Source organism: Sturnus vulgaris, chromosome 5 (assembly GCF_052056855.1).
Source record: "Sturnus vulgaris isolate bStuVul1 chromosome 5, bStuVul1.hap1, whole genome shotgun sequence".
Taxonomy (NCBI): domain Eukaryota; kingdom Metazoa; phylum Chordata; class Aves; order Passeriformes; family Sturnidae; genus Sturnus; species Sturnus vulgaris.
Window position 1 is genome coordinate 23,249,685 of NC_142247.1, and position 72,089 is coordinate 23,321,773.

The following is a 72,089-nucleotide window of genomic DNA, read 5'->3' on the forward strand; positions in this document are numbered from 1 at the left end:
TCGAAAAAAAGTGGATCTTAATGCTTCCATAAGAACTTTCCCTTATCTCTAAATGGAGGTTGTCTTCATTTTTATGAGAAACATCTTTTTTTATAGATTTGGGTAGGGACAAATGTCAAATGTGCATATAAAAAGCATGCACAAGCCATTTTAAAGTGTCATGTGTGTTTAATTGCATTTGACTGTAATTGTTGGGGATAGAAATTCAGGGTTTTAGTCCATTTGCAACTTACCGTCTTTACGAAAAGTGATGGTGCAGAATGTGTCTGGGCTGGAGAACCCTATCAGTTTCCTGAAGAGGAGCCTTGATGTGAGCTTCTCCCAAAATTTGCTGCTGATGCATCTCAGTCTCCACAGCAGTGAAGGTTACTGGGAGCAGGGAAAAGCCAGTGCCCTTCACCAAGAACAGGAAAGACAACAGACACTTTCAGACCTCTGTGTTTCTGCAATGCCCCTATTAGCAAACAAATTTTCTCAACACAGAGTGCCATGTGCAGCCCACAGGGAGTGAATGTTATGCTTTTGATTTTCTGACATCATGCCTGTCTCCCTGGTGTGGGAGAACCATTTACACACTGGGGACCACGTTGGTGACAGATCATTACCCATTGCTGCTTGAGTGGTGCCAAGCACTGAATGTGAACCAGTGGGATTGTAATAGAGAATTAATCAAAGGGAAAAACTGCACCATATCAGGACTAGAAATGTAGAAATGGACAAAGCTGCTGTTGTTCTGCATGTGGACAAATGGAGACCAGATGGAGTTTCTCATGCACAGGATGATATTTATCTGAAAACTACTTCATTAGCTTTAGTTGACCAAGGAAACCTCAGCTGTGACTTGACTGCAAATGTAGCAACAGGCAGAAGCACTCAGCAAGAGATCAGTTGAAATAAAAAAATATTTTTCATATAGAAAGAGATAACCTCTAAGGCAATATCAAGATTGGCTCTATGGAAGAAGGTATATCAAGGTGAGCGATGGAGCATAATATTTTTTAAGAGAATTTTTAAAATCACAGGAGAAGCACTAATTGTTCTTTCTCTGACTATAAATTTGTTTTGAAGGACAAGCCCAATATTTTGATAAATTAATATATATTTTGAACTCTCAGTAATAGGTGTAGTTTTGTATTTGCAGTACAAACAAAATTAAACATTAACTGCAAGTACAGGATAACCCAGGCTTAGTATGGTTTTGGCACAGTTGTATTTATGAACCAGTTTTTCTGTATGTCAAGAATACATCCTTTTTCTCATTCTGATAACAGAAACACAAAACATGAATACTTTTATAGCTTACAAATTTTATTAAGTAAACTGATGATATTTTGAAATTAACATATGGTAAAAGCTTGGGTCAAATAAAGTTCAGCTGAGACTTGTTCATTCATATAGTTCCTGTCTTGCTGACTGTTTTAAATTAGCTATGGAAATTGCACAGTCAAAATGAAGAATCACATGCTTTCCAAGGTTAAGATACAAACCAATAGATTTTCCTCCCTTCTAAATAGGTTTTTTACCATCTCTCCAATCTGTTATTTAATACGACATAATTTTTATGCTTTTCCTAATTTACTGTTCTGACTCATGAAGCTCTCACCTCATAAACCTCTGTTTGGGAGAGCAGGTAGGTACTACAACCCAGCAAATGAAGTTATTGCTGCCTCTGCAACAGAAGGTGGGACAGTGATGGATGATTTCTTTTTTCTGACCCTATTTTGTGCTCTGTACAAAGGTTCTTTTGGTAGCTCTCAGGACTCATTAAACATGTGAATGAAGTCTAGCTAATTTCCAAGGAATACACAAAATAATAAGTAAATTCACCTATATCATCTAAGTTGTAAACTGGTTATGAATATGCTTCACACTGATGATGTCAGGACATATAATTATTTCACCTTTACAACTACTACACTCCAGTTTTTCTTCAAAATTGATTTTCTTTTGAATCTTATTCATCTTTCTTTGATGGGAAATATGACCAAAACCTATTATAATCTAATTTTCTTTGTCTTGTGATATATGAATAGAAATATTTCTTTAATGTGATCCAAAGCTCCTTTTTCGTTTTGTTTTTTTTTAATTCATATTTTCATGGCTGGTGATGGCCAAGTCTTATAGGTTACAATGAAAGAATCTGAAAGCAGAACTCACTGCATGTGCATCAATTTGCACTGGCTGAGATCTTGCCATGAAATACTGTCGAGTTACAGTGTCACCATTTTGTTTCTACACTCCTCAGTGATATCCTTCCTGCTTTTTCTCTCTAGTAATTTCTTCTTTGTAGCTTCCATGCACTTCTGCATAAATGGAAGTGCCTCCCAATCTATTTGCATTTAATATCCTTTTCCCCAAAAGACTCAGGTTACCAAAACTTAATAGATATTATCTAAACCAACTGCTTCTTTGTTTTTATCTTAAACCATTGCACGCATCTGGTACACAGAACCAAGAGATTTGGGTGCCCAGTATCAGGAGCAGGGTATTTTTGCCATGGGATCATATAGCTCCAGAAAAATTCCTCATGGAACTTTTCACACTGTCACATAAAATGAACATGAAGTTTTACTTTTGATCACTCAGAATTTAAATTAAATATTATTCTCTAGATGAAATGCAGATTAGCTCATTTTATTTGGCTACCTGCAGCTGGGGTTAAGAAAGCTCCATTAAGGGAAAGGGCTGTTCCATGGACACCATGCAGCAAGGCACTTAATTATAAAGAGGTAACATAGTGTTTATACGTGTTTTCTATGTCTCCAAACAGTGACTACACAGCCTGATAGCCTATATAAAGAGAATAAACAAAAATATGATATAGTTAATTATTTCTGTAAAGTTCTGCAGCATTTTGAAAGTATTACTGAAGGCTGACTCATATTTAATGAGTTCCACTGAAAACAATTCAGTTCCAAATTCTAGAGGATGTAGGTGCTTATTTTTCATCTGAAAACTTCCATTCCTCTTAATTGAAATTTTATTTATTCAGCTTCTACACTGGGCTTACATGTTAAACGGAAAGTGTTAGAGCACATACTATAAGCATTACAAAATTTGTGGTGATCCAAATCCTTCTTTTCCTTTCTCCTAAAAAGGAAATACCAGCTTTGGAAACTTACAAAAATGGTAATAGTATTACAACCTATTAGCGGACCACAACAGATATTTTAGTTGAGCATGAAATCTTTGTTTTTGTCCTTCCAAAAGACTGCTCACTGTTTTGCTTCAAACTTGACAGTGTCCATATTCTAATACTATTATATTCCTCTCTGTTGCTTTTCAGACTGTCTTTGGTTTGATTCAAACAGTCAACAGCAAAATTTCTTTGACTTGATCCAAAGTCTGATCAAAACTTTTTTTTTATGAAGGCTACACATGAAGGCAAGAGTCTGTTTTTAAACCAGACTCCTTAATATATTCTGTATGTTTTGTCATAGCATTTAAAATCTGTTGATCCACTTATAAAAGAAAATTAGATGGCCTTGGAGCATGAGACAATTCAAATGGCTCGTAATGTAAAGAATCCAAGAGTATCTCAAGGAGATGTTGAATTTGAGGGCAAGTTGTGGTTACAGGTAAAAATTATAGCAGCATCTCTGTATTTTGGTATTGTAAACAGTGCAGATAATTTATAGAAGAGCTGGACTTGACAAACTTGGTTAGTTCACCACTTATTATTCGTATATGCTAGTGCTGCACCAACATAGGCTTGCTTTGAAAGTTGCTGGGTGTTAAACACCTTCCCAGAATCAACATTATCAAAGTCTGTTTGCATTCAGATCACTGCAGCTCAAGGTCAGAAGGGATGTTAAATCATCTGGATTCTGCTGTAAAACCAGAATATCGCATTTGGCCTTCTGCCAGTTTACGTGACCCTGGACATAAACAGATCCACTAAGTCATAAATCATCTTTGCCAGGAAGGTGGGATAGTTTGAGAGCCACTTAATATGCAGCTTTTAAAAATACTGCCCATTGTCATTTCTAAAATTAAGCGCCTTGAACAAATATACTGAAACTACAGAAGATGCTTTTGCCAACTTCAAAACCTCGTGCAAGTAAAGCTTGATAGATAATAACTATTATATAATTGGCTACCAATATTAGAATCTATTTTGACATTAGTTGCCACTTAGTTCATTACCACCTGAATGCTCTATATGATTTTGACATTTTTTTCCCAGGACTGGTGGCAGGTCATTGAGGCAGCCTTGAGGTAGAGATAGCATAAACTTATTTAAAATCCATGAACAGTACACTGCATCAGTGTTCTGGCAGTCCCAGATTCATGAAAATGGACTGTAAATAAATCAAACAACTCTTACATGTCTTCCTGAGATGTTTAAGTACAAACTATTATGACAACCAAATCTAAAAATATTTCTCATTATCAAACATTTTTTTCCTTTAGTAAGAACATGATATAATAAAAATACATCAGTGTGAAAAAGCAGATCTAGTCCCCTCCAAATGCAGAAAACAATTATTATTTTTATTCATATTCCATTGCTAACTATTGTCTTGTGTCTCTTTAGCTGTACTTCTATAACATTACTGGGATTTCTTTTCCCCATCAAAATCTCCATTTTCTTCCAACTGTCTTCTGCCATGCCATCTATGGATCTGCCTCTGACATATTCAGTGCAACTGTTTTATTTTTTTCCTTATTATTAATATGTGCAGGGACACTATTATTTAATCTTAACTTTTCTTTTTTTCTTCATGTCTCATAATTTTTTTCCCTTCTAATTACATTTTACCTCTCAAGTGTAAAAAAGTAAGTTATGGTTAAAACTAGCCTTTTTTGGGTGTTACATCAAGTAACAAGAGGTATTTGAGGACAAAGTCTTAAATTATGTTAAAATATAGGTATTTTTATTTTTCTTACAATTTTTTCCTTCCAGACAAATTTTTTCATCCTTTTCCTGTTTGGAGACATTGAGCTCTTCTGAAAGACTGGCTGGAAATGTGTTTTTGGCCATATTAAATGGTCAGCTTTGGCAACCACAGATTCCAATCCAGTGATTTAATTGTCTTTATTTTTTTATGAGGAGATCCAGAGTGGATTAACCTCATGTTGCATGAAACATCTTTTGTCTCAAGAATTGTGCATTGTTGAGAAACTCTACTAATGCTTTACTACAGGCCACATGGCACTGCTAAAAGCATCTCATAAAATCAAATTTCCCATTAGAAAAACTACTTTCTTAAAAAGTTACTCTATCTTATATCTCACTAAGATTGCCTGCACTTCTCTGCAAAATGCAGACTCTCCATTATTATAAACAGGTCAGGTCAGGTGTGTGATGTATCTGACATTTTGTTCCTGAGAGACAGTAAACACAGGCATCTGCACGTGTGATAGGAGTCCAGGCACACCTCGAGATCAGTGGGGATGTAATAAATAGTTGTGGAGCCTGGGGAGTGATTCAATCCCCCAACACAGACACTATAACAGCATTCACTTACCTAAAGGTAGGCATCCAGTATTATTTGAGAGGCTCTCAAGTGTCCAACTCACCTTTACAGATCATGGGAGAGGGCTTTAACCCTTGTGGCCTTTCCAAATGGTAGCTGATGGCAAAGCAAAGAACTTTGCAGTACTTAATACCAAGACATCTGCATTTAGGCAATGTCCTGTGGTCAAGGGGTTTCAGTCAGGTGGTGCAAGGACATCTAACTGCTCTCTGACATCCCTGGGCTGTAAGCACAGCCAAGGGGCTCTGGCTACTGTGATTCAGGATTCTGAGGAGACCTGTCCTGTTCGGAAGTAGCTGCAGTAGGCACATATAAGGAATCCAGAATGATATTAGACACTTATCTTTTGGAGCCTAAATTGTGCCCTTGGAGCCCCAGTCCAGGAAATAATCAGTCTTCTAAGTAATAGCCTCACTTTGTGTAAACTGTCTGAATACTATTCTCCAACAATATTCTCCACAGTCTTCTCTTAGTTGTGTATTCAGCAGAATATCCACAAGGAAATGTCACAGCAATAGAGCCAAGAAAAATGGGATGTGCAAGTCTGGAAGCAGTCACGATCTATTAACCCATAGGTATTTTCCATTTTCTTACCACCTCTAAAAATCACAACAGTAAAAAAGCCAAAATAAGCAATTCTCTGAAAGGTCAAATAAAAAAGTAGAAGACAGTTCTCTGAATCCATTAGACCATCACCTGAGGCGTCACTGAGCAGTTTTCTTTTTCTTAGTCAAGCAAAGTGTTTCACATATAACTGTACAAGTTACATACATTGAAGAAGAGAGAAACTATTTAGGACATTTTGTGTCACAGGTGTTCATAAACTTATCTGGAGTGCACACAAACGTGCTTAAGGTCTAAGTTGATCTCCAACTCAAGAATGGTCCAGCTGCACTCACTTTTTTCTCATCCTGCAATGTTTTAGGAGAATACAGCATCTCCCAATTAAACTTGTTCACCCCCTATAGATTTCAGACCTCTGTCTACTTAGCATAACTCCTTTTTCTTCACTTTGTATTTTTTTGGATTTCAGCAAGCACTTAGCAATTGTATTTGGATAATTCTGTATCTGTATATTTTTATAAATGTGTGCCTGTTTGTTAAATGGCAAACTGAAATGGACCAAAAACTGGAATCAACGTCTGGCCCTTTAGCTTCCCAGTAGACCTTTTAATGTTTTCATAATATTTTAATATATATAATATATATATATATAAATACAAAAACATGTCAGCATTTTGAAAGACGTTCCATCATTTTGGAATAGTGAAAGAAAGCTAACTCAGAAGGAGTGCCTTCCCTTCTCTCTTCTCAACTGGATTGCAATGGCTTTTGGGTTTTGGGTATGGAAAATAAAATACTCCAGTCAAATACTTTTCCCAAGTCTCAGTCAGATCAGAATGCCGTGTTATCAGCTGTTCAAAGATGTAAACGCCCCAAAGAAAAACTACCATGAAGGATTGCAGAAACCATTACAACTGACTGAAAAGAAAAAATAAGGAAAGCATTCAGATAACAGGCAGATTAACAACATTTTCAATATTTGTGTAGATAAATGCAAAATATTAATGTCACAAAAAAAAATGTATAAAAAGAAATTGATGAGTTCCTTCCTCTTTAGGCTTTACTTACACTAGCAAATCACATAATGTCCCTGACACTGGCAAGTTATTCTTTGCAGTATTAATATATCAGAATGGGTTTTTGCATGATTCTAACCTGAAACAAACAATTCCTTGACAGGGTTTGGGACTTATCACTCTCAACAGAGAACTTAAATGAAGCCACACTGTTTCATGAGGCAAAAAAACCTTACAAGAGATAGGACTAAGTCATGTTCCAGACTTTGAAAATGGCATGATTTCACTTAATAGCACAAATGTAGCTATAGACTCTGGAATATAACCTAAGGCATCAATAAGAAAGTAAACATTCAAGTCCTAAGGTCTGCTGACATAACCTGATCCACAATTTGAATTTTATCAAATTATGATTTCATGGTTTCCACCATTTTCTCAAAATGTGTGTTTGCATGTGTGTGATTATATACACTTTCCCCTTACACTAAGGTTTTGAAGAAGATACAATGAACTATTTTTAATTTTCCAAGGAGACACAAATATGCATGAGAAAAAATATCTGATTCCAAGATTAAGTAGAGTAATAATCTTTAAGTGGAAAAGCTGGTTTCACATAGAACTGCTGACACAAACTTAGCTACAGCAGTACTGGTGAGCAACACTATAATTCAGGCCATTTTCTTACCCCATAGATGGCTTCTAGATAGACACAGATAATATGACTAGTCAGTTGGAGTATAGCAAACCCGTTGAAAATAGAATGTGACCTAGGATCACATATTTGTAATAACTTTATTCATAGAGGGAATGGTTTTACACTGTGTTTTAGCAATTAAATCTTGGCCATTATTATGGGCCTTTTAACACAACCATAACTGAATAGCCCTGAGACCCATCCAATATGTGTTGTCCCAGAATGGTTACTTTTCCAGGGAGCCCACATGAGGGCCATTCTTTCAGGTAAGAAGGAAATAGATGTGCAGGTGATAGCTTACAACATTTTGATTCAAAGCTTGGTGAAGGGAAGAAGGTGTTTGCTTTACCAATTAGCAGGAAATCCTTCTTCTGAAAGCCCCCACTAATGACGTGTCACATACTCACAACAAAACATTTTCAGAGAAGTGCCTTCCAAGGCCTTGGAAAACAGGGTTTGGGTTCCTAATTAACTCAGGTGATGAAGATTTTACTCTAGCCTCATCCACATTCTCCAGCCACACTGCCTCCACCCATTGTCCAGCAGCTGAATTCCAGCTGAATCCCAGTCCTAGCTCTGTGCCTAGTTTTGTACCTGGCATTATATTATTGACCTGCAATCTGAGCTGACCTTAAGCCTGCCCTTTCAGTGAACATCTGTTGCTGAATGGTTGCCCCACCGTGGTTACAGTCCCCCAAACAGCTTTGCTGTGCTTCACTGGATGCTGGGGCACTGTTACCCCACTCCTGAGGCTGCTGCCCTGCCTTGTGTAACTTCTGGCTCCCACCTTGCCTTCTGCTCCACAGCTGCTCTCTCCACCTGAAACCCGGCTGTAAGCTCAGGGAAAGGACAAGGAATGGAGCTGAAATGTAGCTCCTGGACAATGAGTGGTAGAAGTCTGGGTGGACAGAGGCTCTGGAAGAGATAATCATGGCAGCAAGAGCCTACTGGTGTACTCAGGGCCCTGATATAGCATTTTGAATGACAGAATGGTTTGGTTTGGAAGGGATCTTTAGAGACCATGTAGTCCAACCTCTCTGCAATAAGTGACACCTTCTATGAGGCCAGCTTCCACAAAACCCAATCCTACCCGGCTTTGAATGCTGCCAATGACACCTACATCTTCTCTGAGCTTGTTCCAGTGTCTCACCAGCCTTAATTTAAAGAATATTCTCCTCTTATCCAACCTAATTCTACCATCTTTTAGCTTAAAACCATTGCACCTTATCCTGTCACTACAGGACACAGTAAGAAGTCTTTGTTTTTCTTATAAGCCTGGTTTATACAGTGAAAGCTGCAATAATGTCTCTCCTTAGCCATTTTTCCCTGGAACAATTCCAATTCTCTCAGCATTTCTTTGCAGGAGAGGGGCCCCAGCCCTCTGACCCTTCTTGTGGCTCTCCTCTAGTCCTGTTCTATCAGTTGGGGAGCCCAGCACCGTATGCATAACTGCAGGTGGGTGGTTCAGGAAAGTGGAGAAGAGGAGCAGAATCATCCCCCTGGGTGTCATGGCCACACTGCTTTTGATGCAGGATATGTTTTACTTTCCAGGCTGCAAGAGCACACTGCTGGTTCTCATCCAAATTATTCATCCACCAGTATCCCAAAATCCTTCTCTGCAGGACTGATCTCAGCCTATTCATCACCCAGTCTGTACCAATGCTGGGATTGCATCGATCCTCATGAGATTCACATATGTTCATGTGCTACATACCAGCCCAGAAGCTGCCCATGAGGAAACCAAGGGCTAGAAAGCTCTTTTATCTCAACTTCCTCACTTGAAAGGTGAGGGAGAGTGGAGCTGGGCTGGAGGCATCTCTGTAGAACAGAACTTTGGTAAATGGGACATGTGTTCTTCAATTCCTATTAATACTATTTCTTTCTCAGGTCTGAGGAATAATCTAAAATCCTTGTGCTGTTGCTTTTTCTTCATAGTGCAAAACCATTCCCACTGTCTAAGATGTAGGAAATACGACAACCCCATATCAGAATTCTAGCAAGGCAGTTCAAATGGAATATTGCCACTTCATTGTAATTTAGTCCTTTGACAGCATTAAAGAACAAATATATTTAAGTTTTTCCATAACAATCAAATTATCTGTATCTGTTAAAGAGAAATTCACACAATCTTGTCTGTCTCTCTGTAATCTACACATGCAGAGGCTCCTCTGTATAAAAAAGATTGACATGTCTTTAAAGAATTCGGTGCTGAAAATAAGCAGTAAAGGATAGAAAACTAAAATATAGCCAAAAGGCTAATCTTTTTGTTTCATTTTCTTGATGACACGATGGAATATTAAGCCACTTGATGTTTAGGATCTTTCAATCACTCTCTGTTTGCCAACACTTCAAAGTCGATGCTTTGTTTCAAGAATTCATTGCAATGTATCTGTGTTTCCATGTTAGAATGACGTGCATGGACAACCTCTGAAGGTTTATTCTCAGAAGGGAATAAGCTTTTTGAAGTGTTTCAGTTGTCTAGAGTTTCTAGCATATGCAAGCAGTAGTTAGAATTATTCTGTCTTTCATGTTGAGATTGTTTTATGCATCTTGAAATTTCATTTTTTCCCTACACTCTGGAATTTGGTTTATTCTTTACAAGCCTTTGATTCCTACAAAGATTCAATACCTTGAAATTAAAAGATTAAAGGATTCAGCATCAGAATGCTACATGATTAGCTTTAATTGGTTCTCAGTTTTTCCTGTTGAAAGGGCTTTCTAACATGTGCTTAGTAGCAGACACATGGTCCCTATTTTCCATGACTTTAGGGATTTGAACATTTTCAAAAATTACTCTGTAGAGCAGGACTAGCCTAATTTATCTCGATTAAAGTCTTCATCTGGAAACAATAATGTAACTTGTACAAACTCATAGTTTCAAAAATAGCAACAAAATTCTTAAGGCTTTTTTATTCAAATATAATATATGCTTTAATATACTAGCTGAAAATTAATAAAAGATGTAAGTATGATTTATCACAAAATATATACTTCAATGAGGCTGAGACAATAACGTAAAGAATTGGAAAAATTTTGCTTGATTTCCTGTTAAATATGAATATAAAAAGTTTTGTAAATTGTAATCATTCATACAGAATCACAATTGGAGGGGTCCTCGAGAGATCTCCAGTCCAACTCCCCTGCCAAGGCAACTTAGAGCAGGTTGCACTTGTCCAGGTGGATTTTGAATATGTCCAGAGAGGGAGACCTCCCCTCAACCTCACTGGGCAGCCAGTTGCTGTGCTCTGCCACCCTCAGTGTAAAGCAGTTTTTTCTCATGTTGAGATGAAACTTCTGGTGGTTTAATTTATGGCCACTGCTCCTCTTCCTGTCACTGGCCACCACTGAAAATAGTCTGGCATCATCCTCTTGACATCCACCTTTGAGATATTTACAGGGGCTGATGAGATCCCCTCTCAGTCTTCTCTTCTCCAGACTAAACAGGCCTGGCACATTAGAGAGATAAAAATCTCATAAAAGAGATGTGCCAGACCCGTTAATCAACTTTGTGGCCCCCCACTGGACCCTCTCCAGTAGCTCCTTTTCTTTCTTGTGCTGAGGAGCCCAGAACTGGGCACAGCACCAGGACTGGCCTCACCAGGGCTGAGCAGAGGGGCAGGATCACCTGGCTGGACCTGCTGGCCACGCTGCTCCTGATGCAGCCCAGGATATCATTGACCCTCCTGGCTGCAAGGGCACTGCTGCTCATGGTCAGCCTGTGATCCTCCCAGGCCTGTCCTTGCAGAGCTGCTCCCTAGCAGGTCAGCCCCCAGTGTGTGCTGGCACTTTGAGCTGTTCCTCCCCATATGCAGGACTCTGAATCTGCCCTTTTTGAACCTCATTAGGTTCTCTCTGCCCAATTCTCCAGTCTAACAAGGTCCCACTGAATGGCAGCACAGCCTTCGGCTGATCAGCCAACAACCACAACCCCTCCCCAGTTTTGTATCATCAGTGAAATTTCTGAGGGTACCTTCTATCTTTTCATCCATTTTAATTTCTTTTCATCCAGTACATATTCTGCTGTCCATTCTGCCAAAAGCTAGGAACAACAAAATCCATCAATTAATATTTGTGCATCTAAAGAAAAGATCATGCTATTTATCCATTTATGGTTAGAAATCATCATTTTCAAGTGTTAACCTTCTCTCTTTCTGGGTGTGAGACAAAGGAAGTACCTGGGACGTTTCCTGGCATAAAAATTATGAAAATTTCTTGGATAGAGGTGTTTTAGACAGTTCAGCGTTTTTTGTTTGTTTAAAAATAGCCTTTTGCATTTAAAGAGTGGACAACACCTTTTTTTTTTTTTTTTTTGTAATTTACTTTCAAAACCGATGACCAGTTTTTTCAGCTCCTTCGAGTGAAAATATTGGAGCTATTCATGTGGATAAGTGTTTGCAGATGCAAGGCCTACAATTATTGCCACTTTTCAAAAGCTTTTTCAATATGTTTCATGCTGCAGAAACACACATGGATGCAGAAACACAATCATCACTGCGTCTTATGACAGTGTTATAATTTTGTTATTAATTTTTTGCTATAGTCTAAAAAGGTGTGTAAAATATGCAAATAAATAAATATATAATTAGAACAATAAAATTCCCCATAGTTTTTCCATTCTTTCTCCTGCAGATTTAAGTCCAATTCAAGCAGGCAGTAACAGAGCATTAACATTCTTCTGCTCTGCTGGCTTAAGACATCCACATAGAGGTAATCTCCAAAGCTTTCAAGCAGCATAATGTACACACTGAGAAAGAAAACTGCCTGACAAAGCAGTTATGAAGAAACTATTTCTTTATATCTCAGAAAGGAAAGTGTGGTGTTTAACAGGGTAAACAGCCTTCTGCAGTGCCTGTGTCCAGAGTGATCCTCTTATGCACTTAGAGCACACTAACAGCCCTGAACTTCCAGAGCAGGAAGCAGGGCAGGAGGCCAAAGGCTGGTTTGTGTCACTTAAAATGCAGCCATTGATGAGTCTAGCTGTTTGAGTGTTTGTGTTGAGCATAATCCAAACAGCTAAACAGTTTCTGTGCCTTTTCAGGACATCCACAGAAACTTTGTTCTTTTGCAGATGGAGCTGCTGGAGCATTGAGAAGATAATGTTTCATGCTAAAAATTATCTACTTTTTAAATTTCATTATTTCATTTTGAAGATGAGGCATTTAATATTGAACATCTATCTCACAGCCCATATTTCCCCTTCAGTGCTATGCAACTTTTCACTAACATGACTAATTTATTTTCCTTTTTATTGAATGAACTACTTTCAGCTAAATTAGGGCAAGTCTTCTGAAAAAAAACCAAATAAACAAAAAAAAAAAACAAAAAACCCAGATGTAGGCAAGTCACTGAAGCAAAATTGACTTCAGAGCAACGTGTGCATACAAAGAGAATGAGCAAAAACTCATCTTGTTCAAAGCAAAAATATTTGATTGTGGGTGTACAAAAAGACTATTGATTTCACAGCTCTGTATGTCTGACTTAATAAAAATAAGAAACCAAAACAGCAGAGTATGTGAATTTGAGTACCCTCTTCTCATAAGCTTCATAAACCTTTTTCTTTCTGTTTTTTTCCTGTTAGCAGTAACTTTGTTACTGTCCCTCAGTGACACTAGATGGCACTTCAGAGTAGTGGTGGGATCAGAAAGCCCGTAATCTTTTTTAGTTATTTTGCATATGACATTAGAAATACATTAAGTTAATGCTTGCTTTGAACAAACACAGTTTTTCAGCTTTCTCCTATTTTTACCTATGAGTGTGAGGTAGAAAATGCTATCTGTTTTCAAAAATAACTGACATAAGCAGAAATAGTTTATAACAGAGTGGTTCACTAGCAGCTCAAAAAACAAAAAGAACAAACTAACATTGCCTCCAAAAAAACCCCACCAAAAAACCCCAAAGCAAATTATGGGCCAAAGAGCTCTTGCCAGACCTTGTGCTTAGAGAATTTCAGAAACAGTTTGTGAAGGCAACTGAAAAAAATGTATGGTCTTGGAAATGAGAGCAACACACTGATGCCAAGGATTTAAGAGCTGATCCTTCCTGGAAATTAAATTAGATTTAGTGGCATTTGTACATCAGCAACTGAGTGCATGATAACTGTCCATAACCTGGTGGACTGTAGGAGAAACTAGACTAAGAGATGGCCACACTTTTGCTGGCAGTAAGGGATAAGATGCTTTAAGCTGCACCAGGAAACAAGGATATTATTCTTAATATTTTATTTGAGTCCAACAGTTGTGACCGTTTACTGTCTTCATACTTTGCGAAGAAATTGAGGATTTACTGCAGGGCCCAAAGTTTTTCTACTCTAATTCTCTTATTTCTTTCCACCCAATTGTTTATAGATTGTTTGTGTTTGTTCTTTTTCTTTTCCTTTCCTTGTTTTGTTTTTAAATGGAAAAACCATCTGTTCTTTATTTATATGAAAAGCAGTTTTAAAAGTATTGGGCTTCCCACTGCTTTGAAGTCTCTGCAGATGCTGTGCATGGATAGAATCCCATCAACCAAACACTGTTGCTATGGCTGCACAACTTATGGAAAACCAGCACCGTGCTTACCTTTCAAATTTGTCATGATCTTGCTTCGGTCTCCTGTTATAGGATTTCCTTATTCTGTTCCATTGAGAAAGACTGGGAATTGGGAAAGTCTTATTATCTTTGCAGCCCTTGGCTGTTAGAAGGGAATGTATTTTATGAGGAATAACTTATGCTTTAGCAGCAAGCAGAAAACTTGATAGGGGACATATCATGGGTATTACAGAGGAAGACCAGACTCAGATATTTTCTTCTGGACTTAAAGTTTGTTCTAATCTGAAAGAAAAGCCTTAGTATGTGAAATGTTAAAACTATGGATGGAGAAATGGAAAGTTTGTGCATATGCTTACATGATGCTTCATGCAATTGTTATCTTTTTTGTATTAATCTCTTTTTGTAACCATGTATATACAAACTCTGTGGAGTTTTTCAGGCTAAGACAATGCCTCTGTTCTTGCTTGAAATTCCAGTGTTCAGTTTTCTGCATGAAGTCTCTGTCTGCACAATAGCTGATATACAACCAAGAACCAAAAGGCAAAAAAACCATAACTGATGTTTTTCTGGAGGGTTTTTCCTCCTGTGACAGAAAGATATCATATACTGTTTGTTTTATTTAAAAATAACTCTCTCAAAATGTGGAACCCAGAAGAAAAACAGACAGAAAGAAGAGAAATCATTGGCTACTATATGAAGAAGATAGCTCAGGAGAGTGCAAACATGCTTTTCCTGTGCAGTGGCTATAGTGAGTCATAATTGTTTCCAATTATTTGCTAGTGAATAAATGACAGCTATAAAAAGACTGTATTTGTTTGCTCCTTAAAAAATACTTATGAGAGTTATGCATGAGAAAATTCCTTGAGGCAAAAGAATTTCACGCAACTTATTCTTAATTTAGCTATCACCATGCCAAAGATATTCCATTTTCAAGACTTAGTTTCTGATACATTAATGTTATTCTATCAAAACAAAAGAAGAAAGACAAACACTTTGGAGTTTGCCTGTATTACATTATTCTTTAATATAAATGACATATAAGTTTTACAAATTAGAGAGATTGACCTTGGAGTATTAAGAGTCTGCAGAAGATTCTTTTCAGGAGATGTTTTTATTGAGTATACATTTAGCTTTGAAGATTGACAGTAGAAATGTGCAGCCTACCTTTGATGTGCTTGCTACCCACTGGTATGAGTTGAAGAATTCCAATTTACAGAGGGCTCCAAATCACTCTAAATAGACAAATCTACAAATGATGTCCCAACAATGTCCACAATTGCAGTTATTTCACTTCATATATTTCTATACTTATGGTTTTGCTTGTATAGGCTAAATTCCACAATTTTTTCAGATGGAGGAGCCTGCACATCTCTACTTCACAATTAATTCCTTTTTTAAAAAACCAAAACCAGTAAAGGATGCTGACAAATGTACAATGCAGAACAAGTGAAAAGTGAAATGCTATGGTTTTCTTGTTTAGATAAATACATGGATTGATAACAATTACTAAACCCTTATACCATACTCTGCAAGGCAGTACACTCATGAAAACTGCTCTTGTGACTCAGGTGAGAAGGATTTGCACTAGACAAATTTACTCATCGAGCTCCAGATATAGGTTACAAGTTTTTTACTGCAGACTACTTAATATTTTGTTCATTAGGATGATGTTAGGCTAATTCTGAATAGCATTGCTCTAGAAGAATGGCAAACTTTTAAGAACTATGTGTACAATAAGAATTTATTTTATTTTTCCAAAATTAATGACATTAGCAACAACTTTATTTGCCTCTGCTAAATAGATACATTCAGAATTATCTTAGAGTTATAGTGGATATTTTTAAACCTCCAGGGCTTGAAATAAATTTAAAGGAGGTAACTCTTACCTTCTTAAGTCTCAAGATGATTTGAGAGTCTTTTTTCCCCTCTGCTATTTTTCTCTGTGTGTGGCTATAAAAATAACCTCAATCACTATCTTTTTTTTTTTTTAATATATCATAACTTGAAAAATATTTACTCCGAATTTCATATACAATGGAATCTGAAAACCTGTAGCATTCAGCAAACTGAAAAATGCCACAGAAAGCATGCTGGAAAAGAAGGCTGAAATAAGTCAGTTTAAAGCACAGTTGGCAATTCTTATTGATGGTATGCTTGCTCTTGTACATCTGTAATGTCTCATTTATTCTAAATCAATGGATCATCTCCACTTTATAGTGAAGCTTCTGGCATTTGGTGTTGTTAGCAATGGTTTTTTGAACAGGCCAATATCGACAGATACTTTAGCTGGAACACAACCGAACCCCATCTTTAGACATCTATTTGTAATTTCCAATCTGTACTGCAGAGCGTTCGTGGATGCAGCGGAAAGCCGAGGGCTGGATTTCCCAGTACTGCACGGGGTTGCTGAAGAGGCTGACGCCGGAATAGCTGGCCTTTTTGGTGTTGTAGCCAAGAGGGCAAAAGTCGTTGATACCAATGGAAGCAATTTTGTTGTTGTGAAGATAGACCACCTGAAAAACGTGCAAGTAATGAAGTGAGAAATTAAGATATCATGGCAAATAAGACAAATTATTTCATATTAAATGCTTCATATGTGTTTTGGCAACATTATACAAATATGTCTTCTTTCCAAACAAATCCTTGACTCTGTTTACCTTTTGAAATACCTACCATACCCCCAATTGACATAATTTCTACAGAAGGTGCACAAACTGTGCAAGACAAGCTAATAATGTTACTGTCAGCTGGTGGTACTGCAACCAAAAGAGGAGGCAAAGATGTAAAATTATTAATACAGCACTGTGGCTCAGGAGCATGCACTGTATACAGAAAATGCATTTGATGCTAATTGGTTTCTCTCCAGCTCTAATATTTTCATTCCCATGAGTGCAACTATACAGGACTCAGAGCCAAAGTAAACATTAATGATGATTTAAAGTAGCTGATGAATATTATTTTGCTCCAGATTCACGATTTATGGAGAATTTTTCCAAGCTACATGCAGGGGGTAATTTACAATTGAGAGTCTTCCTTCTTTGGGAGATTCCTCTCCTGTAAAATCTTAGTGCAGATGAAGACAGATTTAAATTGCTCCCAAGAGGTAATATTTCTAGACAGCCTGCCAAAAGGACCTCAAAAATACTGGTGATATGAAATTCCTATTTTTTCTATTTGCCCTCCTGATGGCACTGTTTTGTGAGATAACAAAGGAAAAGTTATTGAGAAAGGTTGCAAAATGTCTGTAGAAAGGAAAAAAAAATGGAAGAAATATTCTTAGAAACTATTTTTTGGGTAAAGAGGAAACCAAGTACACAAATAATCCCATATTTTTGTGGTCCCTCAGACAGAGACAACAAATGTACACCTCCAGATCTATACACCTCCATAATCATTTCCCCAGAAAAGTCAGAATAAGTCTTCCTGTCATATTCAAAGTTTCCTTGATAATTCAAGTATTTATGAAACTTGCATCAAGTTAAAAATACTGCACACATTTCTGTTCAAGACTGAATAAACACACAAATACCATTAGGAATCTTTCAACTATTGCTTTCTGAGACAGTATGATAAACTTTACCTGTATATATTTGTGATCACCCAGTCCACTGGGTACTCTGACAAGTTCATTGTTGTTCAAGTGGAGCTCCCTCAGGTGAGGTACATTGTTAAGAGAGCCATTCTCAACTGAAGAAATACTGTTGAAACTGAGACCCAGTCTGGAAAAGTTAAAACAAAAACAAAACAAAACAAAAAAGAGGAAACAAAAAAAAAGTGTTAAACTTGCCCACATAACCATCTTTCTTGGGTTGATTGCTTCTCTACACTGCTGTTGCAGAACAGACCAGGCTAATTTTCAGAATTATGTGTAAGCTAGTTAGAGCTGGCTTAAATAAAAAAATTTAAATAAGCTTGACATGTGATGTGAACAATCATAATTGTCATTATATCATTCAATTTGAGCTTATGGTACTGCATACTTTGATGGCTGTATGACTAATCCTGATGTAGATAGGTACTGTACACCTCCATAGGCAACAGTTTTTCTTTAAAAGCCGAAACACTGAATAAATTACGCTTGTAACTTTAAGAGCACTGTCTGAAACTTTTAGTTAAACTACATAACCTATGTTCCTAGAACTGTTAAGCTTAAAACTCCACCAAATCCTTCTAAGATACCTAAATAGTTAAAGCCATGTTACATGCTGGAAGCAGCTCAGTCACACTTCATGATCCCTTTAGCAGGACACAGAAGGGAGACTTACACATTTCTCCTAAGTTCCAATACAGAGTTTTCATCACAAAATCATCCTTTCTGCTTTACACATTCACATACAAGGTTTATAGCACAATTTAAGTTCAATGTGGATAATCTGTTTCTATCTGTGTATTTCTGTGTTGATAGTATTTTGGTTTGCTATTATTGAACTACAGAAATTTTTCAAGAGACTCCCATAATTGATAATACTCCGTGTTGCAGTAAAGAAATCAGTGACAGTACTTCAGGAGTTGTAATCATCAAGAGTATTGTAATTTTAGAAAATTATTTCTATAAAGGCTAAACTTAGCTCATCTATTTTGCTCTGTTTTTCTTTAAGCATTTTTTTTAATATGGAGGGTAAAAATGCTCTGAGATGAATAGCTTAATTGATAAGAGAATTTAATATACATAATAAGACATCTCAAGTTAAAATAATTTGCTGCAGAGGAGCACTTTTAAAGAAAGCCTTCTTCACAGTTATCTAATAGCCTGTAATTCTTTGTGGCTTATAGCAGTTGTAGAAGTCAGGGTCTGAAACAAGAATAAAATCACTGAAAATTCTTGTTTGATCTTTATGGTTGAGAGGTTTCCTAGTATTAATTAGCATTACATATAATGCAAATAGTCTTATCATACTAATTTAAATACGCAATGTTTTAAAACTATTAAATGACAAAGGAGAGTTTAATGAGAATGCCATCAACATGAAGTTACTTCACTCAGAAGTTAATTCACAGTATCCCATCTCCTAGTTAGAATTTGATGATGAAGAATTTTCATTAAAAATTATTAGAATGAGCTTTCTTTTGAATAGAGTATACCAAGATTTAGGAAAGTTTGGGGGATGGGATCCTAAAGAGCAATTCAATCTGAAGTTCTACAGAATGTTTATAAAGGACTTCAGTGATGGGTACTCATAGTGAATGTCTTTGAAAGGATTGGAAAAAAAACACTCCATATTTTGTCAGAGGGCTATAAATTCTTGTTTGACACATATCTAAATATGTGCTCACTATGTATTCAGGTCTACAAGCAGATGTGTCAAACCTGGGAGACCAGTGAAAGAAAGAAGTTTTGACTCTCATATTAGTCTGTTGAAGAAAAATAATCCCCTTGCACAGTCTTTTAGAGAAAGAATGAAATTATAAATCTGTAGAGAAGTGGACTTAAATCCCAGAAGGAGTGAAATTATGTGCAATTACATCTCCTCTAAATGTCTTACAAAAAACTCTCAGTCACTTGGGACTATGCTTTCAGATGAAGTAAGTCAATATTATTGTGTAAAACAGAGGGTGATTAAGAGTGTTTGGAAAGAATATGGTCTTCATCGTCCTTCCCATAGGAAAAAAAAAGGAAAGAATTTGAAAAATCGCTCTTGCTTCATAAATTGATATATTACTTCCTTTTTTATTAGTGAATAAGTAACATTTTCCCAGTGTTTCAATAGATCTCATCCCATTGTTCTAAATCACTGAACATCGTAAGGGCATCATCAAAAACCTGTCTCAAGATTGAAGAAACCCCCAAATGCTTTTTCATCTTTTTTCTCCAACATCCCTGCTGAACCATTTCTACTATGTTTTTAAAAGAAACTTCATGATGCTCAACACCATTATCATTATGGGCTTAGAATTATAGAACCATTAAGGGTGGAAAAGACCTCTAAGACCACCAAGTTCAAACGTTAATGTGACCCCACCACGTTCACCCCTAAACCATGTCTCCAGGTGCCACATCCACATGCCTTTTAAACACTGCCAGGGATGGTGATTCCACCACTTCCCTGGGCAGCCTGTTGAAGTGCCTGACTACCCTTTCAGTGAAGACATTTTTCCTGATATCAAATCTAAAACTCCTTTTGTTTGGTTCAAATTCCACTGTATAGAGCCAGACCATTTCAGTAAGCTTTATTAGTAATATCAGATGTGCAATGAGAATGTCCTCTTGGAGCTCATTCTTGCATGTAATCAGCGAAGTCTTTGTCAGATTTGCTTTCATAAGATTATTGGTTTTTCACTGAAGCACTCTATGAAGGCTTTGAAAGATTTAAGAGTAATTTTATGAGGAAAGCAAACAAACAAAAAAGATAAATATTTACATCTACTAGAATTCAAGAAAACTCAAACAAGGGTGAGCAATAGACTTATAGCAAACTCTTGCATGAAGCATTTTATAGTTTAAAATTCCTTAACACAGTCAGAAAAATTACCTGTTTCTCAAAGTTTATCTGTCCTTTAGGACAACTATTAGACTGTCAAGCTTGAGTTGGCATGAACTAGGTTGTCTGACTCTGTCCTAATATCTGAAAATTTAGACATGTAAATAAAAGCTGGGATGTTTTCTGCTGGGCTGGAGATCTTCCATAGCTCCCTCCTTTCCTCATCTGTCAGTTTTGTTTTGCTCAATGTGCTCCTTGTTCACCAATCTGTGCTCTTCCTTGCTTCTCACCTTTGCAAAGGAGCATCTCTGACTATGGTTATGTTACCTGCTTAAGCACAGGGCAGAGAGTGATTTAAAACTTGGAGCCTGCTCTGAGCAGCTTCATATTTACACATCACAGTCAACAGAATATCTTGTTGCTCCGTACAGTACAGCCTCAATAGAAGCAGCCCAAGTTTAGATATTTTTAGGAGTCCATTGGCACTTGCTGTTTAAAACTTTATGTCTTAAGGCAGACTTCCAACAGTGTTGTCCATGTGATGCTGCCTGTGGTGTTTTCCGAGTGTGAATGAGAAAAACAGAAAAACTGTGTCACCTGCAGGACAGCTAACATGCTCCACAACCCCACCTCCAGTGATGTAAATTACTCTCTACCTGAGTAGTCATCATCTTGTTTTGGTTTTGGAAGTTTTCTTCACAGTTTCTCTGAAGAATGTTATATTCTATACTAAGCCATTGTAACAAACAATAACTGCTTCATAGTCCGCTAACCCATAATTATAGTATTTTTATTTTTTTCATTAAAATCTAGGACAGATTTTTTTTTTTTTGAGTCTGTTATAGAATATTAGCATAAAAGATAATATGAAATATCTTAATTTATAAGCTCTGGAAAGCTGTTCTAAGCTTTATATCTTGGAATTTTCAGATTCAAAAAGAATGCTAGGTTACTATAAACTTCATTGCATTGAATTGCCGTCCAATCTACTATAAATAGCAGTAAACAACTGTTACTCAGTAATCTTTCTCTGATTTCAGTTTTCTATGCTCATTATGACAAGCAGAATTAATAAAATGAAAATCCATTAATTAGGTCCAGTAATCTGGTTAAAAGTCTGACTACGATTCTTTTTAAAACTATTTTCATAGCAAATTTTAAAAGTATTAAATTATAAAATTTACTTGTAGTAAAGGCTCATTTTACTCTGCTACATGTTTTTTGATGTGAATGAATTCACAAATCATTCTGTATAAGGACATTTTGGGAATTGGCCTTTTATTTTCCTACAGTTAGAGAAACTTATTCAACAACATAGTCGCATATTAGTAAAGTCACTCTGACAGTAACAATTTTTCAATTAAATTTGATGATTCTTTTTTTTTTTTCCTTAATCATGTTCTTGGACTCAATGCAGACTTGCATTTCTTGAGAAACAAAGGAATCACTGTTGAAAGAAGTTTTGGTTCCCATGTACTTTTTCCCTGAGTTTCCAGGCAAACTGCATGAGCATTTCTGTGTTCCAAGAAAACTGTATAAACCAAAGATGGATGTGCAATGAAAGAAACATGATATAAAAGTGTGATTGTTCCTGTTTGTTTGTTTGGGTTTTTGTTTTGTTGAGTTTGTTTTGTTTTGTTTTGTTTGTAAATCAAACAAACAGTTGTCCTGAGCATATAGCACTTATAATTGAAAACAGATGAAAAGTTTTGTCAGGAAAATAAAAGAAGTGTTTGTTCTCTTCAATCAGTATACAAATCCATAGAAGCCTTTCCTGCTAAGTTATGATTATTTTGATGATTCTAATACTTATGAAGTCTCGACTGATGTTTTATAATTGTGTATGTGGTGTTCACAATTTCAACTAATATTTTATGCAAAAAGAATAAATTAATTCTTACTTTGCCAAGTTGGTGAGTCCAGAGAGACTTTCAGCATCAATTTTGCTGATTTTGTTGCCATCAAGGTGAAGTTCAGTAAGGGATGGAGGAAGGCCTGAAAGAGAGAACACCATCAAATTACTTTTGATTAAACAGGATTCTTACATTTTAAAAAATACTTGTACTATATTAAGGCTCTTTTACAGTTGACAGAAGATTTTTTTCTAAACATGCCTGTGAACAATTCACTAAATGAAATAAAGAACTTTCACCATCAGGGAAACTGAAAACAGCTAGTAACATTTATTTAGCATGAAATAAGACCAAATTCCTAAAGCCATTACTAAACAGTTAACTCTTGAAATATACCTAAATTAAATTCTTCTCATTTATTACTCCTAGCCTTCATGATTATGTAAATGGGACATATAAAGAACTTTTATTTTAGCCAGACTATCCAGATACATAAATGTGCAAACATGTGGCATCGAGATATTTAACAAGAAACTGCAGTTTAAAAATTCTGTTCATCAGAAAAAAAAAAAAAAAAAAGACGAGGAAACATATTTTACCTATCTGAGATCCCTCAAAAGAAAATCCAAAACAGGAAATATGGGAAGAAAAACAAATCAACCAGTATTATCTTTCAAAAAGTTTTCAGCCATTTCAAAACAATCTTTTGGCTGAAGTATGAATAAATTGAATATAATTTCCTCTGAACTGGAACCATTCTTGTTTGTTTGTTTTGTTTTTAATAAATTACAATGAAATTGTTCTTATTTTGTAGGAATTTGCAATTAAGTACTTTGAAAAATAGCAAAAGTTTCTGTTTTGTTTTAGGGCTGATATTTTTGGCTTCAAACCCACAGAATTGTAGAGGGCTGATTTTATGCTTGTACAACTTCGGTTAATTCTACATGAGTTTACAATAGTGTAATGTTAATCAGGTTCAATAATCAGGCTTGGAGGCTGAAAACGTTCTTCCATTTTATATTTCAGCTATGAGATAAGAAAAGCAAAATAGCCTAAAAGGGCATTTTACAGTGCACGTCTCATGGAGCTTCTTGTAACCAAAAGCCAAAATTTTCCAAACTAAAAAAAAAGTCATCTGGTCTAGAAATAGATACTTTAAGGACAGACTCACAAAGCTTCCATGATATTTTTTTCCCCAACTGGGTAGAAGTTACCACATTATACCCATGCAAATCTCTGAAATACGAATTTAATTTCTTACCCTTTGGGATGCTTGTAATGTTGGTGTCTGCGATACGGATGTAGGAGAGCCTCTTCATCCCCTGAAAAGCTCCGTTTTCAATGCCTGAGCTCTTGATTGGATTGGTGCCTAGTTCTGCCAACAAAACATGCTTGTGAGCTGTGCTGCAGTGTAGGTGCCTGTATTCTTCAGGTCAAAGCTAATTTGGAGGTACAATTTATTGGGGCATTTGTTGGCTTTCTACATATAATCACTGATCAAACTAAAAACAGCATCTTAAAAAACACTCAGTTGTGCCTTTTTATAATTATATAATCATGCTCATACCTAAGACAATCACTTGATTCAGTCCGTTAAAGACAGCTTTCCTCAACTTGGAGATCTCATTCTCATGAGCCCGTATCTCCTGGAGAGACTTCGGCATGTTTTCTGGGAGTTCCTTCAGGTTGTTCTTGGACAGGTAAAGTCTTTCCAGTTTCTTCAGAGGAGCAAAAGCTAATGGACTTATTTTGCTGATTTTGTTGTTGACAAGGATCAATGCCTGTGGAGTAATAATCAAGGACATCTCAGATGATCACAAAGAAAATTATTTGTGGTGAAACATTTTTAAATTATTACTATTATTATTGTTATTGCTATTATTATTATTCTCTAGTGCCTTTTGAGGTCATCTGATGGCAAATTTGGTGAGCTGAAGAAAATGCAATGCAGTACTAAAAAAAGATTATAAACTTCTGAAACAGTGGAAGATAAGTCCTATAGAACAAATACAAATGTTACGTCATTGCCGAGACTACAATCCAGCTTCTGATAGCATCCATAATTTATGTTCAAGAATAAGTACAATCATTCCATTTGTAAGCTGTGAAGAATAAGACGGTCACAAAAAATTACATAATTTTTGTTTGGGTATTTTTTTCCTTATTTTATTTATCCTAGGAATACTGTTATACCTTACCCATCATCACACAACCCTTCTGACCAGTTTCTCCAGAACAGGAATTTTATTACTCGATAGAGTGAAGGCACAGCCCAGCTTAATAAAAATATGCATAACTTCACCTCATTCCTTTTAGTCTTATAAAACTTCACTTACTAGATTTCTGATGAATAACAACCTCTTTTTTTTTTTTTTTTTTTTTTTCAGAGGTATCAGCGATCTTTTTGTCAAGCAAAGTTATGTATGGAAGGGAAACAATCTGAAGTATTATGCTCCAAGTCCTGCAGCTGGGAATCATGGACCATACTTACTTTGCCTTCCCTGTCAGAGCCTAATCCAGTTCTCACAACTGTGATATCCAGACTCAGGGTAACTCTAAGATCATCTCTCTATACAGGGGAGAAAGGCCTCCATGAAACCACTGTTATCTGTAATAGCTGTTCTCTGCATGCCTCTGAAATTTTACATTGCTTCTAAATCTCAAAGATTAATTAACCATGACACAAAGAGGGAGAAAGTCTCATTACTGTCAGGACATAACACAGTAAAAAAGAGCATTTCGGATATAATAGACATTTGAATGACTCTGATCTTTCCATCAGTTTGCTGTCTCCTTATTAGATTTATAATGCTGCATGTTTGTGCAGTGGATTAGGTAGAATGGGCCATATAAATATTGATATAATATCTACTTCTATTTATTTCTAGGGCATATTTTTTCACCACCTCCATTACTCTAGTTTCAGAAACAGAAGACAATAGTTGTGGCAAACACTATAGTGAACATTCATAGCATTTTCATACACTTTCAATATTTTCAGAATTACACTTTAATCTATTCTTGGGATGAAAACGGAGTGTCCAATTTATTCTATAATCAGTTATTGCTAAAACAATGACAAGACTATCAGCCTCTGTGACAGCACCTCTCCATCATGGAAACTTAAAAGAGAAGTGGGCAGATTAAAATGGTGATGTGTTTTTCCCCTAATGGACTCCTCCTGCAGATCACCTTGAGCAAGCCTGCAGTGTATACTGTGCATGGTTTCATTGAGGGCATGTAAAGCTGAACATCTCTGCTTTTAATTTTGTATGGTAGCTAGAAATAACTCATATGCAAGAGGAGGTAGAAAAGGTCATGCAGGGTTCAGCAGAGTATTTTCCTAACAATAAGTCTATCACAAAATAAATATGTGGGTCAGTGGAAGCCATGGTCCCAACTCTTTTATTTGGGCCTGTTACTATAAAATCTGACATGAGAACACATGGATACACATTGAGAGTGATTTTCTGATTCATGATTGCCAAATTTTCGATACATTTATAGATTCTGCCCATGGTGAAATTCAGCTACCTGTAGAGTATTAGGACATGGCAAACAATCCAGTTATTTAAAAGTAGTACAGTCGGAATTATGCTGATTAGTCTCTTACATTGTTTTTATTTCAACTGTTGAATGTGCTACTGCTAATTACATTGTTCTTTATTTTTATTAATTTCACCATGTGTTTCTTTTCCCTAGATCTCTAAGTCAACACTCAATGAGTTTGGGCTCATGTTATGAGTATTTGAAATTTTTATATTGCAACTTGCTTTATACTGCTTAAACATTTGTTTCAGCTAAGTCTGCATTTTTTAAAAATTTCTTTTAACTTTGTTACCTTTTAAATAAAAAATTTTGGGCAACATTAATCACAGCTGATGATTTGGTGTGAAATATTTTTTGATGGAAATAGGTAAGCATACATTTAGCTAGGCACTGTAAATATTCTCTGAGCAGTTGAGTGTTTTATCTCTTCAAAAAGGAGCTGATACCCCTGGCCAAAACCAGAAGTTATCTAGGTACCCTGGATTGATCTGTTATGCTTTTCCAGTGCTTTCTCCTGAAAATGCTAATGTTATCTTAGGAAAACACACAGAATTGTTTTATTCAAACACTCAAGGAGTCTCTCACTTAGAAATGATGGGGCTCTATCAAAGGTGTGTATAAAAACACTAAGTTCACAGTGGGAACATGTAGTCAGTGGTATAAGGTGAGAAAGTACCACAAGTCAGAATTTACAGCTTTTTCTGTGCCAGAATATTATTTCCCACTTAGACCCCTCTCTGCAAGTCCATGCTCCCACAATTTTAAACCTGCATTATTGTGCAGCTGTAAAGAAGGAGAAATAAACCCACATCACAGTTTGTAAGAGATGTTTCACTGTCTCCCAGAGCAACAACAAATGATGAGTATAACACACCAGTATAGCACCTGGCAAGCCAAAGCCCTGGATTCCTTTCCCACTTCACAATACCTCTATTATATCCCATACTTAAAGAACTAAGTTATTAACCTTGCAGCAATGCTGTTTACTTTCCTCAGAATGTGTCCCGTATGGTTTGCATGTAACAAAAGCTAAACCAAACCAAAATAAAATAAAATTTAAAACACAGGGGATTTGGAGGTCAATGAAAACAGGAACTGGGGGACAAAAACCCAGGGAAAACATCTGCAGGCAGTGTTAGAGGAATGGATCTTAGGCAAAAAAGGTCACATGGACCAGCTATCCAGAATAAAGCCCAGATGGCATGATGGGACAGAGTGTTAAAGGACATATAAAATTTTTGTACAGGGCAAGGAGTACTTGGAGAGAAAATAAGGGCCATTCTGAAAGTGCTCAGAGTGCTGGAGCCCTTGGTCACAGATACCACTTGCAATGCTTCTGGTATTAAATGATTTGGCAGAAATGACAGCCTAGAACAAAAGTGACAGGAACTGATTTGAAAATCTACCTTCTTCCACACTTTCACATTTTATTGAGGAAAAAGGATATTCCATTTAGAATGAACATGCTCCCTAAGCCCTAACTTCCTCCTCTCCCCAAAAAAATTGAAGCATATCACAAATTCACAATACAAAAGACTGAGCACAGAAATGTACAGCTTTCAACATGACCGGGTATGGGTGCAAAAATACAAAAAATACATGGCCTTAAGTATAAAAAAAAATAATAAAAAAAAATAAAGAGGCAAAAATACATAAATATTAATACATCAGTTTGTTGGGCTTAGAAGTTTCATAGTAATATCCCATGGATAAGAGAAAACTCAACTTCCATTCTCATTTTCCAGAGGCAAAGCTTTTTTCCTTTGTCGTAATATAGCATGTAAAGTGCACAGTAAACATTGACTCGGTTACAATACTGCACCACCTTAACATGGCCAGCAATTTAAGTGGCGTTCAGAGAGGAAAAAAAAATTAAGCTTTGCTCCAAAGATGACTTTCTTTTTTAGTGAAACACCTCTGGTATTTCTGCAGTTAGGAGAAAAAATAAAAATCACTGTAGGAAAGGAATAGATGCTGGCTATGTTGAAGTCAGTGGGAGTCTGGCCATTTAGCTCCTTCTGACCTAGTTTCTACCTAAAATATTTATTGCCAACACAAAAAGGAGGATTCACAATTCAGGAAATTTTGGAACCCTTGTTAGCAGACTTTTGTTGAAATACACCCTGACAAACTGCAAAGGCAGCATGTCAGGTTGGAATTAGCATAGGGTTGTTCTTGCAGTTACTAAAACTTCCTATTTTTGCCCAGTCTAGCGGGGGTAGCAGGGAATTAATTTTTCTGGTGCAATTTTGTTATATGAGAATCTCAGGAGACTGTTTTGAGGGGTTTCAATCTCCATTCATCTTAATTTAGCATAGTTTGAAGTGAGAGCCTTGCCAAAACCAGAATTAAAATGGAAAATTACCAGTAAACTTTCATCAGCTATGTTACATAGTGATACACCTGTTTAGCCAGCTGGGGATGGTACTCTTATCTAACATCAATTCTCTACTGATGCATGCATCCTTCAGGGTTTAAACTCAAAAGTCAATCTCTGACCCAATGGAATTTCTTTAATTTCCTGAGTTATGTATTACATTATTACCTGGTTTTTATTACAGTTCTGCTAGGAACAGTTATGTCTTAAGAACCTTAACCTCAGGAGCCAGGCATCCCAATAAAAATAATAATAAAATTAATATCTTTTGTTTACCTTACATTTTCAGTCAAGTCATACTTAAAACTTAGGCATAGAGTCAAAGTTTTCTTCCAAATTATTAAGGATGTATGTACATTTATGGAAAAACTAAAAAAACCAAACAACCCAAGAAAAAAACAAACAAACAAACAAGCAAACAAACAAATAAACACCCCCCCAACCATTCTTTAATCATCCAAACCTAGGATCAAGAGGACATAGCTAAGAAAAGCGAGGAGAAAGGGATGGCATGGATGCAATAGAGAGGAGATGGATGAATGGTTGGGGGGTGTCAGCCTGTCAGTACAAACTGAAGAAGCCTGTGGAAAGCATCTTGATCACACACACAGCACCTTGTGGAATAATCTCTCAAAGCAAAGGAGTCTGCTGCAGACTTAATTTGCCTGGCCTTTGAGCTCTCACTGGTACCTCTCATGCAACTTGACTTGCACAGATGATGAGGAGACAAGTGGTTCTGCATTTTCCTTTTCCTTTCAACCCTGTCCTTGTCTACTATGACAAGTAATTTTGGTCTTTCATTAAATTTATCACAATTGATTTGATTTTTTTATTGTTATATGCTATAAAGTTTTTCTTTTTCTTCATTAGTCTAGTATGTTCTTTCCAGAATTTTAAGGATTTTAAAATATTTAGTCCAGTTTTTCTTCCTCACATGAAAAAATCCTTACCCATTCTAAAAGAAAAATATTTTCTGTGCATGTGGTCTGTTTTATACTCGTTTCAGTGGAAAATCTCATTGTTTCTTAAGCACAATGCAAAGGTGAGTGTGAGGAAATGAAATTCTCTAAGGGAGTGCTGTATTTCAGAAATATTAACCTTTTGTTCCCCCCTCTGAATATTTGTTAGAAATTTAAAGCGGCACCTGAGTCCTGGTACTGATGATACTTCTGAACTGAGTTCAGAGGTAGAACTTGGACAGAAATATGTGTCTTTGCATTTTCACAGTATGATGGTGAGAACTGACTCTTCATTCTGTGATTTTAAGACAGTGTTTACATAACTTCTTTTCATGGCTGGGAAAAGGAAACTGAAGCTGTAATGAGTCATCAGAAGCCTGGATTATTTAATTAATATTTTTTGATCTCTCAGGGTTTTTTTTGTAACTCTGAAAGATCTTCTTAGACTTTTCTTCAGTTTTTTTTTTTTTTTGTTTGGGTGTTTTGAGTTTGTTTTGTTTGTTGGGTTTTTTTGTTTGTTTTTTTTTACAAAAGGAAGACATGACATTTTCTATTGCTATACAATATTTTCCTACTTCCTATTGCTACAAGGATAGTTTCAGTTTTTCTGCCTGCACATTTAGTGTTGATAATCCTCTAGTGTGGATATGGTCATAACTTTAAGTTCCAAGTTAAAAACTCTTAGGTCTTTTCCTTCAGTTTAAACAGAGTTTAGCATTGTTGTATGTGCAGCCATGGATTTGAACAGTTCTGCTAGCTTCAGTTAAGGAATGCTCCATTTGATTTCAGGCCAAAAGTGTATTCATCTTCTTTCACTATACTAGCACTGTGCCAATTGAAAAATTCTTGTTGGAAAAGCATGCAGTCACCATTCTGTTGTTTGTGCTGCTCTTACAGTGATCTAACACAGAGCAGTTTCTTTCACCTCTTTTTCCAGGTGCCAGGCATTCTGTTGGTTTGCTTTGGCTTTGCCACACAGCCTGCAACTCCATGTACTGTTTGTGTAGGCTCCTCCTTCACTCTGCATGAGGGCTTACTCATGTAGTATTTTGGATTCTTTATTGTGTCCATGGGGTCAAAGTACTGAACTCCATCCAGAAATGTCAGTCTGCCTGGAAAATTCTGACAGTTTCATAGAAATAGAGACTTTTTTCCTGGCTTTTCCAATAGCTTTCCTGTCTGACTCTTTTGCCACAGGTCTAAGTCATAAGTAAGTTTTTTTACATAATATCAGACAGTTTTCTGAAAACATGAAGTTCAGTCCTCAGCCCTTAAAAAAGAGTCTTCAAGTTTTCCCAAATTCTCTCAAGTCCTGTGCTAAAAAAATAAAACAAAAACCACACAAATAAACAATCTTTCATTTTCAAGTAGAGGGAAGACTCACTGTGTTTTTATAGCACAATATTAATAGTTTGACCAGTTTTTTCCTAAATTATTTAAAAGTATAAAAATATTGAATGCTCTATAACTGTTGACTCTGATGTTTCTTGGCAGAAATCTATTATTTGCAGGTAAATACTCCTTTAGTTGCATCCTCTTCTTGCTTGCCTTATTTCCACAGCTGCAAGTTTTAGCTGCTCTTGGGAAATCTACTTAGGAAAATTTTCAATACAAAGAATATTTTGGTAGGTTCTAATTCCTCTTTCATCTCCAGTGATGTGTAGTATAAGCAGCTACATTTGTACTGAAAGGGAAGCCATGAGCAAGTTATAGGTAAATCCTTTTCTTTTCTTTCTTCTTATTCTGGGTTTTAGTACCAGCTGAACCTTAGATTCAACCCAACTTGTTAATGAAAATCTGTTCTAAAACTGATGCACTTGTGGTTGGTGACAGCTATAAGTATTAAGAAGGTCTTTTAATGCATTATTAAAAAGTAACAAACGGTAAAAACTGCTCATTTTTTCAAGACCTGTGAAAATTGGGGTTTAAAGAATTTTTCCCTTAAGTGATCATATAATGCAAAAGGTTAACTCCAATTTCTCCTTTTAGATTTTTGGAACAATAATACTGTTAATTTTTGAAGTCTTATTTTAATAGAGTACAAGAAAGTTTAGTAATGTCTTTGAAATTTTTGAACAACACACTGTAAACTGCAACATTAACCCAAGCCATGTTTCTCAGGAAACAAGATTAAAAAGTGCATACATTTTATATACCTATCTCATACACTCCTATATCTTTAAAATAAATGTCATAATAAAGCTCTGTCAACAACAATATTTTTGAGTTTTACTTTCTAAAAACAATATTCCCTCTGAGAAATATTTAATTGAAAGTTGGGGAATGGGAATAATTCCCAGATATTACGCAGGAATACTCCTGCTGAGAGCAAAAATGGTGCCTAGTTACATAAATGTACTGTATGACTAAATTATTATTTTGGGGAGAAGATCATAGAATCGTGGAATGGTTTGGGTTGGAAGGAGACCTTGAGAGAATCATTATTTGCTCTTGAGTAAATCCAGGAAAATTGCAGTTTCGAAGGTTATTTGTTACAATGTATGCTAATGTATTATTTCCAGAGGTCCCTAAGCATGTACTGGGTACTTTTGTGAGTAAGCCAAACAAATAATTTCTTCCCTGAGGAGTTGCTTATTTAATTCACTATTAAATTGTATAAAGAAAAAGAAAAAAATAAGAAACAGAACAAAGGAAAATAAAGAAAACCCCTTAGGGTTAACTGCAATGAGAGAATAGCTCACAACAGCATAACTCACAGCAGGATGTGTAACTGAGACCTGAACCAAGTGCCAAGTGGGTAGAAGTCACTGGGAGCAGTGATTTTCATCTGTAATACCATGCTCAGACTCATTTGAGGCAGTGTCATTTCCCGAGAGATTAATTTCAGATAAGAATTTTGTCTCTTTTAGCACCTCATGGTGCTCTTTGCTAAACACACAGGATTTCTTCCAAGGTGGAAGGAAACCAAAACAAATGGGCAGAAATTACAATGTCAATTTTGCCCTGTAGCCAAAGAAGGGAATTGGAAAAAAAATGTGGGGAACAAGTTATCTCATCCTTGAACCTAGACTACTGAAATGTGATATAGAAGAACATGTTTTGTTGACTTTAGAGGTTATCTATGTAACTAGATCAACTATAGACACCTATGCTAAAATTAGAAAACATGAACCTCATCATGATTCACTCATGCAGATCCCTTTACTATGTGCTGTCTGGCATTCATATTTGAAAATTCTTGATGTTGCATTTTAATAAATATTTAAGAGGAGCTTTGGAAGAAATTAAAAGAGGTAAAAATTTATAAGATTTTTTTCCAAGTATGAGTGGTTGAATGCAGATTCTTATTTGAAACTGTGATTCTTTGGGTGATGATACTGGCACCAGTAATGGATAAAAAGTGGGAGTTGGCTTCTTATTTGTGAATAGAATAGAATAGAATAGAATAGAATAGAATAGAATAGAATGGAATGGAATGGAATGGAATGGAATGGAATGGAATGGAATGGAATGGAATAGAATAGAATAGAATAGAATAGAATAGAATAGAATAGAATAGAATAGAATAGAATAGAATAGAATAGAATAGAATAGAATAGAATAGAATAGAATAGAATAGAATAAACAAGAAATAAGCTGTAAAGAGCCTGGAAAGAAAAGCCAAATAAGATATTGTTTATAATAATAAAGCATCAAATGGTGAAATATACAGAATTAAATGGGTTGTTGAAAGGCTAGAAAACTAATATTTTCAGGCATATGGCTGAATTAGGATATTACTTTCAAAGACAGAGGGTAGCCTTTTTCTGGTCTGTAAAGAAAAATATTTCAACAAAAATTAGGCAAAAGTATGGGGAATGTATTTTTAAATGTTGATGAAAAATATAGATGGGGAAAAGGACCTCAGACAGAGCAAAAAAATTTAGAAACAGAGGAAGGTAGCTGTCTGATGGAAACTTGGAAAAGAAGAGGTGAACCAGAAAAAAAAATAGTCACAGAAACCAGGAAGGAAAATATTTCAGCAAAGAGGAAACCAGACAAAAGTGTTAGAAGAGACTGGTAAGTAAAGATGAAGAACTTTGCTAGGAGAAAGTTATTGCAAAAACACAATTTCATTTTAGTGTAGGGCACAGAAGAGTAAGTTGGAAAGATTCTTAAATTAAAATTAGTGCAGAATATCTGCTGACAAACGTGGCACGTAAAAAATCTCTGTGAGCTCAGACGTAGGAGAGGAAAGAGCACAGTAAGAAGTGAGTGAGGTGGCAGGGTTGAGATGGAAATAACCAAGTAACTGTGCCAAAGAGACTGAGAACATAAATAAATATGTGAGAGAAGTTATGATGGAGATCGGGGCACTGAATGGAGAGGAGACAGGTATGAAGAGCTGAAAAGAGCTGAGAAACTTCTGTAGTTTGACAAGAAAGCTTGCAAGAGAGAAATGGGAATAAAAATGGAAATAAATAGGGAGGGCTGGTGGAGGAATTTCACAAATTATTTAATCTATTTTCATTAAAAAATGTATTACCAGGCCAAAATCATATTTTCTCGTAAATACCAGTTCATTCATACACTTACATGAAGATTCTTCAGGTTCTTGAAATCTCCTTCTTTAATTTCAGTGATTTTGTTGTTCTGTAAGTCCAACAGGGTTGTGTCAGGGGGAAGGTCTCTTGGCACCTTCTCCAGACCTAGTGACAGTGAAAAGAACAATTAACTTTGAAAGAAACTTTAAATAAGGAAAAGTGCCTTTCTTAGCATTTTTCTTTCGGTAAACACCATTTCTAGAACTAATTTCCTGAAGCAGCTTATGAAGACTTATTTGAAAGTGTTCCTGTCTCCAGCCAGTCAAAGAGAGTGTTATTTTACTAAGTTGAACCAACATTTATTTATTCACATTTCCATTATGCCTTTTCTGAGAAAATATCTGAGGTATAGCTTCAAGCAAAGGATTTAGTTTGGGGAAAATAATTTCTAACTTGTTTTAGTCTATTGAATTGTGTGAATAAAAAATCCTTTTGGAAAGAGATATGATATTTATTATTTTCATCGGGTGTTAGTTTTTGTGGACAGAGAACTTTCCTGCTTTTAAAAGGTATTAGGTTTTTTGAAAGAAGTACGACAGTTAATTATAATATTTTCCAGAAAAAATACAGTTTGTTTGACAGTAACTGAGTAAATTGGAGTAAAGTCCGCCTTAAAAAAAACCCAAAGTACCAATCCACCTCCCCCCTTTTCTTTGAACTGAAACTATGTCCAAGTTTTCTGGAGAACAAATCTCTTGGTTTCACTACAACTGCCAAAAGAACATCAGACAGTTTAAATTAAAGACTCTCTTTGGGACTATTTTCTGAATAGCTGATATGTAAGTCTGATGAAGTAATGGAAATGAAATTATTTAGTGTTAAATAACACTTGCTTTACCCAGCTTTCCTTTCATACTGAGACTTGGAATAAAACAAATCTTTTATAGTCATTCTGATTTACCACAAAATTAAAATGTTCTTTCCTAACTAGCCTTTTTTTTTTTTTTTTTTTTAACAGAATGTGAAATGCTAAATGAATAGTTGGTAGGGAAAAAATTTCTAGACCCTAATAAAGTCTCTGTATGGGAATGTACCAGAAGTGGACTTCTCTGGATAATATTGTCTTTTTACCAGTAAAGGTTTTAACTAGTATTCCTGAAACAATATTTGAACTCTTCTGGGAAAGATCTCTCTGCAAGTATTTCCAGTGTCTTCCCAGAACAATGGTGAACTGCATAATATTCTTCTTAGAGGAAAGATTATACCTATAAAACTTATATTTTTAAACCTATATATTAATCCCAAGCATGGCATTGCAGAGATATGCTTCCCAGAGATGAGATGCTTTGCCCACCATGGCTGTGGAGATTCCATCCCTGCACATATTCCAAAGTTGTCTGGATACAGCCCCGAGCAATCTCCTAAGCAGGGGAGTGGTTTAGATGGTCTCAAGAGTTGATGTCCAAATTCAACAGTTCTGCTATTCTGTGATACTTGCTGCTCGTCAAAAATGTGTTTTCACTCACAGAATGTAAGTTTCTCTGTCAAAATCCTATGTGCAGCAAAACTCTTTCTCTTTCAATCCTTTCTTAGAATATATGTGTATATATGTAAAGTAAAAGTATGGTAAGATAAAAAATATTAAAATATTCGGCTCAGATCTTTATTAAAACTGAGTGCAATAAAAATTTACCTGAGTTTTAATTACACCAGAATTCAAAAGTTTTAAAAAGCAGAATCACATGGCATGGGATGAATTAGTGAAAGTTTCATAAACTGACAACAGCCAAAAATCACATCTCATCCTGTTTACCTTACTGATATTCAGTGCGCAAATATTTGATACAGATTAAGATTCTTCATGTTACTAAAATAACTTTTCCTCATTTAGGCATGGACGTTGTTCTTACTTCAACAGTTGCAAAACTCTCCTTACTTCCAGAAGTGTAGTACTAGAGTTCCAAATATATGAGAAGGTGACACTGTATACTTTGTATGTTGGTTGTCTTTGGACAGTTTCTGTCTTCAGTGAACAGGACTGATGTCAGCAACTAAAATATTCTTTCCCAAAAAACACTGCTTTTTCAAGATCATAATTTTTTATAACTTCCTACAGTCTAGCAATTTTTATAGAGTTCTTCACATATGAAAAAGCAACAACAACAACAAAAAACCCATCAAACCCAAGGGTTTAATTACTTATATTCAAAGTAGCATTAGTATGTTCTGCTTGTCAGCACTTTTATATTAGTAGGCTGGTACCTTTAATAAGTGTTATGGCAGACAACTGGGTGCAAAAGCTATACAGCCATGGTTTATGTGATGCCTTTGGAACACATTTTGTAAAAGCACTTCAAGAGCACTTGGCTTGCCACTGAAGGGATAATTTGTCAGAGTCTAAACTTCAAACACAACTTCCAGCTGTAGTTTTTAGTTTCTAAAAGCATAAGTGTTGTCCATGGATATGGTAGAACTGATTATTTCTCAGAGCAATAAAGTTCGACTTTCAATGTTTCTTATTATAAAGATAAGAGAAATCTAATAATCTGAAATCCATTTCTGAAAATAATTTATGACATCATTTTCCTGTCTTGTACTAGAAACTAGAAGGATGCACAATACAATAATTAGCTCTGTATGCAGAGTATAATTGTCATCACTGAAAGAATTTGGTTTTTTGTTTTTCTTTCCTTGACTTGTGTGTGTTTTGAAGAGGAAAATGTAGATGAGTACAGTTGCTGAGACCTTGCATTATCAGTGAAAGCAATTTAATACATCCTCCAGCTGAAACCTACATCATCTAAAGCTTTCCAGTGGAGGAAGAGTTTATAAATGGGTGAATCTGGACAATGACTTGAAAAATCAGCATTTAAATAATTCAGGAGTAAACAGCATTTGAGGTATAAACCAGATCCACATCTACTTTGGCTGGTGCTTGAGCTTGCAGTCCCAGGTCTCTGTATAAGTTGATGAACCTCCAGAGAGATCCATGTGGGAGGTGTATTGGTGGGCTGCAAACTAATCCCTGTGCTGAAGGCTCCCAGGCTGGACAGCAAAGCTTCAAACCTTCAAAGATTTTTTTGGTTCTTCTGTCTGGGAGACAAAAGTTTAGAGGGGAATTGTGGGCTGTCCTTACTACTCATTTCTGAGAAACTCAAGTGATGCCCATGTACTTCTGAAGCCATGTTGTACAGTGTGAACACACATCCACCTACAAATTACTTCCTGTGAAGTTTATGTAATGCCAACCAAAAGGAAAACTGATGTCAGAAAATATCAATAGAGTCTCCTCTCAGTCATTTTAAGAACAGTATACACAGATATTCCAGAGCTTGGCTGTGATTTTTTAGACGTTAAAACTTGCTCCTTGAAAAACCATATGAAACTCTCTCATAGCACTCTGAGTTTTTATGTGAATAATCTGCACTATGCAGTTCATAGTGAAGCTCCCTGAATGTATTTCAGGCTTCTAGTCCCTAAGATCAACTTATAACTGATTAAAAATTTAGATTCTTCTCCTTTTCCCACTTTATGTTAAACTGAAAATACATATTTTTAAAAATTTTGTTATTATTATTAAATCAGCTATTATTAAAGTTGGCAAATAATTTTTTAAAAAATCAATTTATTCACAAATAAGAAGAAATGGTATAGTTCCACCCTTCCAAAATTCTTTACACTGAGATTAAGAGCTTAAAGAGTCTGGAAATAAAAGAGATATCATTAACCAGTTAATGTATCTTAGTCAAAATACCCTCTTGATTTCCACTAAAATATTTATTTGGGAGAAATCATTACTTCTTTAGAAGCTTAACAGCCATCAGTTCCTCTAGCCCAACTCAGATCTCTAATATATCTTACAAATTTTTATAAGCAGAAGTTTCCTACTGTTCTACAGTATCAACTTTGAGCAAACAATTATTCCCACCTGTATACATTTATGTGTGCAAAAATGCATGCACATTGAAACACATGAAGAACAGAATAAGTCACAGAACTTCAAAATGGCAAAAAAAGATGTGTAAGTTTGAGTATTTCCTTTTCTTAGGATAAGATGAGCTTCTATTATTCATGACAGAATTTTTCCTAACTTTTTGTACGCTTCCTTGTTACACAACAGATTTTTGAGATCAAAATCAAAATGTATTCAGCAAAAGCCAGAATAATTGGATTGTTAAACAATTTCCTTCTCACACAAGAACGGTTCATCCACAGTCACCTTTGATTGGGAGATGTTACATGGAGCAGGAATCCCTGCTTAGTGGGAGGTTGGAGAAGGTAACATTGCAGAAATCAAGCTTGTCTCTGTGGGATCTCATCCTCGGGAGTGTAGCCTTTTATTGTAATTTCTTAATCAAATGGCAGTGTCTGGCTGTTCAGCTGTGATTGCCTCACCTCCTGGAGAGAGGACAGAAGGCTGGTGGCTCTGGAGATTTTATGAGACCAGAAATTAGGCAGAAAAGGGCCAAGACTGGTATAATTCATCCCTTATCTGGTCCCAGAGAGAGAATCAATCAGTGGCTAGCCATCTCCTGTGTAGCACTGCACCAGCCCAACCAGCACATGCTGCTCTTTAGCCAGCCAAACAGGTGGAGGAGATGTAGCAAGAATTTGGGTGTAGTGTGAGGACGTTATGGGTCTTGGTGTATGTAGCAGGCTTTGTTATTTCTGCAGCTAAGGGAATAACCTGCTCAGTTACAGGTGCTGTGATCAAGTGGCCGTGGAATCGTTTAACCCACAAAGGAGAAGGGAGAATTTTGAAGCCTCCTGGCTATGCAAAGGTTTCAGTCCACTGCTCCAGCTTCTCGGCAGCCAGAGCCACAAGTTAGCCTGCATCTTGGCATGGAGCCACATTTCTGCTGAAGCCATACGACTATGCAGAAAAGGAATGCAAGATTTATGGGGCCAGTGAGGGAGACTAAGCAAGTAGAAGTCTAAGTCTGCAGCCCAGAGATGAGGACGCTTTCCTGAGAATTGCATCTTTCCCACACTGAGACCACAAAGTCTAAATAAAAAATATGTGAACAGTGACAATGATAAACAATTTTTACAATTTCGTGGTTTGATTTTTTTTGTGTGTTCAGGTTATTTTTGGAGATTTTTCCTCCACCTATTCATTTTACAAGCAGCAGGGATGGGGCTTACTCCTCTGAATAAACCTTTGCTTTCCCAGCTGGAGAGCATGGGCTAAAAGGCAGAGAGACATCTGAACGCTGTAGCTCGGATACATGTGTTACTACATTGCAACACTTACGATTATTATCACAGGGGCCATAAAATGGGGCTCGCTTCAAGACTCTTTCAGTTTTCGCGAGCAGCTGCTGCCAGCTGAGGAATTTGGACGGAGCTCCATGCAATTCCCAGCCGTGATCATCAGTGGCTGCACTCCCGGTGGAGCAGCCTCTCCAGCAGCTGCCTGGGCTGTCTCTGCTCGCTGCTGCCTGCTCTCCCTGCTCCAGCTCTGCTGCATCCCACTGACGGGCAGCGATCCTCCCAGGGGTGAATGACCTGGGCTGTGCCCTGAGTGGACTCTGGGGCAAACCAGGCTAAAGGCAAGTTTACAGGGTCAGGATACTAAGTCACGGAAAAATAGCTGGATCCAAGGGTTGCTTTCTGGAAGGATGGCAAGGAACTGCTTTGAATGCTTTGACTTAGAAAAGTTTACAGATACTTTCCCAGGCTATGTGCTATGGTATTTACTGGAAATTTGTTCTCTATTGTGTGGGATTTGCAAATAGGAGTCAATTCATTATTTGCATCCATGAAATAAGAAACAATTGTCTTTTTCTACAGACAAGTATCCATGGCCTCCTTCCCTCTCCCACTTTCAAATTAAAAGTTTGAAAAAAAGTACTTTCTCAACTCTAGCTATGAAATCAGCAGTAATATTTCTTTTCTAACAGATATAAAAAACCACTAAAAAAAAGCACATGGAATGCATAGTGCAAGATTCTTAAAATACATATTCTCTAAGGTTCACCACCAATTTTTAGACCTTTTCCTGTTCAGCAGTCTGAACTCATAAGATCCATTTTGGGCTTATTTTTATCACAGATCATTGTTTTTGTACATGTCTGACCCTTCCCATAGGAAAGAACAAGAAAACAAATGCTATTCCCTGCTGAGGTGGCCCCTCACAAGGGTAGACCCACTGACCTATTACTACACTGGGGGGTTATTTCCCCAAACATTTACAACATGCTTCCCAGAACCAAGTGTGTAACACAGAAGAATAGAAACAAATTCACATACATTGTGATCAAACGCGTAGTTCTCCATTGTGATAGTGCTGATAATTACAAAAGTCCTAGCAAAGGTATAAAAGTGAATGCCTGGCTTTATCTGCTCTTTTCCACCTCCACCCACTCTGAGTAGTGAACACATATTTCACAGCATAACGGATATTGCAAGCCACAGCTGTTATGAATTATTTTTCAGAGCTAGTCACATTTTTGGTACAGATAGAGTTATTCTCCTGGCTCCAAAAGTTAATACCTAAGAGTAATGAGATATTTTTGAAGCTAAAAACTCAAGCAAGTACTTCTGACTATTAATTGCAATGATCTCAAATGTATATGCCTTCTGAAGAACACTAGCATTTTAGGTAGGCAGAAAAATATTCTGAAATAATCTTTAGACTCCAGGGATTAAGGCATTAAGTGAAATAAAAATCAAGTATTATGAGTTTTCTAGTTAACTCCTAGAATCATCAGTTTTACATTTCCCAATGCCATGGTTGCAGACAAAAGACTTCCCATCAGAGAGCAGCAACTGATCCGTGTGATTCATGCAATCTGCCAGCACCATGTGCATAATGGCTTTCCTCAAAGTGGATGCAATGCAGATGTACAATCTATGAGTACTCACACAGTAAGGTGAAACATTTATCCCTTCAGTAGTCATAAGAGAGCATTTCAGTGACTCAGAAAAGTGAGCATTATCTAACAAATTATGTTTTGAATGACCCTTTGGAGTAATGTAATTTGATGTTTACCTCTGCTGCAGTTTAAGTTAGCAACAGGCAACAGATGACAATTTGAGGATAGTTCCCTCAGGTTTTACTTTGGGATTTACCAGAACTGGTCTAACATAATGTCATAAAGAATCATTTGGGGGAGGTCTTCTCTGGTTTCAAGTAAACTTACCCCTTCCTGTTCTGACCACATGGTCATTACACAGCCCTAGTTTATAACCTGAGGGCAGAGATATGTTCCTGGTTATTTCAGGTACTTCTAAACATAACACAACCATTTTTCATGAATGTTTTAGAATTGTTGTCAATATACTTCATACAAACATAAAATGGAAGAAGCTGCTGTGGTCATGTCTGGACACAGTGAATAACAATTTAAAAAATTTTGGAAGAGAATTTCCTGGCTGAATCAGGAAATCTACAGAACTGCTAGTTCCCTCTTTCTACTACAGGATGTTATATATATCCTTATAACTCGTATGCATATTTGCTTTGTAACTTCTTTTATTTTGTTAGACATTTAGTGATAGAGCTTCCTCAGGTCTTCTATAACTCTAACAGTCATCTCCAGCCCAGAAGATGTAAACTCTCTGTCCCAGAGTAAAAGAATAAAGAAGAGAAAGTAAATTTTTTCCCCTAATTCTGAAAACATTAAGATTTAAATTCAATTCTTTCCCTTTGTTCTATATCTTTTAGGTAGAGATACTCAGCAATGAGTTTGATTATTGCACCACTGTGGACACTTTTTTTTCCATGGCTCCCTAAAATATGAATTCATTGAGAAACTCTTTAGTTTCTGAGGTTCACTCTGGAGCAGTAGAAGGGAAAACATGTACTCTAGCGTAGAAACTAAAATCATTCTAGACATTCGCATTTTAGATGACAGAGTTGCAAGCAGAAACTGGTTCTGGGATGCCTTATTGAACATTTCAGTTGTGCTAATGTAGCATTACAGGACCAGACTGTAGCCCCATTTGCACTTGTACATGTTTTTAAACTGTGACACTTCTATAAATAATTTGTCTATTTGGAGTTTTTGCCATCAAGCCCTTAAAATTGCCATCAGGTGGGCAGAAGTGTTTTCTTGCTTTCACTGCTATTCAGTTTCTTACTAAAATTAAAATTGTAAGCATCTTCTCCTTAACAGATTTTTTGAAAACTGTAAACACTCAGGTAAGCCCCAGGTAACAAAGACAAGGATGGTATGGGATGCTCTCCTGGATGCCTCCTCATATGAGTATGCATGCAAAGAGTACATAAATTCTTTAAATACCGCTTTTCCCCTTTTTCATTTCCTATTGACGGCATATGAGGTTTGCAGTAGAGTTGCCTATGTAGCAAATGCAACCTTACTAAAATCAGGGTCATTTGTAGACAGCTGTTTGAATATCATAATTAGCTCCATAAGCTGAAAACTACAACACAAATACCATCTTTTTTTCTTTTCCCAAAAAACCCATGCAGGCATGGTCCTTGATTTTGAGGTCCCTGTGTGTCTGTGCTTATTTTTTCCCCTCTATCTTTGCAGAGAAACCCATTAGCAAGTTCTACTCTCTCGTTCAGCCGGGGGAAGAGGAGACTGAAAGGAGACCTCCTTGCAGTTGCAGCTTCCTTATGAAGGGAACAGGAGGGGCAGGTACTGATCTCTGCTCTGTGGTAACAGTGACAGGAGCTGAGGGAGTGGCCTGAAGTTTTGTCAGGGAAGGATAATGTTGGATATTATGAAAAAAGCTTTTCATGCAGAAGGTGTTTGGACACTGGCACAAGCTGCCCAGGGAAGTGGTCACAGCACTAAGCCTGACAGAGTTCAAGAACAGCTTGGCAACACTCTCAGGCACACGGTGTGAACCCTGGGGCTGTTCTGTGCAGGGCCAGGATCTGGGCTTTGATGATCTTGATGAGTCCTTTCTAACTCAGAATATTCTGTGATTCTGTGATTATCTATCTACTTTGCTTTCATAGTGTAAAGGACAAAGTGCTCTTTGGGAGCATATTAAATGCAATACAGCCAGAGACTGTGTAATTCCAGCATTTGTCAATTTTTTTTTCAGGGAAGACTTGGAAAACAGGGTGAATAATTTTTTTTTAAATGGCAATATATTTTAAAGAATACAGATTTTTATTTGAACCTTAGGAAAAGACTGAAGTATATTCTGAAAAGTACTTTATTTTTCTGTAACCTGATTATCTTCTTTTAGACCACTTCCTTTTAATCAAAGATTCAGGGTATGTGTAAAGCAAAATATAGACCATTGAGTCCAAATTTGATAAGGCTGGGATACTCCAATCTGGGTTTGAAACTGGTGTTTTGAAAATCAGCCTAAAACTAGATTTACAAAATACAGTGGTAACTGGACTGTGTGAACAGTTTTTCTGGAGAGCTAGGTGCTAATACCAGAAGTTTCTTGCTGTTATCACTGATGACTTCACACAGGGCCCGAATTCCTAGATCTCCTCCCTGTTGCTATGGGTTCTCAGTGAGCCCTGGGAAGGAGTTTTGGACTCTTTATCTCTTCCTTGGCTGAGAGCCCTCCACAATTACATACCAGAGGCTTTTTGTTATGAAAACACAGGTATTTCTAAAATAGTTATATGTCTTACCAAGTAACACTCCCTCCCAAAGTGCTAAGAACATAATGCACATACCAGTCACACCTGTTAGTCTATAACACTAGGTCATGTAAGGAGTGATTATTTAGCATGTTTTAAACATTGTGATCACCTATAACCACTTATAATTGACTCACATTTTACTAGCTATCTATTAGCTATTTATTAGTGCATTGGGAGATTTTAGAAATGAACCATTGTGACAGAACAAGCCATAAAACAGTCATTTCTTGTATCACTTAGACTTGACAGTGTGGATTTCCATTCCTGCCACTAGACTTTCATGAATGGCATTTCCAAGTCTGGAGCAAGCAAACAAATTCTAAACAAACCAAGACAAAACCAGAAACATACAAAACTGGTCACTCTTACCTCGGAGTAAGCAGTAAATAAGGAAGGGATGTACTTGGAGTGGATTAATTTTCATCTAGGATCATGTTTACCAGCTGAAACTTGAATATCAGTAATTCAGGTGGTAGTGTATCAACACCTGTCTTTTACTGCCACACTGGCAAAAGATAATGGCTTTTTGTTAATATAAAGTAGTCTACATCCAGGCCAATATTTTTTTTTTCTTGAAAATTTTTCAAGAGTGTTTTCTAAATATTGGGTTCTTTATTTAATAATTTTTCAGAATGTACTGAGCACAGGGCTTTAATTAATGTCTTTCAACTTCCAGGGCATCCTCAAAATTGTATTGAAGCAGAATATATACAAAAAATTTAATCATCCATGCCAAATTTACCACAAAGCAAAGATGGCAACATGGGTTTATTTTTCCTTGCCTTAATTTTAACACTCATAACTTCATTAATCTGAAAATAAGTTGTATAACCTCCAGTGGTCATTGCCCTGTCCTGGCAGTTTGGTTCTCAAGGAGTGATGTATCCTTTCCATCACTGACATCCACCTTAGTCAGGATGAACCCCTGCATGGGCAGCCTAACTCACCCCATGTCTGTGAAAGGAAAGCAGACCACTCTCAGATTCTGAACATGCTGTGATAATTCGTATGGATCCTCCAGTCTGACCTCCAACATATTCCAATTCACATAGCCAGCATGTGGAATGCCCAGTGGCTTGTGCTTGCTGACAGCTTAAGTTATGTTGGGCTAAAGAATGTCAGTTTTAAGGCCAGGATCTTGTGATGTAGATGCTATTCTCAATATAAGTGGCAGAATACTTTCCCAGATTTCATGGCTCCTTTTTTAATGATAGTAATTTTGGTAAATGATCCAGTTCTATGAAGCCAGGGGATTTCATGAGAATATCAGTTTCTATTAAACATAAAAGGAGTAAGACTTTCATACTCATTTTAAGAAGAAAATTTAAAAAACTTGTTCTAAAGGCTCATTAGTGACAATATAAATGCACAATTTTTTAAATTTAAAAACTGTATTTGTTAATGTCTGGCCATTTAAGGATACATGTTTTATTTTATTGTGTGTTTAGTAACCTATAAGATTTTGAGCTGGACATTTAGCTTTAAAGATTTTTCTTAAAACCAAGGTATATTGCAAAGGAGATAATTTCCTTTATAGTGAAAAATGAGATTCTCACATGGATTAAAAATCAGAAAATGAGTGTTCAGATATTTCTGGAAGATTTCATACAGTGAGATAAATTATCTTTTGCCAACTAATAAAATGCCATGTTACAATGATTCAGGTGTTGAAGAGCCATCAGTTGATATATTGAGACACTCTATTTGTTCAGATCAAACTGCCTCATGTTATCAGATCCCAGTGATAATACTTTACACATCTGTGAGCTTTTTATGTCCTGATGTCAAAGTGCTGTTCAAACACACCCTCCAACATCCATGTTGAGCTCTAATGTACTCTTCTTTATATTATCTGGAGAAACCCTGCATTTCTGAGCTGTGAGCAAAATTTGAATTTTAGCTGTAATACTGCTTGACCTTTGTTTACTGACATCTGTTTCTTGCACACCTTTTGGAAACCACAAAACCTCCATGGATGCTCCCAGCGAGAGAGATGGAGAGACCCCCACTATGTAAGGTCTCCAAGGAGAAAAATCTCATTCCATCCTGTACAGAGACACTACTCCTTTAGAAGGGGCTGCCAGACTTATCTGAAGGTGAAATAAAGCTCTGAGAGTGCTTATGAAGCATTCTGCATCTGCTGCAGGGATGAGTAATCGCACATGCATGCATCCTCCTGCCTACCAGGGCACTCTGGGATGAACTTAACTTGAGACTCCCTTTGGGAGGAAGAGACTTTAAATGGAACTGTTAATCCTTGCTAGGGTTTTTGAGAGGCATGTTTGCCTGGTCAGCTGACTGCACATCTTCCCTGTACATATTACTTTAAAACAGGAAAAGTGGCCTCTGAGCAGCTACATCAGTTACTCCCCACCTGTACTGTGCTCTAATAAGGAAGACGTTTGTGATTTCTATGGAAAGCCTGGATATAGCATAGCAATGCCTCATACTGAAGCATGATCAAAAAGTGAACCTGTAGCTCCCTTTTTACAACAGGAGGCAGATTCATAAAAGGCAGCACTTTCATAAAGATAGCACAGTGGCCTTCCTTGATGAGATCTTTGTTCACAAAGGTAATAAATCTCATAAAATGTAAGCACATGGGGTTCTACTTTTGATCCATAAGTAACCAAAACTTAGAGAGAATTCTTTTTCAGGATGTGAGAAAGCAGCATTCTCCTTCCTGTCAACTCAGCTCTTGGCTGGGAGGCAAAATAAATTAATTTGTAGGTGTATACTTAGGAAGATGTGACTGAAGTTTAAGACTATAGGAATGCAAAAATTCAGCTGACAAGAGTGTAATTGGACCACTGGGCATTTTTTTTCACTGTTTGTGTTGAATTTGGATTTTATTTTTTTTGTTATTCCTATCCAGTGCTCATGAGAAAAGGGACAAACCTGATCTCTGGACTCTGGATCCAATAGTTCTCCTGTGGTTTATTCACATAACCCTGTGTTAGATGTTTTTTTTTTTTTTTTCTTATGAAGTAAGAATCTACAAATAGCAAATGCCCATCCAGGCATAAAAGAAATAGGCTGAGGAAGAGGAGACGTCTCCATATATTGCCCATGTTAGGGTCCTCCAGCTGCCTTGCTCTGGCATGTCTCCTGAGCTCATGGCTGTAAACACTCCTTCCATACTAGAGAGTGAGTAGGGGAAAGGATCCTGATTCAGGTTTCAACTTTCCCTTGTGAGAATTTATTTAGGAAGGTCTTAGTATGTCCTTGTGAGGACCTTTATTATTCCCTGAAATTTTTCTTCAACTGGTACCCATGGGACTAGATGATTAAATTTGATAATTTTGGAGGACAGATGTAGCTAATTTCGCTGGGTTGGATATGCCCAGAGCTGAAGGGAGAGGCAGGCCAGGAGCACAGGTTAATAGGGAAGCAGAACTCTCACTGCCAGTTTCATGCCTTCTGTGGGCACATTGCCTTCCTGATCCCTGAAGCACCAGCACCCTTCATCCCACAGCTCAGGAGCACACGAGGTCACCTCCAAGTCTGCAACAGAAGGCCAGCAGATGCCTTTTTTCAAGTCAGTAGGTAAATATGACTTTTCCTGTGTCTGTCACACAGAAGTGAATTCAGAAAGAGTAGAGGGCAGGTTTTCCTGTGAGCAAGCGACACACAGATCTCCTGTCCCTGCTTGCAGGGCAGACAGCAGACCTGTGTCTTCATGAGCTTCCCAGCTGGGCCATGTCCCACCAGGGGCTGTCACATGCAACACAGATGGGTGAAACTTTAGGCCAAGACTGGCACTGCTTGATAATTACTGACTTGAGCTCTGCCAGGGAAATATAATTTATTTCTTTTTCAGGGCTGCATATTTTGAGCCCAGGGAGGTCTCCTTTCCTTTGTACCCAAGGGCTGGATGTTATCAGCCCAAAAGCACAATCTTTTCATTGCCTGATATGCAGCATGGAGGTTTGTAAGAAAGCTCAAGCACTGACCTGGGGCCTTAATTGCTGTATTCTTGAGCCTCCTTGTCAGTATGGGGCTCCACTAACCCAGAAGTATCTTATGCAATGGACTGTAAACCACAAGGAGAAGTGCGTGACCACAGGGCCAAGCACAGGTGCAAAGGGTCCCTGTGTGAATGTCTCCACTTTTTTACCAAGTGAAAGCTCATTACATTCTGCAGAATTGAAGCAGAATGAGAACAAGTTCTCAAAATAACTTAAATTCCATCAGCATTACTAAGTGTAACAACAATAAAACCTAAGACTTTCATGGCATGTGGGAAAATCTCCTCCCCACTCCCCACTCCATGTTTCCTCTCTCTGGCACCTAAATGGTAAAAAAAAGAAAATAGTTTTCAATAGGGGACAGTACTGTGGAAGCTTTATGAATGCATGGCTAGGTTAGCCACAGTTTTGTGCAGCTTGGCTTGCATTGTTCACTGGGTCTTTGCCAAACATATCTGTTGCGTAATTATGTGGATCACTTTAACAAATTCATAGACGTTTCTAGGGGTGTACCTAAAGTTTCCCCTTCTTTCTGTAATTATACAACCCCCATCACAATGAGACCCAGATCCTAACTGGTGGATTTGTGCCATGACAAAGTCAATGTTATAACATAAGAAAATGGAAACACCAGCTATGGATTAAAATAGCTGGGAGAAAACTTAAAGAAAAAGAAGCTCTATAAAATCATGAGACGCTATTTGTCAGTTTCTTTGTGAGCAAAACCAACTCTAATTGATTTTCTGCACTGTACATTGACTAAGATTGAATAATACTGGTTTAAACTAACATCAGTCTAACTGAAGTCAACTTCATTACCTGAGATTTCTGCATGGAAAAATCAAATACAATTATGGCAGACATGGCTTCATATCCTGCTGCTCTGACTGTGCACACAAGCCCTTCCCTCACATGAGGGAGTAAGGAAGGTTTGTGAGAAATGTTCTCATGGTTTCAGCTTATATAGTGTCTAAGAAAGATATTTAATGAGGGATTCCATAATGTGTTCATTATTTTGGAGTGTTTCCAAGCTCTTTACTCCAAAGAGCTAGTTCCAGTATATATGATTCAGTTGGTCATTTAATGCTCATGTATTCCTATGGAAATGAGATGCCTTCTGTGTTAAGGTACTAGACAGTATGATTAAAGGTACTGGACCTGGGACCACGCAATTTAGAGCCTTTTAAAATGTTTCCATCCCCACATCTGACTTCACTGCCTTTATTTAATATTCATCTGAAGGAATAGTTTTGAAAAGTTATTCTCTCTGCAAGAGAAATCTGTGACATTTCAAACAAATGAAACGTACACATTCAAAATATATATATTAAAAAAAAAAAATCAAACACTCTTCATGGTTACAACAGTTGCCCATCTTTCCAGGGCTTTGCGGCCTACACTGTATAGTAAATTCTGGTTAACCGCAGCTGTAGCACGTTTCTTTGGAAAAAACCAGTTAGGGAGCGACAGTCCATAGCAGCCTCACGGTCCTGGCTGCTGGCCCGTGGCTACAATGCCAGCACAGAGGCCCCGAAGATGCTCTGGGGCTTACCTAGGTCAGAGCACTGCACCACGCGGAGATGGCACTGGCAGCGGAAGGGGCAGACGGGCCCGAAGCCGGATATGATGAGATCATCCGTGGGAGCCATGTCGGCCGACCCCTCATCCTCCAGCATGAAGTCAAAGAGGCCCTGCTGGTGGAACGGCTTGGCCAAGCATGCTGGCAGCAGCAGGACAAAGAGCAGAGCCAGCCTCTTCATGGCTTAGTTCATCGACTCCCAGCAGAACCTAGGATTCAAAGCAGGACTTTAACAACAAATATAGCAGTTTTCCATAGCTGCACAGTTCCTCCTGAAGGAGGTCCAGCACATCCACCAATTGCATAACTGTTCCTTTCAACAAAAGAAAACTGAATTTTAAAAATAGGACAGTTATGTGGTAGGAGTCTGGTAACTTGTCAATAGGCCTTTCTTTTTTTCTTTTCTTTTTTTTTTTCAGAGCAGTTTGAAGGCAACTGTAAACACATCTGTTTGCATATTTAGAGTAATATTTATTAGGAACAGGCAGCGCTGTCAACTTTGTTATGCAAAAGAGTCAAAGCAATAAGCTACATTTTCCATGTGCCTGTTTTCTGCCAACGTAACAGTCTATTTGATTTCATTAGCATTTATTTCATAGCAATGGGTTTGACCCCTGGGGACAAACCTGAGGTTCCCAAACTCACTGTAATTCAGTATTTCATGTATTGAGAAATATTTTTAAGTGTCAGCTTGCTGTGTGTTTTAAATTATAGCCCAGTAAAACTGACTGAGAAAGAGTAGGATTTAGTGACAGGGTGGAAAGTGAGGGGAAGGTCTTTAGTTGTTTAAATGCACTATACTTCTTTCCTAGTTTAAACAGCACAATAAAATGGAATACAATGTTGTGTTGCATTGAACATTCTTGAATTTCTTTCTAAATTTTGACATGCACCCTGAGAATCCTCTGCTTTGCACAGCATAGGCTTTGAATTGATGCTTGCCATGTTGTGTGCACACTTTCTAATAGGACTTCAGGGCTTCATTCTGCACACTTTCACAGTCAGGAGCAACTTTACACAAGTATGTATTGCCATTGATATTAACAAGAAAAGTTGATTAAATACATGCTCTCAGGTCTTAGGCCTAGATGCATTTCAACACACTCTAGATTGTGCTATCTTTTTGTGCACTAAGGAGAAATTACACAATTGTTTGCAGATTTTGAATCAAGGCTGTAAAGACCAGCTAATTTTCTGAAAATTATTTTCTGTTACTGTATATTATCTATAATAAAGTTCATACTTTCTTAGTTTTAATTGACTTGAAAAACCCACCACAAAAAAAAAAAGAGTAAAAAAAATAAAAAGAAAAAAAAAAGAAATCTGTCTTCAAGTTGCCAAGTGACACAAAGGCAAACTTGCCATTTATATAGAAGCTTTTTCTTAAAATGAATCTCATAGTCCTAAATACAGATGTTGCTCTTTGTAATGAATGCAAAAATGTCCACTTGCTTCTCCAATATCTTAGAAACATCTTGCCTGAGATTATTTATTTTTCTAGAAGAACTTATCTTACAGTTAGGGGTGTGGTAGAGCACTGCATTTTTCAGCTCCATATTCAATGTTGGATAAAACAAGTGGAAGAGGCAGAGGAAGAGGACTGTCTTCCTCTCTACTTTGATATATGGAACCTACCAGGTAGATGACAAGAATGAATAGATGATATCAGGTGGGAGTAGTTTACTGAAGTCTGCCTTTCTAACATAATACAGCCAGGTACTTTAAAAGGAATGGTTAGTGTTAAGAAAAAAGCTAAATATACAAAAAAGCCATGAGACTGGATTTAGATACAATTAATATTGTGCCTGAGCTCATTTTCCTTTAGTACTTTCTACCTACAGGCGCCAATAACACAGAAAGCTTTAGGTCTGTTTCTTGAGAAGAATACTTGGTTACCTAATAAAATATGCTAGTGTCTTAAAATCACAGCCTACATTTCTGTCATCTACCTGACAGGAAGACATGTATCTAACATCTTCAGATATCCCAAAGACTTCAAAGTGAAATCACATGGAGCAAAACACTGTTTATGTTGTCTCTTTAAGACATATTTGTTTCCTTAGTTGGACATGAAAGTACTTCTGTTCCTGGAGCAGACACCTCACTTACTGCATGCACTGAGGGTGTTCACAGACCCCAACATCAGCTGGAGAGTTTTTAGTATGTCCTGTCAGCCAGTGCTGTGTAAACTTATGGCATGTAGCAGGGACAGGCTGTGTCCCCATGTGGATCATCTTCCTGTGCTTCCTCCTGCCCTGGCTCCCCACTGACACTGGGGCTGTCACAACACCCCTGCCAGTGCACAGGGACATGCCAGGATGTCACAGCAAAGAGCTGCTAATGCATGGTAGTGAGCTGTTACCAGGGTTTAATCTAAAACATTATTTTTGAAATAGTGATCATCATGTGCAAGTTATTGTAAAATAATAATGCAATTTATTAATAATCACAGTTGAGAAGAAAAACTTGCTAAATCATCACCATTCATCACAACAAGCTGCCTTGTGAAAATGACCAATAAAACATTACTCCAGTACAAGTTATTTTTCAGAATATATATTAATAGCAATAAACATTGGAAATGCTGCACACTAATCCTTGAGTGGTAGTGGCAGTCAGGACTCTTAAAGATCTTCTTCAGTCTTTTTTTACGTATTAATCTGTTTTTAAAACATTTTAAAATATTTAAAACTTTTTAATTCCCTCTCAGGATCACTGCTGAAGTACCACCCATCCCAAGAATGCACAATCAGGATCTTATCCTGGAGTTTAATTACTACCATTCAGAAAAGAAAGGGGAAAAAAAAACCTGCAAAGGCACTTTGGAAGTACCTTCACACTTTGCTTCTTATTCACATTATCATTGATGGCTTAATTTATCTCAGTTAGCCCCTGTAGCAGGCCTTTCCTTTGGTCCCTGTTTTGTAGAAACTGTAATGAAATCAGAAAGAACTGGCTATAAAGGAAAACTGTAGGACAACAAAGGATATCAAGCATATAATCTGAGGATACAGGACAGAAAACAGCAGACAAAAGCTATGTCTTAATCAGGGTATAGGAACAGATATCTTCAGTCATATATGCATTCATTCTGCAGACACGTGTCTGTTCCTATTGTTTGCATGTGTAATTGAACATAAACAAAAGAAAAGATATACACAAAACTGTACTACCAACCAAGAAATGTTTACACTTCACTTAGAAAAAAAGGGAGAGAGGACAAAAAAATCTGAATTCTGTGACACAATATTTATGTCTGTAGGACATAACTGTTTAAAATTCCTTTAATTATGTGTTTACAATGAAGAAGAGTTTTCCACAAACAGAGGAAACTATACCATAGGCTTGGCCACATTTCGTTTTAAAATACCATTGAAAATATGCTTCATCAGTTCACGTCACCACTGTATTGGTGGTCTTCTTGTCAGTTTACCTTAATATTAAGGTTAAATTATTAGTTCACCTACAGTCAGAAATCTCTCAAAATTCCACAAAGACAAGCTAAACAATATTTTCCAGTTTCCAAAAAACCCCTCCATTTTATGTTTTGCCCATTTTGTGCAATAAAGTCTATATATGCAAACATAGTAGTTGGAAGTTTTAGAGAATAAACTCTGTTAACAGGAGTTTCAACTTTCAATTTTCAACTTTCAATTTTCTTTTCTACTATTTCATTCATAAGAAACTTCTTTAAACATGATTCTCTTGTTTGTACCCTGTAACATAGTACTTTCTAACGTTACAAAGGCATACACAGAGCCTGTTGAACTTACTACTATGCATTTTTTTCTCTAAAATTGAAATTATATTCATCAGTGTCTGAAATATATATGAAGAAACACATGAGAAAGAACTCACAGAGTGCAGTTTAAAGCAGAAATGTAAGCATACACGCATTTTTTACACTCTCTATATCACCGATTCTAAACACTGGATTGCAGAGAATATACTGCTGCAAAAGTTTACAGCAAAGAAAAAGAAAGGACTATAGCAGTGCTTATACAAATCAAAACAAGAGACAGAACAGTCAAATAAACAGTAGGAAATCTGCACAGTCTTTGAGAATGTATTCTCATGCTTCCAAGAAAAAAAAGTGCTGCATAGAAAACTTAACATTATTAAACATTTAGTAGCATTTTTAACTTGCTTCTCTTAAAATTCAGATAGTTCTCGCCATAGACTTGCCGAAGTTTTATTAGTGCAGCATAGTTCAGGAGAATTACTAAAAACCGTACCTTTTAATCCAGGGATTTGCAACAGGAGCTCTCAAAGCTGAGATGTAATTAAACTAAATATTCGACCCAGGCAGAAGGCTTTGCAGGTGTGGAAAGGAGGAGGGGGTAAATTCAGCTCAGTGACTGTCACTTGGTGGAAAACCCTCCTGCTTCTATTCCATAGCACAGTTAAAAAATCTTTCTCTCAATGAACACAATCCAGGCTGACACCCACATTAGATCATATGGTAATGATATGTCTCCTGTATTGTAGCCAGAAACTTTATCAGCTCTTTTGCTTTCTTTTCCTCCTTTTTCCTTTTCATTTGCTTTGTTTCTCTTTCATCTGTTTACAGCCTCAAACTACTTGTACATTATAAGACAGATTCTTTACTGTAATTCATCCTACTTGCTTTATTTATGTCCCTACAACATATATTTAGGAAAGTTTTCTTGGCTTTAACTATGGGGGTTTTATGACTCAATGAAAAAAATGTTTAGCTCCCCCTCTTGCTTACAGTATTTGGAAATCAAGGAAATTATATAAAATTAATCTTTGAGTTAGGCAAAGTAGAGATTAATATCAGAAGAAAAAGGTTAGCTTTTAGTAAAACTATTTAAACAGATATCAATCTGCCTTTGCTTATGCTATAATCATTGTGAAACTAAGTAATATATAGTTTAATATATTATCTCGTCTAATAATAGATTTTGTATGTATTTTTTAAAATGACTGCATGGTTTTGATATATATGAAAATCATGTTTTCATTAGTAAAAGGATTCTAACATTTGTGGTTAGAGCTGCTTTATATAAACTTTCTTGTTTTGTTTTTTTTTTTTTTTTTTTTCTTCACTGCCTTCTCACCAGGACAGCAAAACAGAGGGGAAATTAGCTTTAACTGTTTGGGTTTTGTGTTGGTGGTTTTTTGTGGTTTTAAAATTTTTTTTAGTTTTGGGGGTTTGTAATTTTTTATTTGTTTTTTTTTTTTTTGTTGGCTTTTTTTTGTTTTGTTTTGGTTTTTTGTTAGCTAGGGTTTTTTTAGAGACAGAGGAGACTTTTTTAAAACATGGAAGGAAAAAATTATCTGATCTATTGTTTAGATTTATATTTTATTTTAGCAATTTCTGATTTTATGCAAATGTTAGTGGAAGCTAAAATGCAATTTCTTAATTCCTGCACAATTTTGAAGGTCTAGTGGACTGGAATGAGAACAAATACAATAATTACTATTTATTTAGTAATCTATACACATTGTGAACATGTGTAGTTTCACTGTGCTGTTAGCTCTCCTATCTAAATGCTGAAGGCTTGTGTCTCTGTGTTTTGACTTGTATCCTTTTTATTTCTGCCCCTAGGCAAAGACCAGGTGCAAATCTGAAATTAAAGCCTGTAAAATGATGCTTAAAAGAAGTCAGAATTTTTAGAAACACAATAGACTCTTGAAATTTTAGCTGTCCTTCTCATTTAAATTCAAGAAGAGCCCTTATAATAGATCTTAAAATTGTTCTCCTTTGGTGGAAGAAAGCATGGTAGAATAATTGTCTGTTAGTTTTGGTCTCTGTAGAACAAAGGTGTAATCAGGCATCTTACATTACAGATTCCCTATATAACTCACTCTAAAAGTTAAGGATCAGTTATTCACCCTAGTCCTTAAACTAGCTTCTTTTCCCTGCCTCTCCACTGGATTCAAGACTGCTAATGGTTTTTGTTGTGACATTTTCCTATGTATGATTAGTGGTGTTCCAAGCTTTCATGCTTACAACAAAGCCTTATCTTTGTCCAGAAGTGTCGCCATGAGGCTTGCTGAAATCTTGGCTGCATCTTAGTAATGTCAGTTATTTGAACCTTGGTCACCAGCTGCATCTGGTGTTTAAAAACATTTCAAAGCAAGATTTTGATGAGGAACAGGTCAGGGTAAACTTGTTGTCAGTTTGCTTCACAAAACCCATTCATATCCTTTCCCAGCAAAAGCCTTAATACATTTGTTCTGATATCTATTATGGGGTTGAAAGGTGTTGTAATTTAATGCCCCAGTAATTTCTTTGGAGGCAGGGGGAGGATGAACAGCCATCTCTCTTTCTCCTTGTCTTAGGCATTAGGGAGATTCAAACCAAAATATGAAGATAAAGGTGGGAACAGGTAGAGCATAGGATGCCTGCTGGATGAACTGGGGGCTCAGTTTTCTTTCATGAAGTCCATTCTAAGACCTTCAGAGGGGAAAAGATGTAACCAGCTTTAGGAATGATGAAAACAGTTATGGTGCCTGTTGATACCCAGAGGTACGTGTTAGTGAATGCATGAAGGTTAGAAGGGGTATGTGTTAGGTGTCCAACCCTTCCTGAAATGGAAAGTGCAGTTAGGTGGAACAGAGCAACTGTATGAGAGAGGATTTATGATATTGCATATTGATGTAATACCCTATTAATTGTTTTGAATAAAGGAATCACATAATCATTTTGGTTGTAGAAGACCACCAAGGTCATTGAGACTAACCTTTGACTGACCACCACCTTGTCAAGTAGACCATGGCCCTAAGTGCCACGTCCAGTATTTTCTTGAACACCCCCAGGGATAGCAACTCCACCATCTCCCTGGGCACCCTGTTCCAGTGTTTAATCACCCTTTCCATCAAGAAATTCTTCCTGATGTCCAACCTGAACGTTCCCTGGTACAGCTTGAGGCCATTTGCTCTTATGCCATTTCTGGTTGCCTGGGAGAAGAGGCCGACCCCCACCTGTCTACAGCCTCCTTTCAGGCAGTAATACAGAGTGATAAGCCTGAGCCTCCTTTTCTCCAAGTTAAACAGCTCCAGCTCCCTCAGCTGCTCCTCTTAGGACTTACTCTCTAGACTCCTCACCAGCTTCATTGCTCATCTCTGGACACACAATATTCGCGTGCTTTCATGGGAATGCAGATCCTTTCTGATAAAAGTATTCCTTTAATTCCATTCTTTGCCCCCTGCTGTGTGACTCAGAAAATAAACAACTTTTAAAAAAACTAACAACCAAAAAACAATATGAAGTAATTATGTAATATTATGGCCCTTGACCATACACAGGGCCTAGCATCAATCAGTTATCCTTCTCAGTCTGACCTACTTTGACTACTGCTTAGTCAATACCAAAAAATCATTATTAGAACAATCTTGGTTTCTATGATTTTATTACTCCAATTTAACAAACTTTTAGGGCTACATGCTCCTTCAAATACTGGTTCCCAGAAACTTACAGGCAACTGCATGTTAATGTTATTTATATAATAATATTTTTATTAAATTTTGATGGATAGCATCTGCTTCATTTGCTCTTAGGTTATTTTGTGGACCTTTCAAAGGGCAGTGGTGGGAAAGAAGGCAGGAAGTCTGTCTGTTTGTGAATGCTCTGCCTGGGTCCAGTGGAAGTCTCTGCAGGAAAGAGATGAACACTGCCCTGTGAGGAGAAAGCATTTCCTGGGGAAATTGCTCCTTGGAGCATGGGGCTGAGCTGTGAGAGAGGCATGTCCAGCAGGCACCCAGTGCTGCCAGAGCAGGTTGAAGACTCTTCAGAGGAACTGACATAAGCTGTCCTTGGGCGTGGAAAGAAAGGCTTTTTTTAGGGAGTCTGGGAAAAAGCGGGTAACATTTATTGCAATCCAAAAGCTACTGGAATGAAACCAAAGCAGGAGTACAGGATCTGTTCTGCAGGAAAATGGTGTTCCATGGTCCAGAGATACAGATTCTTACTACTTCTAGGTTTTCACTAGAGAAGAAGGCATTTTCTTGGGCTGCCTTCTAATAAATCCCAGCTTTGATGATCAAAGACTGGTTAGCATTGTTGTGGTTGTTGTAAAGAAGGGCAGGCAAGTCTGCCTCAAAGTCCTCTTTAAACAGCCAGTTAAGTGCCAGCCCCCATCAGGTAAGTGCCAATCCCCATCAGAAGGAATGAAAACAAATCTCCTGCTTGACTGCCTCATGGGAACCCTCTCCACCTCCTTCGTATCTCACACCTGGGCTTTTATGAGCAGCTTCCTAGCATTTCATCTTCCACATTCACTAGGTACTACAGCACGTCTCTTCTTTCTACACTAGGCATAATAATTTCTTCCTATTAAGTGTTGTAAACTGTTCTTCACAGTTAGCAGTGGAGTTCCTTTACTAAAAATGTGAGTAAATATGCACCCCCCCTTAGTAAACATTGATCCAGGCAAATATTGACCCAGGCACAGCCTAAAAAGGTAGTTAAAGAGAAGAAATGTAATTTCTGGGTATTCTGAGTATGAAAGTTTCTTTCAGTGCTCTGTGACCTCAGAAATTATCAGCCTGAACTCCTTCACTTCAAAAGGGCTAATGTATCATATTTTGGATGAATGCTACCAGTAGCATTTTATTTATGCTTCCATGAAAAGCAATACTTGTACAACTGTTTGAACAAAATGCATTCAAACTTCAAAAGACAGAGCTCTTTCTTTGTAGGAATAGTCTCTTCTGTCACTGTCTGTCTTCTCATCTCTCCCTTTCCCACTCTGCAAGAGCATGTACTGTTACCTCTAATGGTCATCTCTCTCTTCTGAAGGGAGTCTGTGGAATCTAGAGGTCACTCTAGGAAACTAAATCAAATTTTCTTCAGCTGAAGTATGTGTTCATAACCTTCACTTTGGTCTCCTTTCTTTGGAAAGACCTATCTGATACTGTACTGGCTTTCTTACCCACTAGCTTTTCTATTTTCTCCTGAATCAAGTAATGGTGTCCAGGTCTATCTAGCAGCTGTAGAAGTTAACCACATATTGATGTAGCCTTACTGCTCACTGTGATTTCAAATGCTTTGAACTTGACTTCTACCCTTGAGGAGGAAACGTTTCCTTCCTAATCCTCATGTGTTTGTAGTGTAGATGTACATTTTGAGATTGATCCTACCTCTATCCCTCAAAAATGCAGATAATAGGTAAAACTAGACTTGTATGAGTCCTACCAGCTCCTGGCCATACCACAAGCAAAGAATGATGGAAAAGTAAAAGCGATTGTGGACCAAAGATCTCAGAACTTCACTTTGACTCTACGTCTTCACCTTTAATTCAAGAAATTGAAGAAAATGTAGGCAAAAATGTTAGTTCTCACACACACTGATAGACAGAATATTCATACTCAGGTGCTCCCTTTGCTGTGCTTCAGTGACAGTCAGCACTAAATTTTGTTCCTACCTGGTTTCTAGGTGAGCATCAGCAGCCTCCTGTTCTCCAGAAAATCTCTTATATGAAAAATAGAGTGTGCTGACATCAGCAAGGGTTCCAGGAATCCACAAGTCCCCTTAAAAGACACTTTCCCAGAAAAGAGTGTCACTTTGGGAGTGTGGGCAGTGAAAGAGGAAGTGATGACTGAAGAGGAGAGGGGATTAATTTAGGTAAGAGGAGATTCAATTTCTTTCCAGTGAGCAGCTTTTTCATCAGATTTTGGTCTTTCTCTATATTTTCAGTATCTTGAGTTGCAGTCCCACTATTTCTAAGGTTCAGATGAAAAATTCAAACCTTAATACTCCTTTTGATGGCCCTTAGATCATGCTCTGGACCAGCATCGTCATCCCAGCTGAATTACACAATGCCCTAGGAAAGGATGACAGTAATTCATGCAAATGTTGTAACTGTATTCCTTGCATGTACTCTTTTAGTCATGGGTTATGAACCAGCATTCGAAATGAGGCACATCCTGTGCAGCTCTGAACAGCCTATTCCCAGATTATGAAAAACATGTGAATACAAGGGTCAGCCTGGATTTCCAATTTAGTCATCATAGAGAGTGTACTTGTTCAGGGGGAGCTAGTGACTTTTACTGAGGAAAATGCAGAAAAAAAGGAGTGGAATAGAAAAAAAGACATTTATATAAAGTCTTTTCCTCTGTATTAAAATGCTCATTTTTGGCAATCTGTTGAGGAAAAAAATTCTAAATTCAGCTAAACATGCAAAATGGTGACCGAAGATATAAGCAATGTCTTCACAAAACTTACCAGTTTTGTATGGACTGTGCTTCATCATTATAGAGGATAACAGGGTGAAATGGAAGTTTATAAAAGAGTGCAGTAGAAGCTTTCAAATTGATTTGCACAATAAAATGACTAAAAAATAAAAGTCTTGGATATTTTGGAAAGAATCTTTAAAATATCCATTGTATTTCCTTAAGCAATTGAAGAGTAATTCACTTTAACTTGCCTTAACTACATATGAGTTTTTCTTTGACTACTATTTAAAGTATATATATATTTTACTTTTATTCTTGTCAACAACCTCTTCAAAGGATTGCGCTGACTAAGAAATTGCGCTGATGTTCCTCAACAGAAATTTTCCGCAGCCAACCTGGATTAAATATTGTGAGGTTTGCTAAATGAAACAGAGTTTAATTCTACATGGAAGAACTTTAAATGTGCCTGCAATTCCTTCAGCTACTGAATTAAAATGGAATGTTAATTGGTAATCAGAAAAAAAATGAAGGCTGTCCTTTTTCTAGACCTTTTTCTACATCATTCATTGTTTTATTTCCTTCTTTACAATTTATTTTTCAGTTACCTTCGTAACATTGTGTTCCAAAAAGACTGGTTACATTTTAGTTTAGAGGATAGCACTCATCCATTGTGTTCCAGCTGAATAAAAGTTAAAATACTTTTCTTATGAATGTTCTTGTTCTGCATTTATTTGTCTCACTTTTGGTTTTTTGGTTGGTTGGGTTTTTAGATCTGCATATGTAATAGATGAATTTATGAGCATGCTGAGACACAGCTCCAGAAGACACAAATCATACTGTCTTATTGAAATTGCAACATCCTGTGTTTTATGTCATTTCAGAACTTACATTCAGATTCAGACCAAACATTTCAGATTTTCTTGACTCATCTTACTTATCAAAATACATTAGGAACCCAAAGCCTTAGAGGTCTAAGTAAAGATTGGTAAAAGTGACTGACAGGTTTTCAAAATACCTCTAATACATTTGATTTTCAAAGAGACTTTCAAAGTGCAGTTTCTGAAAATCAGGTGTTGCATAATGCTCTGGAGGATGGACACAGAAAACAGCTAGGCATCCACACTATTTAACAGCTTTTGAAAAGATCTGTTTATTGTACCAGCTAGAAACTACCTACTGAATTTAAGGATCGACATATTGTGCTTTAATTGTAAAAATCACATAGGATTTTTCAAAATGAATGCATCAGATCTTTATTACAAGATGGAAAGTTTGCTTCTGAAGCAGCCACATGTGTCTGCAAGGAAAAATCTATTCAGGGATGTTCTTCATTTATAAAACCAAACCCACTCCAAACTGGATCTTGAGACTTGGATAGGTTAGAACAGTTACATCTCATAGTGTTGTTCACTATGCTCCTGCACACTGTATCTCCTTCAAATAATTTGAACCAGTTTCACAAGAAGAATAGCCTATCTCTCAGTAGCAATTAGAAAATTGCTCTGAGGACTTCATGCTGTATCTAACCCACTCACAGCTTCCAAAGCCAATTCATTCTGGTGTCAATTTAAAATGAGAAAGAGTTGACAAAAGAAAAAATGGAATTAAGTCAGAGAAAATAAACAATTATACAAATTGTTAGAAGAAAAACTGATGTTTTAAAAATACATCCAAGAAAGTGCTAGTAACTTGTAAACTCTGTAGAACCTTTTAGGCCTCATAAAATCCTTAATTTTGTAGCTTTATTTTGTTTGGTTGGGTTTTTTCCCCCCACAGGTTCCACTATGGCTATAGGTTAGGTCGTACTTTTGGCTGAAGGACACCTGAAATACCTAATAATCGCCATCTATTTGTCAAGGGCATATCCAGGATGGAAGCATATATGGTTTTGAATGACTCCATTTTGCAACCCCCCCTCCGTGTGTTCCAAAGAGGTTGCATTCCCCCAGCTTCGACAGAAGAAACATCTGTATTATGGACTACAGCAGACTGGCAGGGACAAGCTAGAGTTACTTAGGTTTAGGATTACTTTAACAGGTCTTTATTTTGTTTTGTGGCTTTGAAATGCTAAACCTGAAGCAACTGGGATCACTTCTCCACTTTGTTATAACTGTTCCCAGGACACAGAGGAGAGAGCATTGCCAGGCTGAGAGGCTCAAAGACCTGATTTGTCTGGTGAGCCCAGGTATCCACCTATAATGACAACAAAACATTGCTCTGTGTGTAGATCTCAAATTCACCCCTTGTCACCTTGGTACATAAGCTCCTTTCTGAATGTGTTCTGACTCCCATCCACAAATGTTGCTGGTCAACCATTTTATATTAATTTAATACAGAGTTATGGAGCTGGCACCATCTACTGAAAGTACTGAAATTCTCTTTTTTTTTCTGCAGGTCTCCCCACAGTCTCTCCAATTTTGTGTTCATTAAAACAGTTTGATGCTATTTTCTAAATGAAGCAGCTTCTTTGTATGGTTTCTTTTTCAAATAGTGAGCTCATAATTTATTGCAGTATGTTTCCGATTGAAGGAGAACAATATTAATGATGCCAAAAAAGTATGAAACGCAATTGTCAAATATGCTGGAGACAGCAAAATGGGTTTTGTAGTTCTTGAAATTATTTGAATCTTGAAAGAAGTTTCAGACTGTTTTAGATTACAATGTTTTTGTGGGTTTTTTTTTAAAGGTATATCTCAGTATATTTTATTTTTAGAAACCAGACCCATAATATGACCTTCTCTTTTTAATGCAAGATCAGTGGCTGTAGATGATGAAAATTCACATTGTTGTATTTCAGGTCAGAACCTTTTAAAAATAATACTAGATATCTTTCAACAGTGAAAAGAAGAGTCAAATTACAGATTTATGACGAATGTTTGCACAATATTTACCAGTCTGAGACTTTCTCAGCCTATTCTGAAAAATATGAGTTTTACCTTTTACATACTATAGTTTTAAACCAAGACATAAGGATATATTTTCTTGTCTAGGTAAGATGTGGCGTGCATTTAGGGATTTGCCAGTTTGTAGATTAAATGAGAAGGAATTGTGTTTTGGTGGTGAGGATAAACAAGCCTTGTGTTGGGTGCTAAATGGAACTGTAAAAAATATTGTGCTGACCCTATGACCCTGTGACTATGAACTCTTGACTTAGGGCAACTGGCAATTTTATAGTAAATTAGTACAAAATGTGACTTAATTAAATATGTCATTTATATATAGACATTCAGAGTACTTTACCCTCTTTTTTTCCCTTAGTTTCATTTTGTTTGTATAAAGTTGGTGAACAGAAGTGACTGATGTGACATGTGCAATGGCTTTACCAAACTCTGACCTACAGTGTACCCTTTGCCAAGACTTCTCAGGCTTATCTTAAGTGTAAGAGCTTGATTTTGGTTTAGATCTACTGCTTACTGAAGTTTGGATTTTTGTGTTAGCTTTCCAGAAGTCCAAGGGCCATAAACTCTTGATCACATAAGATACAGAAAACTGTGCATCCATTTCTTCTTTCTATCTCTTTGCTCTTGGAGAACAATATATTCCACATTGGCAGTAACTGGGCAAAAGAATATTTTCTATCACCGTGAAAAATGTTTTTACATCAATATGTATTTTGCTTTAGAAACTATAGAATTAAACTATTTCATCAGAATATTATTTTGTTTGTCTTTATAATCATCCATCTCTTTGGAGACAAAAAGACACAAAATCATCAGAGAGCAAATTTCCCAAATTATGTGTTAAAAATACAATAATATTTAATAGAGTCAAAATTGAGGTTGTATAGCATTTTTAAAACAACCAGTACAATCAAATGAAAAGTTATTCTTACTACAGGCCACTGTTCTACATCCTTTTCCGTGTAAAAAAATCTGTGAAAACTATTTCATTCAATAGTTAGTTCTCCTGGATTCTGAGCAATTCCTGTACGACTACATTTATTTTATCCCTGTTTAACTCAGTTACTAAGCTCTACTGATGGTTAGCAAAGCTTTCCCAATATCAAACAGAGCCAGGCAACTTTAAAATTGCAGCTCAACAGGACTGTAGAATCATAAAGACAGCACAGATTTTTTTTTCTGGCATTGAGGAGACTTTTCAATCCAGATATTTACTTGTGAAATCCCTTCTTGGAGTGTGGATATGGAAAAGGCAAAGTAGTTTTATTCATTATATTTTGTAGTAAATGTCACTAAATGTAAGGCAGTCCAGTAAGCAAAAATATGAATGCCTTGAAAAGTTTATGCTTTAGCACATATTGATATAATGCATGGTACCTGGGAATAAGCATCTCTTTGAAAAAGAAAAATGCATCACACAGATAATTGAATGGGAATAAATTAAAACATCAGTTAAATTAGAGGAAATCAGAAGATAAGACAAAAAAGGGGGAAGGAGAATACTAGATAAAGATTTAAATCCTGGGTAAACCTAATTCTCACTAGACTGAATCATCTAAAGTTTTCCTCCCCTAAAACATATTTTTCTGATATCTTCTCCCATTATTCAATGGGACTTTAATGAGACTTTAATAATATGTACGCTTGAACATTCACACAAGGTGATACTTCTTTCTGCTTTCTCTCACACTGACAAACTTCTCTGGTCACTTCTAGAAAAAGTAACATATATTGTTACAAGGCGAATTCTGTATTCTAAGTTTCTTAATTAAAAATTGGACTTTCTAAAAACCTCTAAATGGCCAGTAACAGAGTGGAATGAACACTGGAATAATATCATCAAGCACTAGATCATTTCAAGCACAGAGGCCACTAAAAGCACCCTGCCTGCTCCCTGAGCTCTGCTGCACAGGCTTTGGCTGGGCAGGCTTTCAGCTCTTGCCTTGACGCAGCTCTTGGGCTTCTCAGAGCATGATAAGAGCAGCAGAATAGGAGGCTGTCAGAGGCGTGTTGGAAAGCTTTTGTAGCTTATGTAGGATGGGCCCCAAGGGGAGCAGAAGTCTCATGGACATCCATAAATTAGCAAGCAATTCTGTTTACTAGACAGGCATTGCATGATTTATTTTTTTTAAATAAGGCTTTCTCCTCAAATATTTATTTCCTATATTTAACAACTTTTATTTGGTTTATTTAACAAATAATCTTGCTCTTTGGAGTAAGTTATTCACAAAGTAATTTTTTTTCTCCAAACTCATCCAGCTTTGCATATAATTTAAAAGAAAACATTTTTTTTCCACAAGCCACAGGAAGTTCCAAATGCTTATTTAAAAGAGGGCAATGAACGCTTCCCAGTATGATGTAAAAGTAAAATAAATACCATTCTCAGTCACATATTGTTCAGATAGACACAAACAGATTATATGAGAGGCTGTGAGAAAACTCTCTGCATTATTAGGCTGAGAAATTAAAATAGTTTGAATAGTAGTATTATAGTCCATTTGCTCATATTATTGTGCATTTGCTCAAGAATATTTTCATTATTCTGCAGATACACCCTTTTTGCCTTATGGTAGAATGATGAAACACTTTTTTCCTCACAAATTATTTGTAAGGAAAATTTTTGTGCAAGTGTGATATTCTGAGTGAGAAGTATAGTATTATAGAGGAGTTTTGCCACTGTTTGTTATTAAAAATAAATTACAGTATTAAAGACTTAGAAACACATTTCCCTAAATATGTGTCAATGATCAGAAATAATCATTTTCCTCCAAACCCAAACTTTTTAACCCAATTCTTCTTTGTGCATTTTAAAGATTCTTTTCACAAGCTTTTGAGTGCTTAAATTTAAAGGATGTAGCAACCTCCTTCATCTTATTGCACACAAGAGATTTGCTTCCTTTATTTCAGTTGATCTTGGGCAGGACCATAAATAAATAGGTTAATTTTGCACATAGGCTCAGCTGTGCTTGTTCAATGGGACATGTGGGAAAATTCAGTACTTACTAAAATGAGTCCACAGATCTGGATATAAGCATATATTTTGGGAATTGTATTAGAAAATTTAAGCCACTATGAAATCATGTATGAACAAAGCATTACAGGAGGAGTGAGCAGGTATTTCATATACTGAAGAAGTGTTGGCTTGCATACACTTTATTAAAGATTTGTACTTTTATTTCTGCAGATCATGTTTAAAAGGACCATTAATTTCACTAATATGGATTTAACACAGATTGCATTTTTCTCCACTAATAATTAAGAAATCATTTCACATCTCCCAGCTCCAGTATCTAATACATTATCCTTCCTTAGCCTGATGTTCTTCGTGTAGGGAATATATTTGAAATAGCATGTGATATACTGCTGTGTCTTCATGATGGTGAGTTGTATGTTATTACCATGGGCAGAGTACCAGGTACTTATGGTGAAAACACATTTAGTAAATTACCCAGACAGAATGCACAGGCTTCTTGGCAGCTTTTTTAAGATCTTTTGCTTATTGCATTTCAGTGTTCTAAGACTACTTCTAAATATCAAGTAGGAAAAGTTTTTATGCCAGAAAACATATTTCTGCCATTTAAAATTGAAACAGTAGAAAATTTAAGGCTGCAAACTTTGTTGGATTTTGACTAGAAGTGTTTCTTATCAGGTGTTTATCTAGTAACATGAAAACAAGGCTTACTTGTCATTTCAGTTCTGTAGGAGCTATGGTCCAGATCTTAGTATTAAAATTATATACATTTAAGTGACATTTGAAAGGCTCATTTTATGTTTCATTCTTATGACCTTTTAGGAATATGTACTTTGTTTGCACTTAGCAGCACTCATGGATATACAGGGATATTGACAAAGGCAGCAACTAGAAAACAGCAAAAGTCATTGAACTTGAATAACATTCTTGGTGTATGACTTGTCTTTCAAAGATGGATCATTTCTGCTTTTGAATTGTTCAGTCTCAGTGATTTTAAAATATATTGACAGTTGTTCCAATTTCTGCAGGCAGTTGCATTCAGATGTTGATTTGAACCAACTTCCACGTGTATATAAGTCCAGTAAAAACAAATATAGAAAAAAAGGAAAATAGTTTACAATGTGTTTGAATATTTGAATATGTTTTTCCCCTTATATACATCTAAGTGCAGTGCTATCTCAGAACTCAGTCTTGGTTATATACCTTTTAATTCCCATAGGTGTGTGCGATTTCCAGCTCATGTTTTTTCATACAGAGATTTCTATAGACAGGTGCTGAATCTTAGGAACAACTCCACATTTTCTAAATACACTTACAGCTGTTTGAGATTTTGGATATGATTCATGGAGACAGGCAACCCCTAGGATCCCACAGATAAATTATTGCTTGCATTAGCCTGGGCTAAAATTATACCTTATAAGATGGTCATAAATATTAGTCAATCCACTCACTGTAAATATTAGTTAACATACTGGTTTTGACATGCACATTCATATTTCTTGATCTACCTTGTAGATATGCTCAAGTGCGGACACAAAATGAAATTGAATTTATTAGCAGGGAATAATTTTGTTCTTCTAAACACTAAAGTATAACGCACATATTATTAGATATATTGTCTGAAATCTTAGCCCAGTACTGGTTTGCTCATTACTGAAGAAACCTGCTGAACCATATCTGTTCAAATCTGAAAATTAGGGCATTTTTCTGGGGCTTGCTGATGATTTCCCAGCAGCTGAGTACACCATTGAATGGATGGCTTCTCTTTATTTTATTTAAAGCCATTCAATCATTCTTCAGATTGAACACATCAGTGTAGGTTTAATAAAAGCAGAAGGCTGCAAAATATTAATGATTCCATGAAATATATTGTTTGCCTGCTGATAAATGTTACAGATATTACATTACATTTACTGTTACAGACAGTAAAATGCCTGTTTTAACACCTTTAGCACTGCAAATATGCTGCCTCTATAAACATCCTTTGGAAGTGTTTTGCTGCTAATTCTACTGGACCTTCATGGACATCATTTGTAAACAGACAAAAAAGGAAGGTGTTTGATCTACTAAAAAGTGTTTGAGCTTGTTAACTAAAATCATGTTAGCATTCTATGTGCCTCCTTAAAATTAGCTAATGAACACACAGCTGGCAAGCTAAGAGTGGAGATAAAAAAATGGGAATGATTAACAGAAAGCAAAAGAAAGGCAGTTTTATGCATCTCGGCTACAGAGAGTCATGAAATTCTACATGTGCTATGACAGTTGCTTACATATTTAGTAGAATAAACCAATTTATGCATAAGAGAATATGAATACAAACATAACTGCAGTCAGGAAACTGTAAAACTAGAAAAAAATTGAATTTAAATTGAAGTCAGAAGTATGGAGATGTCCTATTGTCCTTTTTTCCAGTGGGGGACTGTTTTTTCATATGTGCATATCAGCAGGGAACCTTGGCCTCTCCATGGGTGTAGAGGTCTGACCCATCTTGCCATTTTTAGGCCCATTGCCAAAGAAAGTGAGCTTTTCATCATTACTGACAAATACTTTTGCTACTGATTAGTGAGTCAGAGTTCTGTCATTAATCGCAAAATTTTAGGATTATGCCTTTTCCTATGGGTACACAGACGGCTTTCCATTGTTTTGTGTTGCTATGGGAAATGGGACCATTTAAACTGTCACCTAGAATTGACAAAAGGAAAAGAGAAACTAGTCATGAAAAAATTCAAATCAAAATAGGAAGAGGACTGCAAGTTACTTCAATTTCATATAATCACAGTGGTTTGTGTTGGAAGAGACTTCTAACAGGATTTAATTTCAAGTCCCCTGCCATGGACAGGGGCACTTTCCATTAGATTGGATTGCTCAAAGTCCCATCTAACCTGGCCTTGAAGACTTCCAAGAATGGGGTAGCCACAGCTCCTGTGGTTTACCTGTTCCATTGTCTCATCACCCTCACAGCAAAGAATTTCTTCCTAATTTCTAACCTAAAGCTAGTCTCTTTCAGTTTGAAGCCATTCCCCTTTATCCTATCACTACATACCCTTATAAAAAGTCCTTCTCCATCTTTCTTGTAGGTTCCTTTCAGGCACTGGAAGGCTGCATCTAGGTCACCCTAAGCCTTCTCCAGGCTGAACAATCCCAATTCTCTCAGCCTTTCCTCACAGGAGAGGTGCTCCATTCCTCTGATCATCTTGGTGGCCTCCTCTGGACTCTCTCCAGCAGGTCCTTGTCCTTCCTGTGCTGGGACAGCAGAGCTGGATGCAGCCCTGCAGGTGGGGTCTCACAGGAGCAGAGCAGAGGGGCAGAATCCCCTCCCTCCCCTGCTGGCCACTCTGCTTTGGATGCAGCCCAGGACACGTTTGGTTTTCTGGGCTGTGAGTGCACATGGCTGGGTCATGTCCAGCCTCTCACCCCCCTGCACCCCCAAGTCCTCAGCAGGGCTGCTCTCCATCTGTTCATCCTCAGCCTGGATTCATACCAGGGGCTACCTTGACCAGGCTGCAGCACCTTGCACTCTGTCTTATTAAACCTCATGAGATTCCCATGGACCCACTTCTTGAGTTTGTCCAGGTCCCTCTGGATGGCATCCCATCCTTCAGGTGTGTCAACCACACCACTCAGCTTGCTGTCATCAGCAAATCTGCTGAGGGTGCACTTGATCCGTTTGTCTACATCAGTAATGAAGATATTAAATAACACTGGTCCCAGTACAGATCTCTGAGGGACACCACTTGTCCACTTCTCTGAGCCACTGATCACTACTTCTGGATGCAACCATCCATCTACTCTCTTATCCATCTAAGAGGCCACTCATAAAATCCATTACTCTCCAACTAAGAGGGAGGGATGTTGAGGGGGATGATATCAAAGGCTTCACATAAATCCAAAAAAATTACATCCTCATCCTCTCACTTGTCCACCGATGGAATCACTCAATCACAAAATATCACTGGGTTGGTAAGACAGGACTTGCCCTTGGAGAAGCTGTGTTAGCTGTCTTGAATCACTTTCTGGAAGCTGAGTAGACTACAAATGAATATTGCCTCTTTAAGACCAACGTTTTTCCTTATTTCAGGTAAGGTGAAGAATTTACAGTAGTTAATGCAGTGAGACAGTTCTTGGTGTTGTGCTGAGTTGTGAATGAGTATAGTGATCAGAGGTTCAAATTCTTACTTCTCCAGAAAGGAGATAGGATAATAGTACTATCCAAACACAAGAGGCTAAGTTTGGGCCTCAAAAGGAAAGTGAAGTTGCATTCCTGTCGGTTAAAAAACAAAATAAAACTTATTAAAAATACTTTTATCACAAGGAAAGTCCCTCTTTCAGAGTAAGGCCAAGGGCATTTTTGAGCCTATAGGAGGAAGAGAACATCAGAAGCAGTGAGAGCCACTCTACAAGCCCCCTAATGCATCATTTTGAAGACCCAGCTTTTGTTTCCTCCCCAAATATTTCAGATTTCTCATCTAATTCCACAGCTCTTCCTTTTTATTTTCAGAAAAATAACATAGTACTTTGTTTAAAAACTATCTGAACTGGATAGAATGGCAGCTTTAACTATGAATGTCCTGCCTGTTTTTTGGTTTAAAATACTTCCTGATGAAATATAAAGACATTTTGTGCCTCAGTAACATGAGTACTATATTCATTGTTTTGAATGACTTAGATGTCAGAGGATTGTCTGAGCATCTGGAATTTGAAGATCATATGTTAAAACATTCTCTAAGAAATAATATCATATCTTGATGCAGAAAGGTCATTTAAAATGAAACTTCCAGCTAATTCCTGCATATTAGTAGTAGTCAGATGTCAAGACAGTCAGTAGATATGAAGGCAGAAAGTCCAATAAAAACAGCAAAATAGGCACAAGTTCCTTGTAAACCCAGTATTATCCAAAGCCAAAGGAAAAGTATAGTGCACTCACTACTTATGCAGCATTTCAACTCTTAAAAAAGCAAAATAGTACTTTGGTTTAGATGCCACACTACCATCAAACAGCTGGATTTGCAGAGTTTTTTATACTGGAGATAAAGAAGGAAGTATCTGCTGCTGTTTTTAGGAATTCCCTCTTTTCTGCTGTTTGCCTATGTACAGTTGCTAAACTGCAAGTTCTGCAAAGAAATGAGGTTTTAGATAGAAAACCATTGAAAAGTAAAAACCTGGTTAATATATCAAGTGAAAATACAAAAAAAAAAAATCTTGGTGCAAAGACAAAAAAATGATAAGCATTCCTATTCAATTGGTCTCCAGCTAGCAACATTTATTCTTCTCAAGCTTGAATTTGACCACACTATACCATAAACTCTGTTTTAAGAAGGAACAATTGTGGTAGAAGGGATCAAATCACTGACACAGAAACAGATTGTTGAACCTCAAACCAATCCAGGAACCTGTTACTGTGACATGAAGAGGAGGAGGAAGAGTAGAAGGGGTAAGATGAAGTAGCTGCCATGTGGCAGAGTGTCACCCTCCAGAAGTGTGAAGAAATTATGAGAGATGTTAGTGGAGAAGTGGTCCTCTAAAGGCACCAAAAGGCCTCTGCTGCAATATGCTAAACCTCACAGACCTATACTCAAAAATTCTATTAAATGTGGGTAGTTGTTAGATGGTAACAGACAACAATTTCCAAGATACTAAGCTCTTACTGCTATCAGTTGACTTCACAAGGCTTGTGGATGCTACATGGTTAAGTGAGAAGTTGTACCACACTAAGAAAAAAGCAGCTATGTTTAAAAAAATCCCTCTAAACATGCTGTCTACTTTCACACATGCCAGTATGGAAATGGTTACGAGAGTGTGCTTGAAGAACATTTGCCATGTAAAGAATGTTGCATTTCAGTGCCAGAGATCTTTACTCTGTCTTTAAAATCCAATGAAAGGTTTTCTGAACTGGTGCAGAGGTATAGGAACTAGGAAAAACAGAGCAGAGAAAATGAGGAAAAGATTCCTAAACAGAGATAAAAGCACACATTATTTTACTTTCTGAATTTTTAATTAAATTAAAATTTTTTATACTACCAAACACCATTTTCCTGTCTTGTCAGCTAGAAGTGCCACTCTTGCTAAGTGGATTGTAGGAGCGGGGTAGTAGTTTGCTCAACAGTATTCAGTCTTCTTGCATTTAATAACTTGTTTGATTCCTTTCTTAACATGTTCTACCAAAAACAATTCTCTAAAATCGCCAGTTTTAACTTCAAATATTACTTTAAAATGCAAATGTTTGAAAAAAATTCACAGTCTACTTGTACTGCCATTCAATTAGAAGTGAAATTTTGAAATATAATTCCAAGTATCCAAAAATGAACTCTTATACAAGGATTAAGTAAATAACACTTGAGAACACGCATTGTTGTTGCTGTAACTAATAAAATGCTAGCATTTCTTGCTCTCTCACTTTATTTTTTTGGCTCTCAAAGCATTCTGCCATTCATAAGAACGGTAGCCACACATATCAGAACAGATTTGGGCAAAACTGCATGCTATAAACTGCATAATTTCTACAATGCTCTTCCATCCTAAACTAATTATTCCAATTTTTATTATTTCTGAGTACATTTTTACCGTGGTTTCATTTTTTTCCAGTTGTGTAGCTGCATGACTACAGAGACACAAGTAACAGGCACACTGCTTACACTGTTGAATCACATTTAAATAATCACATTTTTAAATGTACTGCAAACTATCTTTGCAAGCAGTACAGTAGAGAAAAGAATGCAATTTCAATTCCTACTTCTAATCTCAATACTCATGTGTTAAGTCAATAGTGTAACTGATTCTTGGGGTGTTCCTGCACAGGGAGGGCCAGGAGGATGATCCTGATGGGTCCCTTCCAACCCTCATATTCCATGACTGCACGATTCTCTCAAATATACCAAGCACCACAATTGTATGCTATTACAGCAGTGGTGCACTGTACTGCTTTTCCCATGTAACTTGGCAACTGGGGCACTGTGTGACAGATGTGACAGCCAAGGAGCCCTATAAATCCCAATAGCACTGCCTGATCTTCTGCTGAATATT

At 36.9% G+C, this 72,089-nt stretch overlaps 1 protein-coding gene across 1 annotated transcript; it reads right to left on the reverse strand.

The window, feature by feature from the left end:
* Window positions 1–15,280: 15,280 nt before the first annotated feature.
* Window positions 15,281–54,056, reverse strand: DCN (decorin). Its single transcript, XM_014889015.2, has 8 exons — window positions 53,291–54,056; window positions 49,029–49,264; window positions 33,975–34,087; window positions 24,121–24,334; window positions 23,815–23,928; window positions 22,602–22,695; window positions 17,862–18,000; window positions 15,281–16,794 (listed from the first exon to the last, which is right to left on the reverse strand). The coding sequence occupies exons 2-8, from the start codon at window positions 49,234–49,236 to the stop codon at window positions 16,600–16,602; spliced, it is 1,077 nt and encodes a 358-aa protein (XP_014744501.1). The 5' UTR covers window positions 49,237–49,264; window positions 53,291–54,056; the 3' UTR covers window positions 15,281–16,599.
* Window positions 54,057–72,089: the final 18,033 nt, after the last annotated feature.

What these genes read in the sequence shown, in the direction of transcription:
- DCN (XM_014889015.2), bottom strand. Translation starts at nt 49,236, where the DNA reads ATGAAGAGGCTGGCTCTGCTCTTTGTCCTGCTGCTGCCAGCATGCTTG. An exon ending in GGTGCAGTGCTCTGACCTAG is followed by an intron (nt 34,088 to 49,028) that starts GTAAGCCCCAGA and finishes CACTGTCACTAG; the next exon opens with GTCTGGAGAAGGTGCCAAGA. An exon ending in GGACTCACCAACTTGGCAAA is followed by an intron (nt 18,001 to 22,601) that starts GTAAGAATTAAT and finishes TAACTTTTCCAG; the next exon opens with ACTGGGTCTCAGTTTCAACA.